This window comes from Furipterus horrens, unplaced genomic scaffold, assembly GCF_987537825.1.
Source record: "Furipterus horrens unplaced genomic scaffold, mFurHor1.1.pri manual_scaffold_4, whole genome shotgun sequence".
Classification (NCBI taxonomy): domain Eukaryota; kingdom Metazoa; phylum Chordata; class Mammalia; order Chiroptera; family Furipteridae; genus Furipterus; species Furipterus horrens.
The window spans coordinates 7828465-7896962 of NW_028327174.1; the positions used below are offsets into that span (position 1 = coordinate 7828465).

General features: G+C 54.8%; 2 protein-coding genes across 3 annotated transcripts; both read left to right on the plus strand.

Moving 5' to 3' along the window:
* Window positions 1-5954: 5954 nt before the first annotated feature.
* CARD10 (caspase recruitment domain family member 10) lies at window positions 5955-37121 on the plus strand. Of its 2 annotated transcripts, XM_090272478.1 has the most exons (21): window positions 12189-12350; window positions 12517-12768; window positions 13655-13792; window positions 15240-15565; window positions 19169-19372; window positions 20176-20331; window positions 20916-21041; window positions 22330-22521; window positions 23760-23894; window positions 24197-24312; window positions 25110-25138; window positions 25534-25657; window positions 30967-31126; window positions 31557-31668; window positions 32114-32357; window positions 32542-32611; window positions 33648-33750; window positions 34912-35070; window positions 35165-35280; window positions 35790-35902; window positions 36114-37121. In XM_090272478.1, the coding sequence occupies exons 1-21, from the start codon at window positions 12212-12214 to the stop codon at window positions 36346-36348; spliced, it is 3249 nt and encodes a 1082-aa protein (XP_090128604.1). In that variant the 5' UTR covers window positions 12189-12211; the 3' UTR covers window positions 36349-37121. The 2 variants fall into 2 exon arrangements, with proteins under 2 accessions (XP_090128603.1, XP_090128604.1); XM_090272477.1 differs by lacking the exons at window positions 12189-12350; window positions 36114-37121 and adding an exon at window positions 5955-6152 and having other exon boundaries at window positions 35790-36107.
* Window positions 37122-39723: 2602 nt separating this feature from the next.
* Window positions 39724-53519, plus strand: MFNG (MFNG O-fucosylpeptide 3-beta-N-acetylglucosaminyltransferase). Its single transcript, XM_090272479.1, has 8 exons — window positions 39724-40228; window positions 45084-45132; window positions 45471-45573; window positions 45968-46121; window positions 48937-49022; window positions 49280-49445; window positions 51107-51192; window positions 52567-53519. Exons 1-8 carry the CDS (start codon window positions 39974-39976, stop codon window positions 52631-52633), a joined length of 966 nt encoding a protein of 321 aa, XP_090128605.1. The 5' UTR covers window positions 39724-39973; the 3' UTR covers window positions 52634-53519.
* The last annotated feature ends 14979 nt before the right edge of the window (window positions 53520-68498 follow it).

A 68498-nucleotide genomic window follows, 5' to 3' on the forward strand; every position in this document is an offset into this window, starting at 1 on the left:
GTGTGGCTCAGTTTGCAGGGCCTCATCCCGCAAAGTGAAAGATTGTCGGTTTCGTCCCTGGTCAGAGCACATGCCTGGTTGTGGGTTTTGATCCCCGGTCAGGACATGTAGGAGAGGCAGCCGATCGATGTTTCTCTCTCACAGCAATGTTTCTCTCCCTCTCTTTCTCCCTCCCTTCCCCTCTCTCTGAGAATAAATACATAAACTCTTTAAAAAATATATTTAATTTTTTGGGTGATATTTGAGGTTCATAGCAAAATTGGGTGGAAAATACAGAGTTTCCATATATCCTCTGCCTCCACGCACACACCCAGAGCTTCTCCCACTGTCTGCACCCCATTGTTTCCATCACTGAAACTACATGACACATCATCACCCAAAGTCCATAGTTTACCCGGAGGGATCACTCTTGTTGTTATATATTCTATGGGTTTTGATAAATGTGTGATGACATGTAGCCATCATGATGGTACCATACAAAATAGTTTTCACTGCCCTAAAAATCTTCTGTGCTCCATCCATTCATCCCTCCCTCCTTCCCGCCCTTGACAACCATTGATCCTTTTACTGTCCCCATGGTTCTGCCTTTTTCAGGATGTCGTATAGTTGGAATCATACAGTAGTAGCCTTTCCGTAGTGGCTTCTTTCACTCTGTAGTATACATCTGAGCTTCTTCCACGTCTTTTCGTGGCTTAATAACTCATTTCTTTTCAGCGCCGAATAATATTTTGTTATCCGAATGTCCCACAGTTTATTTATCTGCTCACCTATTGACGGGCATCTCGGTTGCTTCCATGTTTTGGCAATTATGACTAAAGCTGCCGTAAACGTCTCCGTGCAGGTTTTGGTGTGGGCGTAACTTTTCAACACATTTGGGTAAATACCAAGGTGTGTGATTGCTGGATCATATGGTAAGCTTATGTTTAATATTGTAATAAACTGCCAAATTGTCCTCCAAAGTGGCTGTACTATTTTGCTTTTCTATCTGCACTGAATGAGCATTTCTGTTGCTCCACATCCTCACCAGCCGTTGGCATCCTCAGTGTTTTGGATTTTGGCCATTCTAATAGGTATGAGTAATACCTCATTGTTGCTTCAATTAAAAATTTTCTAATGACATACGATGTTGAGCATCTTTTTATATGTTTATTTGCCATCTGTACATCTTATTCGGAGGTGTCTGTTCAGATCTCTGCTCGTTTGTTTAGGCAGGTTGTTCGTTTTCTTACTGTTGAGTTCTGTATATTTTAGATGGCAGCCCTGTATCACATACGTCTTTTGGAATATCTTCTCCCCGTCTGTGGCTTGTCTTCTCATTCTCTTGGCTGTGAATTTTGGCAGAGCACAAGTGTTTAATTTTAATGAAGTTCAGCTTAGCAATTCCTTCTTTTAAGGTTTGAGCTTTTTTTTCTTTTTCTTTTTTTATTTGTTGATTTGAGACAGAGAGAGAAAGGGAGAGAGAAAAAGAGAAGCATCTATGTGTTGTTCCGCTTATTTACGCTGATTTTTGTATGTGCCCTGACCCAGGGTCAAGCCACCAGAGCTACCTGGCCAGGGCCAGCTTATCAGTTCTTCCCATCATGGATTGTGCCTTTGGTATTGTTCTAAAGACTCATCACCAAACGTAAGGTCATGTCGATTTTCTCCTACACAAGCTTCTAGGAGTTTAATGAGTTCAGTTTTAAAATGTTGTTTCATATTTGTGGCCAGTGGATAGAGTAGAGATGATTCGGTGCCTGGACTCCCCACCTCTAGCAACTGCTAATTTCAAATACATTTGTTGGGAGATGTGTGTAAAAATCTCCTACTATATAGGTTTCTCTGTTCCTCCTGTTAGTTCCATTAAGTTTTCCTTATATATCGAAGCTCTGCTACTGGGTGCATACAAATTTGGGATTATGATATCTTCTTGTTTGAAACGTCCCTTTTATTTCTATAATGCTTCTTGTCTTAATGCTGTCTCCTCAGTCACACTGGGGCAGCGACAGCAGAGTTCTTTGGTTATTGTTTGTGGGATATAGCTCTCTATATCCTTTTGTTTTCTTTTTTAATATCTCTTTACTTGCTTATTTATTTATTTACTTGAGAGAGGGGAAGGGAGGGAGAACAACATCCATCAGCAATTGTATGCACCCTGGGGATCAAAGAGGCAACCCAGGCAGGTGCCCTAACCGGGAATTGAACCAGCAACCTTTTGCTTTTCAAGAAGATCCCTAACCAACGGAGTCACACCCGTCAGGGGTCTATCCTTTTGTTTTCAACTTTTCTGTCTTCTTGTATTAAGTCATGTCTCCTGTAAGCAGCATATAGTTGGGCTTGTTATTTTTATCTAGTCTGATGACATTATCTTTTACTTGGAATATTTGGAGTAATTAAAAAACTAAATGTTTCCATTTAATCAGCATGACTTGACTCTTTGAAATAAAAAATGAACTAGCTGTTTTACGCTTTCCCTCACTCCCCCACCGCCCCAGCAACTTCCCAGTTACTATTGTTTATATTATTTTTGCTTTGTTGAGCGTTATAACATTTAAATTCTGGGTTTTTTTTCACCATAATTTCTTCACTCGTTTAGTTTTCTTTATCCAAAATGTGTTTCTTGGGATGGTCCCCCCACTCATTGGCTCGGGGGCTTTGGTGCCGCTCCCTTCTGAAGGGGCCCCTCCCGTCAGCCTTGCTGTTCCTCCTGCGCGCGGGTGGAGCGCAGTGGAGCGGCCGCCGGGTCACAGGCTGCCCTCTGAGCCGGGCTGAGGACGCCGGTGACGTTGCAGCATCCCGGGCACTTCACGCCCATGGAGTAGGAACTGGGGCTCAGCCCCAGCCGCGTCTTTTTGCGTTTCCTCTTCTCTTCTGGAGAGAGGCGGAGGAGGTCCTTCGCCAGCGGCACGTTGTTATGGGGACTTCGCCGGTTTAGTTTTAATTCTCGGTGGAAGTGGGTTCGAGGCCCGCCTCAGTCCTTTCCCGCAGCTTCTCCATTTCTGAGTTCATTCCTTTAGAGTCGTCTCTTAGTCATTATCAAGTCGTTTTTCAAGAAGGGCTCACATACGCTTTCTATTACTTCTAACTTAACAATATGAGCTCATTTCAATGAAGATATAAACATATGAAATAAAGCAAAACCAGATCAGACAATAGCAAGATGCTCCTGTGGGCTCCCCACTGGGCACGGTGTTTGCTTTCACTCCACCTCCTTTGATCTGTTTTGGAAACAGTGGCTCTTAGTGAGATTTTATTTAAAACAGTGATTTCCACTTCACCTCCAAGAGAAAGGCTAAACTTAAACTGACGATCTGAGGTGTAAGTGAGGGTGTGGAACTCACACCCACCGGTACAGGCAGGACAGACCTGCTGAGGCTGAACGGGTGCCGACACTGTGACCAAGCGGCCTTTCTCTTCGGTATAAATCCGACAAGAAGGTGAGTATGTGTTTATCAGAGGACATGCACCTGACCGTTCATAGCCCCCAGACAAGAACTACCCAAATGCCCCTTAAACAGTGTAGCCCTGGCTGGTGTGGCTCCGTTGGTTGGGGCGTCGTCACGCACACCAAAAGGCTGCGGGTTCGATTCCCGGTCAGGGTGTGTGTGAGAAGAAACTGATCGATGTTTCTCTCTTGCATCAATGTTTCTATCTTGCATTAACGTTTCTCTCTCTCTCCCTCTCTCTTTCCCTTTCTCTAACATCAATAAGCATGTCCTCGGGTGAGGATAAAAAAAACATTGTGGTCACACAATGGAATTACTATTCATTAACGAGAATGGACAATCTACAACTACATGTGCCCACATGGAAGAATCTCACTGACACATGGTGAATGAAAGGTGGGGGACAGAAGAGCACACACTGTATGATTCTCTTCTTTGTGGAGAACAGAAGCCGGTGAAGCCCATCCATGGCCATGGAGGACGGAAGGGCGGCTGCCTCTGGAGGAGGTCTTGACTGGGTGCTGGAGACGCTCAGCGTCCTCCTACTTGAGATCTGTGCATCTTACTGTGTTTTATACCTAAGTAAAAAGTTTCAAAAAGCTTGAAGAAAAGGTCTGAGGCATAGGGTCACCTCCACCCAGGACCTGGAGACCGGATCTACCATGCACCGGCAGAGCAGACTCCCTCGCTGACAGCTTGCTCAGCCCCAGTCACCTGCTATACATTTTTCTTCTTTTTTTAAAAAAAAAACCCTTATTCAAGGACATGCCTATTGATTTTAGAGAGAGGGTAAGGGAGGTAATGAGAGAGAGAGGGAGAGAAATATTGATGTGGGAGAGAAACATTGATTGGTTTGCCTCTCACCGCCTCCCCCCCACCCCCTGCAGGAGAGCTGGCCCGCAACCCAGGCCTGTGCCCTGACCAGGAATCGAACCGGTGATCTTTCAGTTCACAGGCTGGCACTCAACCCACTGAGCCACAGCAGCCAGGGCTAAATTTTCTAAGAATATCTGGAACAGTATTTTCCATTCCACACAGGCTCTTCAGAACTTGGCCAGTCTTCCATCAGAAGGTACAGCATATGACTGGTTGTCCCCTCCCCCTCCAACCTGGGTGAGCTTGTGACTGCTTTGACCAACAGAGTGTGGCAGAGGTGACACAGGCTGACTTCCAAGGCCAGGTCATAAAGGGCGATGGCCTCTTCTGGCTCTCTTGTGACATGCATCTTCAAAACCAGCACATAGGAAGCTGGCTGTCCTGACACCACCGTGCTGTAGAGACCATGCAGTGAGACCCCAGAAGGACAGAGACAGCTGCCCGATGGGCCCCAGCTGTCCAGCCACTAGCCGCCCTTTGAGCCCTGCCAGCTGATGCCATGTCAGCTATCCAACTGCAGAATCCTGAGCCAAATCAGTGGTGGTGCTTCTATGCTATGTTCTGCGTGACTTGGTATGCACCAGTAGGTCACTATTCCCCAGGGCTTCCTCTGTGCCCTCTCTACTTCAGTCATGCCAGCTGCACCCAGGTCCACTCCGTTCCCTAAGGCAGGGATGGACTTCCCTGTCTGGGGTGCAGAATCTGTCTGACCCAACCAGGCCCAGTTTCTGCCCCGCCTCCTCCAGGAAGTCTTCCTGTTTGCAGTGTTGGCCAGTGTTTAAAGGCAAATCAGTTGTGGGGGAACAGTGATAATGAAGGCTGTGCATGAGCGGGGGCAGGAGGTATACGGGCAATCTCTGTACTTCTGCTCAATTTTCCTTTGAACCTGAAACTGCTCTAAAATAAAAAGTCTATTAAGAAAATAAAGCAAGCTGACTCCAAAACCAGACTAAGTCTGGGTTCAAATCCCAGATCTCCCACTTCCAGCTAGATCTTCTTGGGTAAATTACTTAACTCAGAGCCTCAGTTTTCTCATCCATAAAACGGGGTCATAATAGCGTCTACTTCCCAGGTCTGTTGTGAGGATTGAAAGGATTAATCTATGGAAAGTACTCAGAAAGATCCCTGCACTCAGCAAGCACTCTGCCATGTTGACAGTTATTATTCTTGCCCCAGACCCTGGTGTCCTGTCACCTCTGGACACTGGGAGCTCACTCAGTGTGTGAGATGCACTGGAAATCTAACATGTATTATTTATTCGTACATTTGTTCTACATATCTCTGGAGTGCCAGCTGTGTGCCAGGCATGGGGCTAGGCTCTAGGGGTGCAGCAATGGAGGAGGTGGGCACCATCTTTGCCCTTGGTGGCTTATCTTCTTTTGGGGATGAAAGCAGACAAATACATCAGAGAGTTGACAGATTTTCATGAGAGCTTCAAAGAGCGAAAATAGGAGGTGGAGACAGAAAAAGAGTTGGCGGTCAGGGAGACCTCTCTGGGAGGCGTACATATCTAAGCAGAGCCTGCAAGGTGAGGGAGGAGCCAGTCTCAAATAAAGGGGTGGGGAAAGCATTCCAGACAGAGGGGGCGGGACTTGTGCTAAGGTTCCCATGGGGCCCAGGTGTGCTGGCACCTAGGCAGGATGAGGGGGAGATGGGCATGGCCGGAAGTGGGGCAGAATCCGCTGGAGTCATGCGTCTTCCCAGCAGGTAGAGCCCCCAGGGATGCAACAGCAGCCAGCGCTGTACTGGACACCCACCATGTGCAGGGCACTTGATGTGTGTGACCTCATGTCATCCTCACGACAGCCCTTCTGATAGATACTAGTATCCTCCCCACTCCCCACTTTACAGGTAAGGAGACTGGGGCGGGGGGCGGGGGGGAGAGAGAATGATTTAAATGCAGGCAGTCTGGCTCCAGAGCCTGTGCCAGGCTGCAGGTTCATTTTATTCAGCCCTTTCCCACTGTATGTGGGGAAAACGAAGCCCAGAAAGGAGGTGCCGGCTCCCCAAAACTCGGTAACAAACGAGAGATTGGAACCCGGTTTCCTTGTCTGCACGGGCGCCCGGGGGTCCTGGTTGGGACAGGGCGGCTCTGCCCGCGGCCTTGCTTCCTTGCTTGCATCTGGGATAGTAATAGGGCTGCCCTCCGGGGTTGCGTGAGATGGAATTAGTTCAGCACCCAGCACGGGGTTGGAGTTCCTTCAGTGAAGCCGGTGGGATGATTATTCACCTGCCTTGCAGGCAGGGCAGGACCCGCCCACTCACCTCATCTCCTCCACTGGGGCTGGAGGGGAGGGGGGAGCGCGGGGAATCTGAGTCATGGGGACTATGGTGAGCAGGGCCGAGAGCTGGGAATGGTGCAAGTTCCAGCAGGCGAGAGGAATGAGGGGCCCTTTGGGAGCACGACGTGAGGTTTCCCAGTCCGGGGCCTTTGCACGGGCTGTTCCTGCTGCCCAGGCCCCTCTCCTTCTCTGGCTTCTCCCTCAGCTCCAGTTTTGAATATCTCTGGGCAGAATTGAGGTTCCCCTCTTCTTACCACTTTAAGAAACTTTTATTAAGAAGATTTAAGGAGCTAGTTCTAGAAAAACACTTGTACTTCCTATGTCTTGTATATGACGAGCTCTCAGAACTGTTCGCTACTGTTGTCACCACTGGCTCTGTGCCAAGCACTCAAAGTCATTCACTTACCCACACACAACCGCTATTGTCTCCGCTTCTCAGTCCCACCCAAGGTCACGATCTCACTGCAGGGGCAGGGCTTGGATTTGAACCATGGTCTGCACGATCCCACAGTTGGTCCCAGCAGGCAGCAGAGGAAGGCACACAAGCCCTCAAGCTCATGGGGCCCCAGTGACTCAGAGCAGGCAGGTCCCCCAGTCTGCCCTTTCCTACTGACTCAGGCCGGATGATCCCTCAGGGCCTTTTTCTGGAATTCTGGGCTCCAGGCAGCGTCCCCAGGTGGCCATCTCAGCTGGGGTGTCCTCCCTGGAGGGCTGATGGGCAGCTTGAGTTCCCACGGAGGCCCTCAGTCATGTCCTTGGTCTTTTTTGGAGCACCACCTTCTGTCAGGAGGAGCGACGGTGGCTTGCCGGGAAGGGCCTCTCCCTCTGATGATGGAGGGGTGCAGAGGGGGAAACTGAGGCACAGAGTGGACCAGCAACATGGGCAGGTGGCACAGCCAGAGTGAGGGGGGCTGGCAGAGAAGCACACCTTCAATCCTGGGCCTTTGCATGGGCTGTTCCTGCTGCCGAAACCCCTCTATCTTCTCCCAGCAATCTGCAGCCCCCAGCCTAGCCTGAACCTCCCAGCCAGAGATCCCCACTTCCCAGCTCAGCTCCCAGCCCCACAGGAACCCCAAAGACAGGCAGGAATAAGTCTCTCTGCAATTGATCCCCACAGGGGTGAGAGTGAGTCACCATTTCTATTCCTCCCCCTCCTCCCCCATACAGAGGCTACTGGAGGTAGCCTTGGGGGAAAGGGAAGGTGGGAACGGGGCCACTGCCCTCCCTTCCTCGGGCCCCTGCAGAGTCCCCAGCATCATGGGATTCTGGAGGACAGCTCTTGCAGGCCATTTCTTCCTCTGCTTCACGGTGTCTTGCTGTCTCCACCTTGGAGAGCCGGAGGCTCACTTAGGCCCCTGTAGCCTTGGGCCTGAGTTTCTCTAATTTCTGCAAAATGGTAGTATTTTCCCCACAATTTCATTGAGATATAGGGACATATAACATTGTATTAGTTTCAGTTGTACAACATGATAATTTGATTTCTGTATATATGGCAAAACGAGAGGCAATAAGTTTAGTTAACATCGTTCACCTCATATAGTTACAAATTGCTTTTTTCTTGTGATGAGAACTTGTAGGATTTACTCTCTTAGTCACTTTCAAATATACAACACAGCTTTATTAACCACGGTCACCATGCTGTACACTGCATCTCCCAAACTTATTAATCTTGGAACTGGAAATTTGTGCCTTTTGACCCCCTTCCCCCATTTCCGCACCCCTGGCAACCACCAGTCTGTTCTCTGTTTCTGAGTTCTTTTTTTTTTAAGATTCCACAAATAAGTGAGAGCATACAGTGTTTGTCTTTCTCTGTGTGCTTATTTCACTCAGCAGCGTGCCCTGTGCTGTCACAAATGGCGGGGTTTCCTGCTTTTACATGGCTGATATCAAATGGTGGTCTTAAAGACCCCTCCCCCCGAGCCTAGACTTCCATGATTGATTATGACAGATTCACCAGCCCACCCCCTTCCATCCCCATCCCCTTGGAGTAGGTCCCAGGGAGGGGACCCATGGCACAGAGGCGCCCTGGGGGGATGCTGAGCAGTGTGTGTGTGTGTGTGTGTGTTGGGGGTGAGACATCAAAGGTTGAATTCAATTGAGTGTGTTCATTTAGACTCTAGCCTGTGTTCAGGCTGCGTGAGAAATGTTTAGGAATTTGCCTAGGATCACAAAACACACGTTGACGGGGATTTGAACCCTGGGTGGTCTGGCTTTCGTGCTGTGCAGCCCATCAATTGAATTCTCCCCAGTCCTGGATCTGTTCCTCAGTCTCCTGTTGAACACCTACTATGTGCCAGGTACTCTGCTGGGCACTGCCATGTCTCGGTTGGTGGGAGCCAGGCCGCGCTTTCAGTGAAGAGATGGCCAGAGAAGGTGCACTCTGTCTGCAGGCTGGAGTCGGGGAGCCCAGGCTGACCATGCACCCATGTGTACAGTGTAGCAGGAGAGATAAGCGAAGGCTCTGATTCCTGGGATGTGATCAGAGGCTGCCAAAGAGAGAAGGGACCGGGGCCAGGGGCATCTTTGAAGGAGTGAATGAAGAAGTAGATCTCTGCCTCTGTGGGCTCTGCGGCTGCGTGGGGGGGGGGGGGGGACAATAATAACACAGTGTGATGACTGATAAAAGGGAAAACCAAAGCCTTGACGATGACCTTCTGCTCTGTCTCCCACTCCTTTCTCCAACTTCCGCTTCTGTCCTACTCCATTCCTCATCCTCAGTGTTCTTGGAACATCCCAAACCACTCTTGCTGGCCAAGGACGTTTCTGTTCTAGGAGTGGAAGCAGCAATGGACGGTTCAAGAAAGCGAAATGTGTGCTGGGAGAAAATAGCCCAGAGGGGCTCGAGTGGGTTCACGGGAACCGTGCAGGAGTGCTCTCCCTGTGTGCCTGCTCCTGTCCCAAGGGAGGTGATCTTTGATGTGAGACCTGAAGATCTAGAAAGAGCCCGCCATGCCAGGAATGGAAGGACAAGCGTTTCAGGCAGAGGGAGCAGGCCGGACGAACTGACCGGTTCCAGAAGAGAATGAGGCCCGTGAGCGAGTAGGGCGGTGGGAGAAGAGGAGTGGGGCAGCTGGCATTTACATTTTATTCCAGTTCGGTAGGAGACCTTTGGAGGGTTTTAAGCAGCAGAGAAAACTGTTCTATTTTTAAAGTGATCCCTCAGGCTGAGGAGTGGACTGAAACCAGAGCCCTGTGGGTAGGTGGTATGTGGCTTGGACAAGGTATGTAGACTGACCTGGGGACATACTTTGCTAGGGAGCAGGAAGAAAACCGAAGTCCCTGTGGCCAGTTCCCAGATGAAGGAACTGCAGCTCAGAGGCAGTCCCTGCACAGGGGGACGACTATACCCATTTTACAGATGTAGAAATTGAGAGGGAAGGCATCTGTCGGAAGAGACATAACGAAGGTCAAATGTAGGTCCCTAAGGCACTTTCTCTGCTTCTAGACTGTCTGTCTCTCTAGGTGTGGCTGGGATTACTCAGCATCTGGCTTTTGCAGAAGGAAATCAAGGCTCCAAAGAACAGCGCTCCTGGCAGTGAGCCTGGGATAGGACCCAGGGCCTCTGGTATGAGGTCTAGACCCCTTGTCTCCTTGCCACAGTCCCTGCCTTCTTGGTGTGGCTGGAGAAGAACCCAAGAGGACAATAATGGAGGTGATGCTTCATTGCACATTTTCACGCTCCGTGCTGTGGATGCTAAAGGTCCAGATGCAGACAGGAAGGCTCTGCTTTGTGGGAAAGCGGGTGCGTCCCCACTTGCCTCTCACATGGCTTGATGTCCCCTGTGGGGGAGTGAGTATATGTGACTATGTGTGTGTGTGTGTGTGTGTGTAACTGTGCATGTGAACAAACATGTGAGCATGGAACCCACGGGAATTGCAGCTTCTTCAGGACTGGGCCCCCAAGGGCACCCAGCTAACTCCTGCTAGGGCTCTGAGTCCCCTCACTTCCCTGTGCCTTCTCTCTGGGCCCTGCTTAGGCTTCTTGATGAGAAAATAATTAACCACAGTCTTTTTCAAGGCTTGCACCCTGTTCTCCTGGCCAAGTTAAAATTATTCACAATGAGCAGGGCTGCGGGTGGGAGGAGTACAAGAGGATGAGAGCACCCAGGGCTACAGAGAGGAAAGGGTGTGTTGGGAGGGAGCCTGGTGTGTGCTTGAGTACGGAGTTGGGGAGCGGGGTAAGAGGGGCTGGGGCTTGGCTTTGGCCTTGTCCCACTGCGGCCTCTGTGTGAATCAGGGCCATTTCTTTGCCCTTTTGGGCCACTGCTTCCTCCTCTGTGAGTTGAGGAATTTGCCCTGGACTTCAGAATTTCCCAAGCTGGATGTAAGCAGGTGTTCTCCCAAACAAAAACAAATGAAAAATAATTACCCACAAACCTCTGTGGGAACCAAGTTTGGGAAACGACACCAGGATGGATAAAGTCAAACCAATGCTTGATTGCAGGGCTTTCCACAGCTTTTATTCATTGAAAACTTACTTTGGATACATAATTAATATACTTGTACACGGCCTTTAATTCTGACGGTATGGAAGGAGTTTGGGGAGCTCACTTTCCTGTACCAGCTCTGTCCGCTCTGACCCTTGCTCTCAGCAGACACCACTGGCAGTTTCCAGCGACCAGGGAGATGGTATCACACACATACCCGCAGATACGGGTATAGACTTTGTCATGGTAAAGTGACCATGAGTTTCCCAAGGGAGGAGGGAGGAGTATGGGTACAGTATTTCCCAAACTTACTTGACTTTGCCCACACACCCACTCCCAAGTATTTCTGGGTCCAGCGTCTGGTGGAACATTCTTTGGGAGATGTGGGATTCCTGGTGCTTTTGTTCTCTAATGAGGTTTTGTGTAGGCAGGAGTTAGCAGTTCTGAGAGTTCAGACTCCCTTTCCCGAGAAGGTGGTGGTGACCTCTGTCCTTTGCTGCCCAACCAAGGGCTGCACTAGAGCTTGAGGGAAGGTGCCAGAGCTGGCAGTCTATTTGGGGACACTGAGGTCCGAGAGGACAAGCACTTGCCCAGGTGAGGAGCAGGTCAGAGGGCCGGCTAGGATCGGGATGCAGTGCTTCCAGGAGGTGCCCCCACGCGTGGGCCCCAGTGGGCCCACAGCTGCAGGGGTGCTTTGGGCACCTTTGGGCTCTGGGGTGGAGGGGTGCGGGGAGACTTACGGGAGTTCTCAGAAGCCTGGGAGCCCTTGCCCTACACTTCAGGGTCATTTCCTGGGAAATGGAGAAGTAGGTAGGATTGTGACCGTGTGTGGCATATATAGGGTGGGTGTGTGACGTGTAGGTTGTGTAGGGCCACTGTGCTGTGGGGGCTCTGCGTGGGGCGCTGTGCGCTGGTGTGACCTGTGCGTTGTCGCCTCCTTGCTGCGGTCCCCGCCAGGATCGAGCCTGAGCCTCTGGCTGCGTGCGGGAGGGTGTGAACGTGAGTGTCCCGCCCCGCCCCACGCGGAGGCCGGGCAGGTGTGGGCGGGCCGCGCCGACCCCGCTGAGCCCGGCCGGGAGAGCCGGCGGGAAACAGGAAGCTGGGGGAGGCGCGGACGGACGGCGGGGAGGCAGGGCGTGCGGGCGGACGTGCGGGGGGCTAGGCGGCCGGACTCTCGGCCCGGGCCCGGGCCCGGGCGGCGATGTGGGGAGGCCCGGGCAGCCCGGGCAGCGGCGGGGACGGGGGCGGAGCCGGGGGCGCTGGGGACGCCGCTCCCTTGCGCCGGCGGAGCCGCCGCCCGAGCGCAGAGCCCGGAGCCCGAGGCGGCTGCGGCGTGCGGGGTGAGTCGGGGCCGCTGGGACAGCGCACCGCCGGGCCGAGGGGGCGCTGGAGAGGGGCGCAGGCGACACCAGGCGGGCGATCGGGCGGGCTACGCCCCGAAGTGGGATCGGCCGGCGCCCCCCGCCCCGGGGCACCCCGCTGATCTTCGGCGCCTCTGACCCGCAGACCCCGAGGACGCGGTCATGCCGGGAACGGCCGAGGCGGGGGAGGCCGAGGAGGAGGCTGGGGCCGGTTCGGGGTCCGAGGCGGAGGAGGACGCGCTGTGGGAACGGATCGAGGGCGTCCGGCACCGGCTGACTCGCGCCCTCAACCCGGCCAAACTCACGCCGTATCTGCGCCAGTGCCGGGTCATCGACGAGCAGGACGAGGAGGAGGTGCTGAGCACCTACCGCTTCCCGTGCCGCATCAACCGCACCGGTGAGCCGCGGGGGTCGGGGTGGGGTCGGGGTCGGGGTCGGGGCTGGGCCTGAGTGGGCGGTGCCCGCAGCGCGCGCAGGGACCCCTGGAGCTCCAGGCGCACAGCTGTGGGCCCGTGGGCCTGGTCTCTCCATGCATAGAGCGGGGTGGGTGGTGTGCCCACCATCCTGCCACCTCCCAAACCACGGTTCCGACCCAGCAGGTCCCCGGCGCCCCAACCGGCGTCTGGGTTTTGTCTGCCTTGCAATTTCCTCCCGCTTCCTGTGCCGACGTTAGAGCAGGGGTTGGTTGTGGTCGCCAGGGCAGGCTAAGTGGGGGACCTCAGGGTCACAGCTGGTGGACATGGCATCTTCGGTGCCCTCTGACCTCCTCAGTTCTCTCTGTCGCCTCCCTCTGTAAGCCACACACTCCTTGGAGAGTCATTTCCCCCCCAAGTGCTCAGGACCCGTCTCAGCTTAAGGAGGGTGTCCTCTCCCACAGGATGACTTTGAATCAGGGCTGGCAAAGGGATGAGGGTCTAATGGACTTGCAGGACTTGGCCAATGGGAGAAATATTTTACTTTGCTTTTGGGGAAAGAGGGGACTTCTGTGTGTCATTGAAAAGACAGGCAGCATTTGCTGGCCCTGCGTGTGTCCGTGTGTGTGTGTGGTGTTGGGGCACTGCTGAAGCACAGGTGCTATTGGGGGGAGGCGGTGGGGGGGTCCTGGCTCTCCTGACTGTGGGAGACAGGCTCTCCCCATGATGTGCTGAGACAGGCCCCTGCATGTATCGGTGGCTTAAAAATGTGGGGAACGTGGGCCCTGGAACACTGGGGGCGGGGGAGCTGGCTAGGCACTGCGAGGAGCTGTCACCTTGAACCCTGGGTACCCTTCCACCACTTCCCAGGGCGCCTGATGGACATCTTGCGCTGCCGTGGCAAGAGGGGCTATGAGGCCTTCCTGGAGGCCTTGGAGTTCTACTACCCCGAGCACTTCACGCTGCTCACCGGCCAGGAACCCGCCCAGCGCTGCTCCATGATCCTTGGTGAGTGGGTCCGCAGTGCGTGCCATGCCTTGGACATCCGTGCTGAGGTTGCTTCCCTGCCCTGTCCCTGTCCCTGTATGAGAGGCACTCCCATTATTCCTGTTGAACAAATGAGGAGACTGAGGCACAGAGAGACGCGACGAGGTTTGCGCAAGGCCCCGCAGCAGGCTGAGCATGGAACTGAGATTCTAACCCAGTTAGTCTGAGTTCAGAGCCCACACACTTAACAGTCCCCTAAAATTGTTTACAGGCATGTATGTGTCAGGGATACATGGGTTTACAGTTTCTTATGTAAAAAAATTCAAACACTCCCGGTGACTTGAGAATAAAAAGGAATGACCATCCTTTAGCTCTGCTGTGCTGGTGACACTTTAGCGAGTCTCCCTTGTCTTTGCATTTACACACACACACACACACACACACATGCTGCTCCGTGTTTTGCTTTTTCTCAGAACAATTGATTTTTGTTCCCACATCTGTTACCTTGTTTTAAATGACGGCATAGTGCTCATTAGTGATGTTGTGTCACAAGGCATTTAACTGACGACCTGTGGATGGACACCGAGGCCCTTCCCAGTTTCACAACGTTACACACGGTGCTGGGAATACCCTTCTGCTCGCATCTTTGTGCAGATGTGTGTCTCAGGAGGAGAGGTTCTGAGAAGTAAATTTTCTTAAAGAGCATGTATATCTTAAATGTTAACTCAACGTACAGCCCGTCAGGAGTGTATTAGCGTCCTTTTTGCTGTACCCTCAGGCATTCTGGGGATTTAAAAACATTTTTGCCAGTTAGATATGTCAAAAATAATGTTATTGTTTTAAGTTTGTACTTCGACTGAGAGAGGCAGTTCATAGCTTACGAACTAGGAATCCTTGGGCAAATAACTTGACCTTTCTGTGACTCAGTTTTTCTGTCTTTAGTGTAGGTACAATAATAGTGCCTGTCTTAAGTGTTGTCATGAAGATTAAAAAAATTAACGTATGTACCGAGTTCAAAGAATAAAGTAAAATGTTAGTGGCGATGATGATAATGATGATGATGATGACTGCTGGTGAGATGGAGCATGTTTATTAGCCATTTTTTGTTTTGGGACTTGCCTACTGATAGTTTTACCTATATTTTTATTTGGTTGCTTGCTTTTCCTTATTGCTTTATAAGAGCTCTTACCATATTGTGGCTCTGAATCCTCTGTTACATTTTACTTCTGCTTTGTTGCTTGTTTTTAACGTCATTTGTTGTATCTTTCATCATTCAGAAATGTTAACATTTTTATAATGTTTTGTCTCTTTTCTTTTATAGCCTCTGACTTTGTGCCTTATATAGGAAGGCCTTTCTTAGCCCCACATTATAAAATGTATATTACAGAATTTTCTTTGAGTGTGTTTCGGTTTGGGTGTGCTTCCCCTGTGGATGTGACGTGCCTCACCTGGCTTTTCTCTCCGGCAGATGAGGAGGGGCCCGAGGGCCTGACTCAGTTCCTGATGACCGAGGTGCGGCGGCTGCGGGAGGCTCGCAAGAGCCAGCTGCAGCGGGAGCAGCAGCTGCAGGCCCGGGGCCGGCTCCTAGAGGAGGAGCGGGCCAGGCTGGAGCAGAGGCTGCGGGAGCAGCAGCAGGCTCAGGAGCGCTGCCAGCGGCTGCGGGAGGACTGGGAGGTGGGCAGCCTGGAGCTGCTGCGGCTCAAGGATGAGAACTACATGATCGCCATGCGTCTGGCGCAGCTCAGCGAGGAGAAGAACTCTGCCATCCTCCGCAGCCGTGACCTGCAGCTGGCGGTAGGCCCTGGGAGGTGGGCAGGGGAGAGTGGGGACGGGGCAACCTTTGCAAAAAAAACAAAACAAAACGACGGTGCTGTGGTAGCCTGCTCCTGTCCCAGAGCCATCATCTGCCAGCTGTTGGACCGTGGGCAAGCCCTTTCACCACGCCGTGCCTCAGTTTTTTCATCTGTAATATTGGGGTGTCGATGGCGCTCATTTCACTGAGTTATGACCGTGGTTGTCAACGGGGCCAGATTTTGCCCCCAGAGACAATGGCCATGTCTGGAAAGATTTTTGATTGTTACAGCTAGGAGTGAGCTATTGAGTAGAGGCCAGGATGCTACTAAATATCTACAGTGAACAGGACAGCCCCCCACAAGCAAGAATTATTTAACCCAAAATGCTAGTACATGCTGAGGTGGAGAGACCTTGGCTTACAGGGATTCGTCAGTTTGAGACATCTACGGTGCCCGGCACAGAGTTAGTGCTCGAAACCTGTATCGTCATTAGCCATCAAGGTTGCTATTGTTATTGAACGCTGCTGTGGGCTGCGCAGGTTTCCACGCATCATGTCATACTGTCCCACGAAGGCACCGTGCACGAGGTTCTTATTTTGAAACCCAGAAACGGGGCTTCGATTGTAAAGGGACTTTCTCATTATGAAGCTGGGAAATGAAACCTGGATTTGAACCAGTTTGCCTGCCACCAGGTGGAGAAACCAAGCCTCACTTCTTGGTTTCCTATTGGCACTGAGCATGGGGACGAAGCTGGTATTTTCCTGCCCCAGGGCATTGGTTCAAGGATTTAACAGTGCCAGCCGCACACAAGAGGCTCTGACTGTGGGATTGGGAGTCCCCTGGCTCCATGAGCCTTGGTGGGGGCTGTGGCCTTGCAGGCCATGGCAGGTGCCCGTGGGAGGCTGTCAGTGTGGGGGCACTGGTGTGCAGGAGCCTGCGGCTGGGTGTGCCAGTGTGTTGATATTTGGGGAAATGAGTCCTGCTTGGGAGGCCACAGGTTAAAGGGCCCAGGCTGCCAGGCCTGCTCAGGGGTGTAGGAGGCAGATACTTGGGTGTGAGCTGACGAGACTGTTTTTTAAAGGTCTGATTGGTGTTTGGCGTGAGGTGGGGCTGTCTGGGGCCCAAAGACTGGCTGAAGATTGAGCAAAGGGCGGCCTGGGCAAGGCTTCCCTCTCTGCCTCAGTTTTCTCGTCATCTTGGAGGCGGGAGGTCACGAATCAGGATGATATAATGGAACAGCACCTCCTATGCGCCAGGCACCGTCTTCACTGCTTGCCATGTACCAGCTCCTCGGATTTTCAACAACTCTATTGGGACAAGGCTGGGGACACTATTATTGTCCCCATTTATGGATGAGGAAACTGAGGCACAGAAGGGTTGGTTAGAGCACTTTCCCAGGGTCCCAAGACTGAGAATTTCTGACTTTGTTCTTGGCACTGCTGGGGTAGGGTGGGGTGGTGGGCAGGCGGGGAGAGCTGGGGTCCCCCGTCTTCATCCATGTTCTGTTTTTCTGAAACAGACATATGACACCGACTGTGAGGTTTTTCTTGGAAGAAAGGGTTCTGCTGCTCAGAGAGGACAGCGTGATGGCCACTGGCCCAGTGTATTGGGAGGGGCTGTGGCCGGAATGGCTAGTCTCACCTTTGGATTGGGTGTAATTATGAATTGGGTCCCCTTAAGTGGTGAGTGTGGGCATGTGACTGGGGGAGTGTCCTGTGTGTTTGTCCAGCTGCCTGGGGTCTCCCGGGGTGGGGTAGGGGAATGAAGAAGAGGCATTAGAGGTGCCTGTAGATTAGCTGTAGGTGCACATAGTATGACCACCTAGGAGAAAGGTAGTCTGCCACTAGGCAGAGAATGGCTGCTTTTTCCCAGTTTAGGGGGTAGATAGTAAGGGGTCAAATTCAACTAATAGATTCATTTTTCTTTAAATGTAGCTACTGTAAAGTTGCCTAGATTTTTGGAGCTTTTTTTTTTTTTTTTTTTGCCCCAGAAATTAACAGAGGCATTGCAGGTGGAAATGAACAGAACAGCTGAGGGTATCTGTCTTGGCAGCTTGGGTCCCCTTTCCCCATGGACAGGTGTGTTGTGGCTGTGATTTAATACTGTGTTTTATAAGGTGCAAATTTAACGAGCTGTTATTTCTAAGCAACATAAACTTAAGGAACCAACACTATAATTTTGTGCTAAGTGAGTTTGTACACCAGGATTAAATGCATCCGTATTTCCTGGCATTCAGCGGAGACTCCCAGGTGGCCTGTCCCCTGAGCTCATCGGAGGAGCTTGCTGGCCAAGGGTCGGGCAGAGGGCCGTGGTGTGTGGCTGCGGTTTGCTGAAGAGGGTGTGACCATGCCTGCCCTTGTAACTAGCCGTCTTTCTCTGGCAGTTCACAAAGCATGTTTTGTGAGGGGAAAGGAATGTGAGAATCATGAATTTCTTTCTGAGTCCTTTGTGGAGGAGGAACTCCTGACCCAGCCTCCAGACCCGTGTGTGTGTGTGTGTGTGTGTGTGTGTGTGTGTGTGTGTGTGTGTGTGGTAATGCTCGGCTCTGAGTGGTACGAGGCTACAAGTCATTTTCCAAGAGAGGCCAGGGCATGCCTAGGGCACCAGACATTGGCACGCTTAAGTGTAGCACAGAAGTCTTTGTGCCTTTTTCCAACCATGACTTTATTCTGTGGCCTGCCACCTGCTGCTGCTTTTGTCACTGTCTAGCCAGTGCAGACCCCACATGAATTTAGAAAATCATTCTGGCTGACTATACTCATAATCCAGCGAACTGATCATGCATATCTGCTCTCAGCCACCCGTCACCGCCCTGGCCAGCTTCTGGCTGCACATGCCGAATGGGTGGCAGGCTGGGATTTTATTCAAAGCTGTGAAGACAGCCACTGTCACATCCCTGGCAGCCACTGACAATTTATAGGTCTCTGCCCACCTTCTGTCCTGTTTGATTTTTGCAATGACTCTGGGAGGCAGGTGGTGGAACAGGGGGATTGAACGGGCCCATTTTACCTGTGAGGAAACTGAGGCCCAGAGGAGGTAAGTTATTTGCTCAGGATGGCAGAGGGTAAAAGTGGTACAACTGAAACCTGGACCCCGGGCTTAGAGTTCTTGTTGGGAATGAACTAGAGTGGGGGCCTGGGAACTCTCTGGCTCTCGGCCTGGGTGAGATCTCAAAACCATCCTCTACCTCTTCTTCCCTGGGAGAGGAGGAAACCGAGGCCCAGAGAGGGGCGAAGGCCACACAGAGTTAGAGGTGGAGCTGGGCCCAGATTCTGTTCCCCCGATTCTTCCTCCTCCTCTGTCATGGTGGTACTGGGGCCACTGCCTGCCTGCACTCCATATCAAAGCTGTGGGACGGATGAACAGACCAGGGTGTGGTGATGCAGAGTCCCCTGGGAGGGTGGCTTGGCCCCCTTCCTTTCTTATCGTATTTGCCCGGCCTGTACTTTCTTCATAAACAAGTTCAGGGGAACTCCTGCTCAGGCCCCTCTGGGGATCTGGGAGGCACCCGGGAGAGAGGAGCAGGCCTTCTGCCCACGGGCCTCGCTCGGGTCCTTCCCTGGGCTGCGCCCTGCCCTGGGCTGACCCCTGTGTCGGTACCCAGGTGGATCAGCTGAAGCTCAAGGTGAGTCAGCTGGAGGAAGAGTGCACACAGCTACGCCGGGCCAGGGGTCCACCCCCTGGCATTGAGGAGAAGGAGAAGGAGAAGGAGAAAGAGCTGGACGGTGTGGACCTGGTGTCAGAGCTGCGGGCTGAGAACCAGCGGTTGACAGCGTCCCTGCAGGAGCTGCAGGAGGGCCGGCAGCAGGTATGAGGGGTGGCCCCTGGGGTGGGGGCGGTGAAGAGTCTACACCTGGGATCTGAGATCTGGGTGGAACCCTGGCTGGCATCTTGTCTTAAGCCCCTAGTGCTCTTTTCTCTCTGGCCTTTAGTCTGAAGTCTGGGTGGCCCTAGGGGCGTCTCTGAACACCTTGAAACTGCATTTGATTTTGTGTGTGAGCTTTTGTCTGTGATCCTGCAGAAGTTGAGACCCCTAAGGTCTGAGTGGCCCCAGGCTTGCTGGGTGTCCTATGGCAGGTCAGTGGCAGTGTGGGCTGGGCTCCTGGCCATTGCTCCACACCGGAAGTGGGGGATGGGAGCCAGGGTTCTGGTGTATTTCATAGGGTTGGGGGTGCCTGGCTGGAAGGTGGGTTTGGGGGCTGGATCTTGGGCCCATAGTTTATCTGCCTGTGCCAGGCTCAGCCCCTGTCAGAGGTGCAGGAACAGGCCTTGGAAATAACCACCCACCTGCTGCTCTGGGCAGTGGGTAGGGACTAGAGCAAGCGAAAGCGTGCCTAGCTCTTGTTCAGGAACAAGATCCTGGCTGAACTTGTCCATGCATGCTCTCATCCACTTACCTCATTTGCACCCCAGATGCTCCCTGGAGGGTGGGCAGGGTTGGTGGAGCCAGGCTCACTCACATACGGGAAACCGAGGTCCAGAGAGGTCAAGGCCCGTGGCCAAAGTGGCAGAGCTGGTGGGGTGGGGCGGAGGGCTGTGTGTCTCCTTCCCCTGACACTCAAGGTGGGCACTAGGCCAGATGCTGAGGCAGCCCTGACCTCTGACCTGCAGGAGGCAAGCCGGCAGGGGGCCCCAGGCTCAGAGCGCATCCTCTTGGACATCCTGGAGCATGATTGGCGGGAGGCGCAGGACAGCAGACAGGAGCTGTGCCAGAAGCTACACGCCGTGCAGGGGGAGCTGCAGTGGGCCGAGGAGCTTCGGGACAAGGTGACATCCACCGTGCACCACCCCCACCTTCCTTCTTAAAGCAGCCTGAGGAGGCTCCTGGAGAGGAAACAGTGGGGGGCGTCACCAGTTCACTTGGGCTGCCCTTCCCTGCCGGTGTGCCCGGCACTGTGCTGGGAGCTCTGCATTCATTCATCCTCAAGTATTTATTGAGATACATTGGTGAACAAAACAAATGTCTCTGTCCCCGTGGAGAGTCAATTCTAGCAGGGGAGACAAACCGTGTGCCATACATGCAACCTAAGTCAGCCACTTCACGTAGCGGAGGGTGACGAGGGCTGTGGAAGAGGCATAGCGGGGCAAGGGAGCAGATTGCAGTTCAAACAGGGAGGCCAGGCGGGCTCGGAGGGAGTCATTATTGTTAGTCCCGTTTTACAGATTAGGCAGCTTCATGAGGCCCAGGGAGGTGAAGTCCGGCCCAGCTGGGGAGATGGGATGGGCACTTGTTTGGGGCCCTCTCTCCCTGGAACTGCTGGGCACCTACTGGTTAGTGTCCCCTGATTCCCGACGTGGGGGTCTGACCCGGGCATGTTCCACCCTTTGCTGCCCCACTGGCCCGTCTGCAGTACCTCCAGGAGATGGAGGACCTGCGGCTGAAGCACCGCACGCTGCAGAAGGACTGCGACCTGTACAAGCACCGCATGGCCACCGTCCTGGCCCAGCTGGAGGAGATTGAGAAGGAGCGGGACCAGGTGAGCCCAGCCTGCCGTGCGGCTGAAACAGAGTTATAGAAAGGAGACTTTCTCTGTGCACTGATGGTTCAGGAGGTGGCAAGTACGCCAGGGTGACACAGACGTGGGACCTTGAGCACTGGAGGTGTGGTAGCCTTGTCCCAGAGCACACTTGCCTCACCTGACCTCCTGGGATGGTTAGGAGAGCTGGTTCTGGCATTCTTTACTTCTGAACCCCTGTTCTCTCCACATCAAAAACAAGGTTTATGCCCTGGCTGGTGTGGCTCAGTGTGGCTCAGTGGACTGAGTGCCGGCCTGCAAACCAAAAGGTCGCTGGTTCGATTCCCAGTCAGGGCACAGGCCTGGGTTGCGGGCCAGGTCCCTGGTCGGGGGTATGTGAGAGGCAGCCGATCTATACATCTCTCCCACATCTGTGTTTCTCTCCCTCTCTTCCTCTTTCTCTAAAAAACAAACAAAACAAACCAAGACTTACACAGGGGAGGTGCTTGCAAATATTTGCTGATAAAGAAATTCTCAAAAGCTCTGGCTCCCAGGCTCTGGACAACATAGTCCTCACCATCTGAGGCCACAGGGTGGGCTAAAGACCAGGGCCACCTCCTTTAGGCCCCCAGGCCTCCTGCATGAGACTCCCACGCACTGGGGAGGGCAGGAGGTTTTGTCGGTGGATCTAGTGTGAATCCCACCAGAGGAGCGGAAGTCTGCACATTAGAATGGGCCTCAGAATCCCCTGACGGGCTTGGTGAGAAGGCAGCTTGGAGGCTTCACCCTGGACATTCTGATTTTGGGGTCTGGGTGGGCTCAGGGATCTGTGCTTTGTCCCGTTGCTCCTGGCTGCTAGGCTTCTGGCCCCAGCTGTCTCTGAGGCAGTGTGTGGCAGGTCCCATAGGCCGAGCTCTCAGGGACCTTAGAAAAGTGCTTTGGATGCAGTAGGCTGGGTTTGAACCCAGTCTCCTCCACTAGGCGGGGATGCAGTCAGTTAAGATGGCCCCACACAGTAGGCCTCAGAGTTTTAAGTTGTTCTTGGGAAGTGGTAAGAGCCTGGGCTCTGCAACTAGGCTGCTTGGGTTCGAATCCCAGCCCTCCCCTTGCTGCCTTGGTTTCTTCGCTATGAGATGATAATAAGGAGAATTTCTAACTTGGAAGGTGAGTGTGATAATTACATGAGCTGATATGAAACCCAGGGCCAGGCACACAGGAAGTGCTGTTCCTGCTGTCACCCCATCTGTGTAGTCAGAGGCCAAGACACTGTCAGTGGGGTGCCTTCACCCTCCCTGCCCGCTCTCCCCAGGCCATCCAAAGCCGCGACCGCATCCAGCTGCAGTATTCGCAGAGCCTGATTGAGAAGGACCAGTACCGCAAGCAGGTGCGAGGCCTGGAGGCTGAGCGGGATGAGCTGCTGACCATGCTCACCAGCCTGGAGGGCACCAAGGCCCTGCTGGAGGCGCAGCTGCAGCGGGCCCAGGGCGGCCCCTGCCTCAAGGTGACAGGGGCAGAAGTACAGGGTCCTGGTGGGCATGCTGGAGTCCTGGCGGGAGGTTTCAGCCGGGGCTGGGAACACATGGGACCTGGTGGGAGATCTCAGCTGAGGGTGGGAATATGGGGGAACTGGGTGGGAACCCTCAGCTAGAAGTGGGATCACGTGGCACCCACTGGGAACACTCCCCTGGGCCAGAGAAGACACAGGTTCTGGGAGGGAATATGTGGGTCCTGGCTGGAGCCTCACCCTGGGTCAAGAACACGCTGGCTTGGGAGGCAGCTCTTGGCCAGGATGGAGAATTTGCCGGTCTGTTGGGGGTGTGTGTGTGGGGGGCCCAGCTACGGTGGGTGCGTCAGGGAACAGGACAGAGGCGCGTGGGTCTCTGAGTTTCTGGGGTTGCTCCTGGGACACCAAGACTAGTTCGAAGCCTGTGTTTTCATACACTTGGAGAAGCCCTGCTCCCCCAGGGCCTGCGAGCATCTTGTAATGCAAAATATGGGCCTAAAAGCTAGAGAGCAGCTAGTGCAATTCCCTCATTGCACAGGACCCAAAGGGGGTCAGGGACTTGCCCCAGGCCACGCAGCCAGCCAATACTGGAGCTGTGTCTCCAGACCCTTTGTAAACTAGATGCTAGTTCTTGGACTTCTTAGGAACTTGGCTATTTCCTATCTTGATTTTGCTTGGAGATAATCAGCTGGCCAGGTGTTTAGTATGTGGAAGAATAGAACAAAGGAAGTATGAATCTGTGACTTCTTACTTTTTAAAAACCCTCAGTGGTTTTTCTGTTTTCCTTTTTTTTCTAAGGGAAAGACAAAGCCCTTACTATCCTCCCTCTAGTCTGGTTCTCTGGGTCTAAGCCTTTGAATTCCTGGAATGTGTCATAGTCCTGTCTCAGGGCCTTTGCACATACTGTTCCATCTGCCTAGACCATCCTCCCAAATTTTTTCTACACAGCACCTACTTATCCTTGAGTTCTCAGTTCGAAGCACACTTTCTCCGGAAAATAACTCCAATGCCCCAGGCTGGGTGGCTCTTTGAGCGCCTTCCCTGATTTCATGGGAGTATAGGGCTGTCCCCTTCATCTTGTCTGCTTGCTTATGGTTTGTGTCCTCTAGGCTGAGCACTCCATGAGGCCCGGGAGCCTCTCCTCCCCGCTGTGCACACAGCAGGTGTTCGGCAGGTGGCTGTGGCTGGCCTTGGCCCAGCACTGCTGATCTCATCCCTGCCCCTGCCTCTCCCAGGCCTGCACCTCCTCCCATTCCCTGTGCTCCAACCTCAGCAGCACCTGGAGCCTGAGCGAGTTTCCTTCCCCACTGGGAGGCCCAGAAACAGCTGGGGAGGCCGCTGTCATGGCGGCACCTGAGCCTCACACCTCGGTAAGACCCTGCCCACCTGAATGCGGGGGGATGCTGTTAGCATTCACAGAATTACTAACAGGTAGCGCGCTCCCCAGTGTGCTGACAGTTCCGTGTCCCGTAGGAGGAAATGAAGCCCACGAAGGCCAAGTGCCTCATTTCAGCTCACCCAGGGGACCTGGGGACCACTCACACTGTAATCTTACAGAGCCCACTCCTCTGTTTTGGGTCCCAGTTCTCACCGGTGGAATGGGCACAGCTTAGGTGCATTGAGTGGTGGGAAGGTGCAGTGGGCTGACGTCGGCCCTGTCATGCCATTACAGGGGGAGGCCACAGACAGCGAGAAGGAGATCAACCGGCTATCCATCCTGCCCTTCCCACCCAGTGCCGGCTCCATCCTCCGCCGGCAGCGAGAGGAGGACCCTGCACTTGCTAAGAGGTTAGCAGGCCGGGGAGAGGATGGCAGAGGCCCGGCCACCTCCCAGAACCCCGAATGCCAGAGTCCCTTCCCTTTACTGCCTTTAAATGGCAAGAGTGCTGGAAGCCCAGGCCCTGAGAGTCTTAGGTATGACTGAGGTCAGGGGTTAAGACAAGGCCAAAGGGCAGAATGGGCTCATCTCCAGCCAAGCACCCTGGCAGGAGAGTCCCTGGAAGCTGAGCCTCAAAGTTCCTGAACCCAGGGGAAGCCTGGATGGTTTAGGGCTAGGGCATGCAGAGGGGGCAGGGCCTCAGGGTTTGGGCATCTGCAGCCAGTGGGGCCGGAAAAACCAAGCCCTCTCCCCTGGTGCGGGACCGGGGGCAGCGATGACCGGCCTCCCTCCTGGTGTGCATGCCAGTTGCAGGCTTGATTGGATGAGTAAATCTGCCCTGAATGGAGGGTGTGATGAGGGGTCCTGGGCTAGTGTGGTAGGCAGGCTTGGGGGCCATGAATGACAATGTGGAAAGTGAGGGTGAGAGGTCAGGGCAGGGTTCCCAGAGGGGATGGCATTAAAGAACAGGCCAGGGCATTCCAGGTGGAAGGCCATGGGGCTGAGGTCAGGAGGTTCACTTCTTTCCCTGTGAGTTTAGGGGAGCTGTGTCACGTAAGTACCTCGTGCCTGGGAATCCCATCTTGGGTCTAGCCTGCATTTGCTTGGGGGCTGCAGGAACTTTTGGCGGCATAGGGGCAGGAGGAGGGAGTGGGGCAGATGCCCATGAACCTCAGCTCCTGCCCCTCCTCACCCTCTCTCTGCCCAGGTCCTTCAGCAGCATGTCAGACATCACAGGTGAGGACCCCCGGGGACCCCTGGGGAAGGCTCACATGGGGGGTGGCTTTTCAGCTCACCTGAGGCCTATGCTGCCTGCTCTGCCCCTGGCCTTGGTCCCCCTTCCTGAGGTGCTGCTGTGCCCTGACCAGGCGGGGAGGCCTCTGAGGGAGCTGCTTTAGCCTGAATTCAGCGCTAGTACTAGCTGCCCATCAGTTCTGGTCCACTCTCCGCCCTCTTCAGGAAACTGAAGGGTCATCCTGGCAGGCCTCGGCCCAGCTCTGAGCCCAGCGGGTCCAGTGTGTTCTTGGGGCCTCGAACGTCCCAAGGCCCCCAGGCTTTGGGGCCCTGGGTCATCCTTGGGCCCTCCCTCGTTTCTCAGTCCGGTACCCCTGAACCTCACTCCTTCTCCTCAGGGAGTGTAACGCTAAAGCCCTGGTCCCCTGGCCTCTCCTCGTCCTCATCCTCCGACAGCGTGTGGCCTTTGGGAAAGCCGGACGGTCTGTCGGCCAGAGGCTGCGGCCCGGATCTCCTCAACAGGTACAGAAGCTGCCCGGGGTGGGGGGCGCTGGGTGAGCAGGGGCGAGGTGGGAGGCAGCAGCAGCCAAGCCTATGCTTTATGCGACTGCCAGAACAGTAAGGTTTTTAGACACAGGCCAACCTTGGGTTCAAACCCTGTCACCACCGTTTATCATCTGTGTGACTGGTCACTTCACCTCTCTGAGCCTCAGTTTCCTCATCAGCTAAAGGGGACAGTGATCTCTCTCTTCTGCACATGGGTGTTTTGAGGTCTAGGACTCATGTCAGCAAAGCACCTGGCTTTGCCAGGTGCATAGTAGGTGCTCAGTAAATGGCAGTTGTTACTTGCACGGACACTCGCACTCTGCCTGGTCTTGCAGCTCTGAGCTCCCGCCAGACTGCACCGCCCAGCAAAGCTTTGTGCTGTGAGTGGGGTGGGGCCCCCTTGGGAGCCCCGGCAGCTGGGCCGGACACAACTGGTGATGGGAGCCATGAAACACATTGGCGCCGAGTGAGCTGCAGGCAGTGAGCTCTGCGGCTCTGCGTGTTGGCCAAGGAGTGGCCTCCTGACCGAACTTTCTGGTGGACCCCAGGGAGGCAGAGAGAGAGAGAAAAGGCTGGGCTGGGAATGTGACCTTTGAACTCAGCCACGGAGAGAGAGCAGGTAGGGACAGCAGCTGGGCGACTGGAAGAGGGCCTGGAGTTTGGCCTTGACTGGAGCACGCAGTGGGGAGGTGGGAAGGCCGAGCACCGCAGGCTTTGTGGGTCCAGCAGGGAAAGTGTGGACTTTGGCAGGTGCGCTCTGGGAAAGCTGCGAGGGTTTAGCCATTACTACCTGCAGGCCAGTTGCTGGCTGCCTTAAGCATTCTCTCTGTCCTGGGAGGCAGGCATTAGTGTGATTGTTCCTGTTGTAGAGACGAAGACTCTCAGGCTCAGAGAGGTTAAGCAGCTGGCCTGAGGTCACACGGCTGGGATGTGCGCTGGCCAAAGTCCACAGTGACCTGATCAGACTTGGGTTTTGGAAAGGGTGTAGGAAGCACTGATGTCAGAGCTGGAAAGTGGGGATGCTAGAGACAGAGAATGGATCATCAGGAAGTCAGGGCAGAGCAGCACCCGGGCCTCCCGCCTCCTGGAAGCAGCTTGGCCAGGCCCTTGTCCAGGGCCCTGCCCCCACCTTCACCCCCGGCAACGGGCCCAGTGTGACATTGTTTCTCCCTGCGCAGGACATGCTTCTGGGGGAAGGGGTGGAGGCACCTCCCTTCCTGCCTGACTTGGCCCTTCCTCCCTCCAGCTCAGGCCTGCAAAAGGGGTCTTGGCTGTTGTCCAGGGGCTCCGGGATGTGGCAGAGGGAGCAGGAGCCATGTGATCATGAGGCCACCTCTGCTGCCCATGCTGGTTCCCGGGAGGAGGGAGATGGGGGTGGAGGACACACACACAGATTTGGGTGAGGCAGGGGTGGAGGACGGAGAGAGAAAGAAGTTGATGGACAGGCAGAGAGGGAGGTGAGGTGCCAGTGCGTATGTCCTGGGGCCATGGCACAGCACAGTGAAGAAGACAGACTTTGTCAGCTGAAGTCCCGGCTCTGTCGCTTGCTACTGTGGAATCTTGGGCATGCCACTTAATTTCCCAGTGCCTCAGTTTCCTGCTCTGTAAAATGGGGTCACAGCTGTGCCTGCCCTTCCGGGCTATTGTGGGGGCACTCCTGTTGGAGTACGTAGAACTGTGCCTGGCTCAGAATGAGTGGTAAAGTGAGCTCTTAGCTAATATTGTTGTTGCCCTGGTTGCTTAATTCCGAGTAGCCTGCAAGGCTAGCATTTTTAGTCTTGTTATTCAGATAAGGAGAAGGAGGCTCAGAGTGTCAGGAATCTGTCCCAAGGCTGCTTAGTGGTGGAATTGGGGACGCCACGGTGCCTTCCTTCCATCTAAGTCACTTTAAAAAACAAAAACATTTTAGAGAGAGAGGAAGGGAGAGAGAGAGGGAGAGAGAGAAAAAGAGAAACATCCATCGGTTGCCTCCTGTACGTGCCACCTGGCCAGGGCCCAGCTAAGTCACCTAATCTCACACTCGTGTTCAGTACTCACTACACGCTGGGTATTTTCAGCCCTTGTCTCCCCAGCTGGGCTCATGGTGCCTGGGGGCAGGGCAGAGGTGACAGGCAGTGGGGGGTGCTGGAGCAGCCTGCAGGATGGACGGAGGGATGGACAGGGTGGGGGACAGTGAGGTGCTGAGTAGGAAGGGGCGGGTGGGGACAGCTCCAGGTGCTGTGGCCCCGGCCAGGCCCTGCCCCTGCCCGCCCTTGTTTACGTAGACTCAGGATCTCTGGTAGCTTCCATCTTTGCACAGGGTTTGACTAGCTCATTGCCAGACTCTACCGACCACCAGCTGTGCAAGCCTTGTTAAATTATAACTCCCCCGTGCCTCAGTTTCCCTGTACTCTAATATGAGGGAATAACAGATGTCTCCCGTAGGGTTGCTGGGAGGATTAAATAAGGTAGTAAGTGCGACTCGTTCAAGTCTCTGCTTCACAGGTCTCTGACCTAGAACAAAGCAGTCATGGACACTGCCTAGAGATCTTCCCAGAGTGCCCTGGGGTGGGGCAGGTGGCACTCATTGAGGCCACTTGGGCCATCACTGCTCAGAGCTGGCAGAGTGAAGGACTGGCTCTATTGCCCTCTGTTTCCCTGTGGCCTGACCTCCTGACCCAGTATTGGGGGAGGGACCTTGGAGCCCTCACCGGGTGGACAGGATACCTCATCCTTTGCACCGCCTGCAGAGAGGGTTGGGGGTCACAGCAGGAGTGTGTTACTGGAGACCCTGGAGTCCCAGGAGGCTTCTGTCCCCTGCTTCCTGTCTTTCTGCTGTGGCCTGGGACTGAGAGGGACTTAATCTGGACCCTGCCCTCGGTGGGACCCCAGGTGCTGAGAATTGGTAACCAGGGGCTGTGGAGGCTCAGAGAAGTTACCTGGTCCTTCAGGGAGGTGGCAAAGGGGGATCCTGAAGGAGGGGACCCCTGAGCTGTGTCTTCAGGAAGCAGCAGGAGTTGGCAATAAGCCTGATCATGGGGTTGGAGGGTGGAGTCACTATGACGGGAGAAAGGGATGTGCTGGAGCAGGGCTGGAGGGCCTGGGTGCAGGCTGCGGGTGGGTCCAGGTCTGGGGGAGCCGTGACGGTGAACCGACTGTGGGTGCAAAGAGGTGGGGAAGCTGCGCACCCTCCAGTGATGTGTCTCGAGTCACACCAGAGAACAGCGACTGTCTAATTCTCACTGGGCACTTAATTCTTACCGGACACTGTTCTAAGAACGTCCCACGTTTTAACTCACTGCATTGTACAATGAAATAGGTAGACGCAGTGGGGGCCGCTGAGGGCTGGAGGGTAAGTAAGCAGACCATCTGTCCCCGGAGTTCCTGCGGGTACCCCCGTGCCACCCTTCTGAAACTCTGCTGTCCGCATCGCAGTGAGAGAAACCCCATACGCAGGCCTGAGACACAAGGGGCACGAGGCAATAGTTGGGTTTACTTGAAGGGAGACAGGCTTATATATTCTATTGCATGCCATTGAAAACCAGAAATCACTTCCCACTTAAGAATGGGCCTGCAGTTGGAGGCCCCCTCTACCTGCACCATCTATTTTTAAAAAAGATTTTATTTAATTATTTTTAGAGAGAAGGGAAGGGAGGGAGAAAGAGAGGGAGAGAAACATCAATGTGTGGTTGCCTCTCGCATACCCGCAACTGGGGACCTGACCTGCAGTCCAGCCATGTGCCCTGACTGGGAATTGAACTGGCGACCCGTTGGTTCACAGGCCAGCACTTGATCCACCAAGCCCCACCAGCCAGGACTACCTGCGCTATCTTTACATTGGTCTGCCCTTACACACAAAGTGGGAGTCAGGCGCCACCGCTGTCCTTGCTTTACGGGGATGGCGACTGAGAATCAAGCAGCCAGCTCCCTCATCCAGTTAACACTGGGGTTTGAAACTGGATGGTGTTGCTCCAGCCATCAGGCCAATGGGCAGCGTAGCCAGGCCCGGCCTTGGGTCTCCCAGGTCTGCACAGGCCTTTCCACGCCACCTCCATGCAGCCAGGACAGTCCCGGGGCTGAATGAACCTGTGAAGGCAGTTCTGATGTCGCCAGCACCCATGTCCAGCCCCCACCCCCCTGGGCCTGGCTCTCTGTTTTGACTGAGGGGGCCAGGAGCCAAGATGGGCTCCTCAGGGCCAGAGTTCCCCCCTCTGCTTGGGTGCTGATTGGGTTAAGGTCCTTGCAGTGTTGCTCACCCCGGGATGGCAGCAGGGGGCAGTGTGGCTATGTGCTGCTGCTGGAGGGTGGATGGATGTCTGGGCTCTGCCTGGGCCACCTCTTTAGCTGGGGCACACCCGCTGACTCTGGTCTCTCCCTTTTCTTGTACTGGGGCCAGAGGGGGTCTCTGAGTCTGGCCATAAGGCCTCACCAATTCTCATGCAGGGACAGGGAGAGCTCTGTGGCAATGGGGACCTTGGTGACTCTTTGTCTTAACCATCAGTGTCTCCCACTGTCCACGAGAGGAAGGCCAGGTGCTGTGCTCTGTGTAGGCTGGCTACAGCTTGCCTTTTCTGATGTATAATTAGTTAATTAGAGCACGGAGCTTTGCGTGGTATCTGGCACGTGGGAAGCACCCAGTAAGTGTGAGCTGCTATTATTATTATTGTTATGAAATTCTTCTGCAGTCTGCTACTTTGTCCCCCACACCTTGGCTCCTGCTCGCCCTCCAGCCTGGAACACCAGCTCCTCTGTTACCGAAGTGCTTCTATTCTTGACCGTGGTGTAACCCAGCGGCTGCTTCCTCTGGGAAGCCGCTCCCCGTTGTGTTCCCACTGCCGGCCGTGACCATCTCTGATCTGTGTTATGTTCTAATGGTGAACTTTGTTCCCAGACTGTGAGCATAGCAAGCTTTTATTAGTCATCTACTATATGCCAGACACTGGGTTTGGTGCCAGGGATCCAGAGCTGAACATGGCAGCCGGCTGGTTCTGAAGGTGCTCTCTCTGATGGAGGAAACAGGAGACAACATGCAAGGTGCAGACGGGGCGCTTCTGCAGGAAGCCCCACCTCGCCGTTTGCAGGGGCCTGAGGGGAGAGGTTGCTTTTGACCTGAGCCCTGAAGGATGAGCAGAATTTGCCAGGCACAGAAGAGGGGGAAGTGCATTCCAGGCAGTAGCACAGCAGGTGCAGTGGACGGGGGTGGGAGTCATGGCCTACTTGGGGAATCGCTATCATTTTCCAAGAATGTTGAACTGAATCAAAATGCTGACTGAACTCTAATTCCCATCCCCCTTCTCTCTTCTCAGGTCTCTGGCCATCCATGTGTCTGCCCGGAGCCCGCCTGGGGGACCCGAACCCCAAGACAGGGGCTCAGATGGCGTGCCGTTTTTTGGGGAAAACTGGCCTGGGACCGTGGTGCGGAGGGTGCTCTCTGGGCCAGGGTCTGCCAGGGTGGAACCAAGAGAGGTGAGGGCCTCCCTCTACTCTGGGCTGGGGACAGAGTTAGTGCTTTAGCCAGGGCTGGCTGTCTTCTGATTGGTGAATGTCGGTCAGTGGGTGGAGTTACTGGGGATTGACCAGAGAGGAGGCAGGCTCACTGTTTAACTGCTGGTTGCCCCGCCCAGTGAGCATTAAGTGAAACCTGATTGGGCAGGGCCTGGGAGGTGGGGCAGAATGACAGCACCTTGACAGATCCCTGCTTTTCAATATGGGAAGGACCAGGGTGAACCTGCTGGTGGAGAGCCCTGCTGAAGGGAGCGGGGTCTGGCTGCCCTCTGAAGGTGGAGGCATCTGACTTGTGAGACATGGTCAGCCCCACTCAGGCGTCCTCCAGAGCCAGGGCTGCGCTGCCTTTGGAAGCTGACTTTTCTCCTTCCCTGCCTGGGCTATCTCCCAGCCTAGGGCAGAGGCTGCTGGTCTGGAGGGGACAGGTCTGGAAGGGGAGGCCCAGCAGAGAACCCTGCCTTGGAACCAGGTGTCCACACTCCCCTTCCTGATGGACTCTAAGGGTAAGTCTGGCCTGCGGGGAGGGCCTGGGAACTCACGGGTCCTAAAAAGTCAAGAGCTCAGGCAAAGGGCCCGAGAGAGGGTTCATCCAGTCCACGGAGGTGAGAGGCCTGAGAGGGAGACGCTCCATCTCCTGATGCTTGGCAGGACCCTTCCTTCCTGTGTCTCCACCTCATGCTGGGTGGCTGTCCCTGTGCCCTTCCTCTGTCTGCAGTAAGCAGCTGACAGCGAAAGGAGCACTGGACAGGAGTCCAGACACTTGGGTGCGAGTCCTTGTTCTTCCCCTAGTGGGCTTGGTGGCCTTGGGCAAGTCCTGCTCTCCGGTCTCCAACTCTCACTTTAGAAAGAGGAAGGTGGGATTCTGGAGGCTTGGGCTGTGGGAGGCCACATCTGATCCCTGACTTCGCCCTCCTCTTGTCCTCCCTGCTGCCCCCTGCCCACGCCCAGCTTGCCAGTCCTTCCACGAGGCCCTAGACGCCTGGGTGAAGGGGCTGGGTGCTGAGCCCTTCTATATTCGAGCCAACTTCACTTCTCCCGAACGGGCAGACCCCCATGCCCTGTGTGTGAAAGCCCAGGAGATCCTGCGGCTGGTGGACCCAGCGTATAAGCGACGGCAGGAGTGGTTCTGCACACGGGTCGACCGCCTCACACTGCGGGACCTGGACCGGGGCACAGTACCCAATTATCAGAGGTGACCCAGAGCCAGGAGTCTGGGGACGGGATCCCATTGGGAGCTGGGACCGGGTTGGGGGCCTCTTCCTTCCTCTGCAATCCCTCACCATCCTCTGGGACAGGGTGGAGGACTAGAGAAGAGGAGGTGAGGGGCTCCTTGTCTCCCTACAAACATATGACATGACTCCCCCCCACCCCCCCAGAGCCCAGCAGCTTCTGGAAGTTCAGGAGAAGTGCTTGCATGCTGGCCGGCACCGAGGGCCCCGCAGCAATGTAAGCAGGGCTGCACCAGCTGGGAGAGGGTCTGGGGAGAAGCGCTGTCAGGGGTGGGGTCCAAAAGGGAGAGGCCGGGCTTTATTCTCTGGACACCCTGAGGGAGGAGTGGAGGGAGGCCCCCACCTTGTCCCCTCACCTGGACTTGGTTGATCATCTCTGTGCCAGCAAATAGAATGGAAGGACTCATGTCCAGGGTAGTTGAGAGATTAAATGAGATAGAGTGTGCCCGGTGCTCAGGAGCAAGCCTGGAGCATGGTAAGCACTTGACAGAATGACAGTTATATCCCCTTTTCTGATCTCTGGATAAGGGCTGGGCTGGGTGATCCTCCTGGGCAGAATGAGGCTCAGAGATGGTAAGTAACTCAAGAGGCTACGGCACTAGAGGGGGCTTGAGAGCCAGGCTGTCTGGATTTGAAGCCCAGTTCTGCCACTTAAGCAGCGTGCATCCTTGAACAACTACCTGACCCTCTCTGGAGGCTCTGTGTCCTCATCTGTAAAATGGGGAGTTCACTGCCTGCTTGGCCCCTTGGCATTGAAGGCTTCAGTGGTTCATGCATATCTGGGGCCTAGTTAGTGTTCGTCACATTATAGGCATTCAGGACCTGTCAGCTATTGGTATAATTGATGCTGTTACTGGTTTCATTAATTTTCCTCCCCAAGGCCACATTGCTAATACATTGGAAGAGATCCCAAACCTTGTCTCTTCTGAAACATTAGGCTCCTCTCTTCTCTGGGCCTCAGTTTGCCCATCTGTAAAATGGGGGCGGGCAGACCTAAGGCTCCTCCAGCTCTAACTGGTAGACAAGCTCACTTCCCTGGGCTGTCAGGGATAGTTGTCCTCTCCTGCCTGGGGAGCTACGTTGGGCTGGGGGCGGAGCAGGAGAAGACCCAGTAGGAAGGAGCTCTTCCATGGTGCCTGAGCAGTGGTGACATGGGGTCCCCTCTGCCTGAGGTTCCATTTACTTCCCCCTCTGCCCGAGGGTGGGATAGAGCAGAGCTCACGGCTGCCCCTCTTTCCCTCTGCCCTCTCCAGCTGAAGAAGCGAGCCCTGGATCAGCTGCGCCTGGTGAAGCCCAAGCATGCGGGGAACTCTGCAGGGGAGCCTCCAGAGCAGGTGCTGCTGGAACCCTGCTCCGGTGAGTGCACAGGTGGGGAGGTGCAGCCTGGGCTGCCCATGGAGGTCAGGAGCGCGCCTCTGGTGTCCTTTGGCCTGGAAGGGCCTGTTAGTGGGGTACCAGGGGGGCGGGGCCCATGCCAGGGGCCTGAGAAACCAGGTTCCCCTTGGTGGGAGATGGGCCTCCAGGGTTAAGGGCGCTGGCGGGTGGGGGAGGCGCGTGTGTCCAGGTGTGTTCACAAGTCTGTGTGAGTGTAGGGTGCGCATGAGCTCAGGCCTGTCTTGTCTGGCAGAGCACGTGCTGTGCCATGACCCCAGAATGGGTTCCTGGAGGCAGTAGGGTGAGGCTTGGGGCCAGGTCAGGGAGAAGGGGCTGGGGGAGCCCAGATAGGGAGTCGCAGTTCTGAGGGGCGGGGAGGAGAGGGTGGAGAGGGGAGATGGTTGGAAGGGAGATTGTGTGAACTGGGGCCTTCAAGGATGAAGAGCAGTTTGTTCCGGAAGAGGGCACAGCTTGTGCAAAGGCACAGTGGCCTGGCTGTGCGTGGTGTAGTTGGAGGACTTCAGCGCCAGCTCTGTCATGCTTCATTTGGAGGGCACAGGGTCCCCACCCCTTTGGAGCTTACTGCCTGTTGGGGATGGGGGGAGGCAGGAGCCCGCGGGCCACATAATTCCACTTATGGGCATAATCGTCAAGTGTGACACTTGTGATGTAGAGCTGGGTGCCAGGTGGGGCTGCGGCCTCCCCAGGGCGGAGAAGGCCCTGTGATTGGAGGCAGCAGTAGAGTGTGATGGGGCATGAGGCTCGCTGCTCCCAGGCTCTAGCAGAGCTGGGACAGCCACATGGAAGATGTGGCCTTTTTCCTGAGAGTCATGGGAAGTCACTGGCACATTGAAAGCAGAGTTGTTAACAAGATCTGACTTTAGTTTTAAAACCTCTCCGTAGCTGCAGAGTGGTCAGTGGCCTGTAGGGGGCAAGAGTGAGGCAGAGATCAGGGAGGAGCCTACTGGAACGGTTTCAGAGTGGGTAGTTTGTGTGTGTGTGTGTGTGTGTGTGTGTACAGGGGGAACAGCAGCAGGGCTTAAGGGAAAAAAAAAAAGATGGTGGGACTTGAGGTGATGGGGTTTCAAGTATTGAGGGGGCTGCCTGTAACCTCATCTCTTCTGCACCCCTCGCCTGGCACAGAGCCAGAGTGGAGCCTCCGACCCTACAGCCTGGTGCGGCCGCTGCTGGTGCCCTCCCTACGGCCCGTGGTGCTCTTGCCCGAGTGCCTGGCATCTCGGCTCATCCGAAACCTGCTAGACCTGCCCAATTCCCGGCTGGACTTCCAAGTGTGCCCAGCAGGTGTGCCTTTGTGCCTGGAAAGGGGAAGGCAGGGTGGCAGCCTAGGGCGGCCAGGCCCACTGGCCCTTTGATCTGGCTTCTCCCTGCTCTGCAGAAAGTCTCTCTGGGGAGGAACAGTGCGCACCCTCAGCACCCGGAGCCCCCAAAGCCCGGCCTGCCACCCCTGGGCTGGGTAGCAGGATCCGTACCATCCAGGAGTCTGTCGGGAAGGTAGGTGCTGGGGTGGGGGCTGCCCTTCTGGGCCCAAGAACCAGTCTGAGTGCAGGTCTGTGGGCCTTTCCTTACCTGGGATGGGTGGGCTAGCGTGGTTGACTTCATGGGGGTCACCCTTGAGGTGTTTGGCTGATTCATTTCATCTATTTGTCTCCTTGTCTTCAAACTCTCCACTACCCTGAGAGCTGGCAGGGACTATGGGGGTGGGGTGGGGGCAGGGGTGGGGGTGGGGTTAGTTCCATCCTACAGATGGGGAGGCTGAGGTGGGGAGGGGAAAAGTGACTTATTTCCCCAGGTCTCCTGCCTTCCCTTCTGGTTCTTCCCTCACTGCCACGGTCTCTCTGGATGGGGGAGAAAGACCCTGTAGGGGGCTGTGCTTGCTCTGGGGCCCAGTGCAGGGTCAGGGAAGGGGGGCAGAGTAGGGATAGGGGTTGCATTGGGGGTGGGGGGCAGGAAGGTTAGTGTCTCTGGGCTGGGAGTAAACTGTGACCTTGACCTCTGAGAAGAAGCACTGCCTGTTGGAGCTTGGCACTCGGGGAGTGCGGGAACTGGTCCAGAATGAGATCTACCCCATCGTCATCCACGTGGAGGTAACAGAGAAGAATGTTCGGGAAGTCAGGTGAGACAGGGCCCCAGAACCTCCTCCTCCTTCCCGGGGCTGTCTGTGTCTGTCTGTCTCTCTGTTTGTCTCTTCTCCATCTTTCTTTGCCGTCTGTCTCTTTCTGTCTTCCTCCATGCTTGTTCTAACTCCATTTTCATCTGCCTCTCTGTCTCTCTGTCTGTCTGTCTGTCCCCCACTCTGCCCACTGCCCACTCTCTTCTCTTGGCAGGAGCCTGCTGGGCCGGCCCGGCTGGCGGGACTCAGAGCTGCTGCGGCAGTGCCGCAACCTGGAGCAGGTGCTCTGGGGGCTGCCCTGCTCCTGGGTGCAGGTGCCCGCGCACGAGTGGGGCCACTCCGAGGAGCTGGCCAAGGTGGTGCGTGGCCGGATCCTGCAGGAGCAGGCCCGCCTCGTGTGGGTGGAGTGTGGCAGCAGCCGAGCCTGCAGTAGCAGCAGCGAGGCCTGAGGGGCCCCTTCTGAGGCCTGCGGCTTCCTCACGCACTTGGGAAGCCGCCTTCAGGGACTCTGGTGTCTTTGTGGTGGAGCTGGGTCCTCCCTGCCCAGAGGCTTCTCAGGCCCTCGGGCTCAGCCCTGGACTCTCACTGGGTGATCCTGTTGGAGCCCTCGGGTGGAACTGCCTGACCCATACTTGCTGCTCTGGGCCTTCCTGTGTGCTCCCGGGTCATGGTGTCCCCCCTTGTGGGTCTGTGTGCGTCCATCACCGCTTAGCCGGAGCGTCCGATTCTCACTCCCATGTACAGTTTTATACACCCAAGTTCTCACGGGGCAGGCTCGTGTCTGTCCGTACCCCTGGGCACAGCAGGTCTCCCTGGCTCCACTTGTTCTGCTCACAGGAGCCCTGAGCCTGCCTCTTGTGACGCCCACCCATCCAGCTCATGTTTCTTGTGTATACATCCACACGTGTGGGTGTCGCCGCTGCCCTGGGCCACTGTCACCTGGGCCTCTTGGTCTTCTAGTCAACCACATGTCCGTGGTTCTCTCTCCTGTGTAAATGTCATGTCCCCCACCCCCATGATACTTGGGCACTGCGTTCCCAGTGAGCACACCCAGGACCATGTTCTCACAGCGCCCACTCCCTGCCCTGCCCCCTCTCAGAGGGACAGGTGGGGAGGGGCCTGGCTGCTCCATCACCAGAATGTACGGCTCGTGGATGTTTAACGGGCCTTTTTCACTCAGAAGCTGCACATTATGGAACATTAAATCGTTTTTGTCATAGAAGTTGGTGGCCTTTTGCTTGCTTGCATCCCTGGTCTGGGGTCCCCCTTCCGTCTCCCAGCTTGTACCCACCCCCAGCTCAGGCTGATACCACCTTTCAGGTCCCCGCTTGCCCTTGGGGAGGGTCAGATTTCGCTCCTGATTCATCCCGGAGCCGCCCACCATCTGTGCTGGCATCACCTTACCTGCCCCTGAATGACCGAGGAGGGCCCCACAGATAGGCCACCCCCACAGTTAGCCCTGCTTGTGTCTGATCATCAAAGGAGTGGCCCCTGGAGTGGGGGCATTGAGGCCAGCAGGATTTGGTCTGGGGTTTAGGGGGCCTGGCTGCTGAGTCCAGGAGATCAGGAGGAAACCCTCAGTGTGCAGTTGGGTTCCTGAGAGCTCCTCCAGGGAGAGGATGGGCACTTTCTATAGGAGAAATCCAGGCAGGCCTGCTGGAGAAGGTGCCACTTGAGTTTGGGGTTTGAGATTCCTTTCTTCAAGAAACGTTGATTGAACCTATGTGCCCATGTGCTATCCTAGGTCCTTCTACAACTGTTCTTGGTAATAATGAACTTGGGCAGTCCCCTGAGAGGTTTTGGGGGAGTGGGGTACTAGGTGGAGGAAACCTCAAGGGAAAAGACTCAGAGGCAGAAAATGGGTTGACTTTGGCCCCTGGAAAGTAGTAGGAAAGGAGGCTGGGAAGTTCAGGGGTGGGGGCTGCCTAATTCTTGGCTCAGACAGCATCTCCATGAAGCCTGCTGGATTCTTTCAGCCCTTGGGACTTCTCCTTGGCCATGCCATACTCTGCTTTGGGCAGGATGGTGGGTCTCTGGGGATGGCTGTGGGCTCCTTGGATGAGGTGACCAGGTCATTCTCATTTGGGTAAATGAACCTCTCCCCTCCTTGCTGTGTGCCCAGTCCTCGGTCTAAGGACCCACATATCTGGATGAAGATGTGGGAACCCAGGGGCTCAGCTGCCTTTCTCTGGTCCCATGTTAGGGGACCTTTCCATAGGGTGGAGGAGCCCACAAATCTTAATTTTTTACCAAGTTGTATTTTTGGCCCTATTTTATAAGTGGTGAAAGAAAAGTTCAGAGACCTGAAGTAACTTGCCCAGAGGCACATAGTCAGGATTTGAACCCTGGCCTGTGTGGCACAAAGCCTGGGGTCATCTCTTGGTGATGCTCTTTGGAGAAGATGGTCTATGAAGGGAGGGTGCTTCAAAAGAGTTGGTTTTCCTTTATACTCTCTCCATAGCCCTAAGGTAGGGTTGGGGTGCAGCAAGCCCAGTTCAACTCACACCCAATTCAACTGTGTTTGTTTAACAAGTATTTATTGAGCTCCTACTATGTGCCAGGCACTGTTCTGTGTGCCAGAATTCAGTGAATAAAAAAAGATGAAATCTCTGCCCTGATATTCTTGTGAGGAAGATAGACTGTAGAGAAGTAAAATGTGCAGGATGCTGGCAGATGAAAAGTGCTATGGAGAGAACATAGTTGAAAAGGGGGCCTGGGAAGGACAGGCTGGGGGGCCCGGGAACTAGCTGGAGAGAAGGGATTGCAATTTAAATAAAGTGGTCTGGGAAAGCCTCCGGATGAAGGTGCATTTATGTCAAGATCTGAGGAGGTGATGTAGTGAGATGTGTGGCTCTCAAGAGAGCAGGCCTGTTCCCCAGGCAGGAACAGTACAGCATGTGCAAAGGTCCTGAGGTGGGTGAGTGCCCAGACTGGCCAGAAGCCCAGTGGGTCTGGAGTGAAGGGAGCAAGGGGAAGATAGCAGGAGGTGGGGTTGGAAGTAACAAGGGGCCAGTTCACAAAGGGCCTGTAGGGTGGTGTGTGGTCTTCAGCTTTTGAGCAAAAAGGCAGATGGGAGCCGGTGCAGGGGTCTAGCAGGGGAAGGTGAAATGTGAGTGACCTTGTACAAAACTAGATGGGGATGCTGGAGTGAGAAGGCCCTCTGTCTGTCCACTGGCCTGGCGGGGAGAGGCAGCTGTAGCGACTGCTGAGTGAGATGGGGTATGGCAGAACACAGCAGGTCCGGCAGCCTCAGGGAGCCTCCTGTGGGCTGGAGACCTGGGTTCCACTTGGCTCTGTCCATGAGCTACTGAGCCATTTTAGATCATTCTGTGCCTTATGTGTTCACCTATAACCTGGGAATAGCAATCTTAATGCTGTTGTGAAGACCAAAGGAGCTGAGCAAACTTCTGTGGGAGCCCTGGAAGTTGGGAGAGGGGCATCAGAGAAGGCTTCCTGGAGGAGGAAACCCTTGGGCTGAGCCTTAAAGTCCAAACAGAATTAAGCCTGGTGGAGGGAACATGAATGGGGATGGCAGGGCTTGGGGAGAGCATCTGGGAGGGGGAACAGTGTGAGCAAAGGCTAAGAGGCTGGGTACCAGGACACCATAAAGTAATGGGTGTTGGATGAGCTCAGGTGTTGGAGTGGGAGGCTGGAGGGTCCCTCCCTTCTCTCTGGCCACGGAGGGTTTGTTCTTGCCCCCACCCCCACTGCAGCGTCTGGCAGGGATGGGGCTGTCCCTCAGCTGCCTCTGTTTCAGCCCCCTCTGGGCTCCCATGGGCCGGCCCCGCCTCCTGGGCTGTGCTGGACGGAGGGCGGGGCCAGGAGCCCCGGAGCCGCCTGGGCTTCAGCGGGAGGGCAGCCAGAGCAGGTGGAGTGCTGGTGGAAGGGCGGCGGAGGTGGAGAGGCTGCCGTGGTTTGGCCTCTGGGGCCAGAGCACCAATTCCCACCTCTCCCCTCCTTGCCTGCCCCTGATGCCTGCCAGACTTTTGCCTTCACCGGGGCCCCTGCCTGACCAGCCTCCCTTCCCCATCCAGCTGGGATTTGGGGGCTGAGCTGTAGAGGGTCCCAGAGCCAATGCAGTGCCGGCTCCTCAGGGGCCTGGCAGGAGCCTTCTTCACACTTCTGTGCATGGGGCTCTTCTCCCTTCGGTACCATTTGAGCCTGTCCCCGAAGAGCGTGCAGGAGACCCCCAGGCTGAGCCCACCAAGCCCTCAGCCCCTTGAGTTGCAGCTGCGGGACGTCTTCATCGCGGTCAAGACGACCGGTGCCTTCCACCGCTCTCGCCTGGAGCTGCTGCTTGACACGTGGGTCTCCAGGACCAGGGAACAGGTGACAAGCTGGTCACTGTGGGCCCCAGGAGTGGCCTCTGGCCTGAGGGACTCATGGAGGCCTTTCTACTGGGTTGGGGTCCCTGGCAGTCTCGAGGGAGAAGTTGTCTACCCACCCCCCCCCATCCTCCCAGGATCCAGGGACTTCTGTGGCCCTGCTTGTGCCCAATTTTAGCCCTGAAGCCCATTGTCCCCAGGCCCACTGCTCTGTCTCTTTAGGCGCCAGGCTGGGCTCATGCCCCAGGCTTCTGGGTCCCTCCTGGGGATCCCTCTATTCCCCGGATGTTCCGGTGCAGGCTTCACTCCTGCCCCGCCTGGCCCAGGCCTGGCATTGGGGGCAATGGCGGGTGTTGGGTATCTGGGGCAGAGGCCTCTAAGGAGTCCTGGCTGACGTGCCCCCAGTTCAGGCCCTGGGTGCTGTGAGAACAGGGGCTGAGCCCCTGACAGGGGACCGTTGAGGTGGGGCCTGCTGGGGAGAGGACTGGAGTAGGGGACATCCTTCTAGAATCCCTAATAGCCCCTGCCCCCATGACTCTGGTGCCCAGGGTGTGCCAAGGGGAGCGCCACCGCAACCCCTGTGCTCATTTCCTGTAGGGGAGCTTCCGAGGGAGGGAGGAAGGGTGTGTGCTGTGACTTGGTGGCCGAGGCAGTGGTGGGTAGGGGGTTGGGGTAGGGCCTGCCCAGCATGTGGGATTGTGTGTGTGTGTGTGTGCGTGTGTGTGTGTGTGTGTGCATGCACGCATGCGCCCTCATGTGCATGCAGCCACATGCATGGAGCCAAGTGTCAGAGCTAGACTGCTGATGAGAGGCCTGTGGGTGACAGGAGCTCGTGGCTTCTGTCCCTCCCCAGAGGCAGCTCTGACAAGCTGGGTCCCTTCCGTCTCTTCCCCTCCCCGCTCCCAGTGCCTCCTCAAGCAGAGTCAGTGACTTGGGGGTGTTGGGAACCATCGCTGGGGGAGGTAGAGGGGCAGATTCACACACACACACAGACGCATGCATGCGCATGCACAGACACTCGCTGTCCCCACACTTTGGCGGTAGCTCAGGAAAGGAAGTGACTGCGCCTTCAGAGTGGGTTAGGGACTCCTGGAGACCAAGGATTGTTGGGGGGGGGGTGATGCCTGGAAGAAGCCAGGGCCCCCTGGGGCGCGGGCACCCACCTCCCCGTAGTGATTTCCTGGCCCTGATGTCCTAGCACCCTGGGCTAATCCTTTCCCCACTGGGGCCCCAGCACCCCTGGCTCTTCCCTGGGGCACCCCCCCCCCCCACAACAGCTTCTCCTCTTGGGGCGATTCTGGTTCTACTTGCGGAAGTCGCTGAGCCTGGCCTTCCCCACAGAACTTCCTGTTTATGGCGCTGTGTGTGTTGTACCCGGGAGCGCGGCCTCACGTGGTCTGAGGTCCTTTCCTGTCTTGTCTTGATCACTGTGGTGTTGCCCTTGCCCTGGACGAGGAAACAGAGGCCAGAGAGGAGGAAGTGCTTGCCTCCTCTGCTGAGACCCAGGGCCCCGGAGCTGCTTGGGAAGAGCCTGGGTGGCTGGGCCGGCAGGACCAGGCGAGCGGAGGGGAGGCCAGCAGCCAACCCCTCTGCGTCCTGAATTCAATCCCAGATGCCAAGCAGGCAGCCAGGGGAGAGCCTGCCAGCTGCTCAGCACCAGAGAGGCTGTGGGTCACAGGCATCGCTTATTGAGCCCTCACGACCCTGGGTGGCAGCTGTTACAGGGATGGCGGCACATGCTAGTCTCCCCAGAACGTGCTGCCCTGGCATGCAGATGATTTCAAATGGAAAACAATGAGAGCCCAACAAACTCAGGAAGAGGTTTAGGTCTCAGTCTTTCCTGCCTATAGGGTTTCGGGTACAAAAAGCTGCTTCAGGAAGGGGACCTTCGCCCTGTCACCTTAGCGTAGTTGAATGAAGTGTGACTGACGGGGAGGACTGGAGCAAAATCTGTTCGCTAGATCCCCCTTTTCTGTCCCATTATTTCTGGGTGGCCCTGCAAGAATTGGTTGACCAACTGTTTGCCCCTCCTCATCTCCCTGGGAATTGCCTGCCTCCCGCCTTTAGTCCAGACACTGCTTTGGGAATTTTCACGCTCTCATGAAGTCCCTGTGTGCAGGTATTCAGGTTTGATTTTCTCCTGTTAATCTGCTGTATGTCATCTGAATGATCTGACCAGGCAGGAGAGTAAAAGGGGTGAGGGGAGGCGTCCCTGGCCGACACTGTTGCTATTCCCATTTCACAGGCAAGAAAACTGAGCACAGGTAAGCCAGCAGAGGCAGGAGGGGAATTCCCTCAGTTGAACGCCCGCCCTTACCCCCCAGAGCCAGGGGCAGAGTCTGGAGTCCTGTTTTTGACGGCAGAGTTGAACCAAGGAAAGACGCTCAAACAGAGAAAGAGGAGGGGACACAGGGGGACCCACATCTGGGCTCCCTTCATCTCCACCCTTGGGCTCATGGGTCTCTGTGACCTTGGCCCTCAGTTTCTCCATCTGCACAGGATGGGAGGGTCTTGGAGCCTCTCTCAGCTCTGCCCTCAGGAGGGGTCCTGAGCTGGTTAACTCCAGGGCTGGGCGCCCACCCCAGCTGGTTAAGGGCGGCCTGGTGGCAGGTGGCCCTTTGTGGCAGCAGACTGGAGCTCGTGCGCCGGCCTTTGTCCCAGGCAGAGGGGGTGGGCTGGAGGAGGCATGTTCTGTGATCCAAGAGGAGCCTTTCTCTTCCCCACAGTCCTTTCCAAAGCTGGGGCGGGGCTGGGGTGGGAGGCATGGGGGAGCAGGGCCGGCCCCACCTCCCCTTCTCTGGAGCAGATGGCCCTCCAGCCAACCCCCTCCCTTCCCCCAGGAGGACGCCTGTCCCTTTGTTTTCCTGCAAGGTTTTAACCATTGTCGGGGCCCCTCCTTAAACAAATCCAATGGAACCCTTGCTCAGAGGAAACTGCCCAGTGCTCTGTGCCAACCTTAGGATCCCCATGCTCCCTGCCCAGCCCCTAGGCCCTGCCGTGGGACCCCTCCTTTCTCCCTCCCCCAACCCATTCATTCCAGCTGACCAGTCCATCAACAAACATTCCCGGGCCCATTTGGCTCATGCTCCAGACTCTAGAATATTCCTCCATCTGGTGGCTGTTTGGTGGTACAAGTTCATCAGGGAGAAGGGGAAGAAAGGCCTGACTTATTTTACTGGCTCCCTTGGGGGTCGTGTTGGAGACAGACATGGAGTTGGGGACAGGACAGAGCCCAGGGAACAGGTGGCTGCTGCAAAGCAGGTAGAGGTGACCAGGGAGGGTGGGCTGGACCGCAGCATGGCCGTGGCCGCAGCTGCTGGCGGGGGGGGGTTGCATCCTGGGTCATTTAAAGGTTGGCTGGACAGAATTTGCTGACAGATTGGATGGGGGGGCAGTGAGAGAAAGAGGAGACCCCAAGGTGTTGAGTCCCAGTAAGATGAGGAGACTGAGAGAAAGTATAGGTCTGGGGGAGCTTGGACCTCATTCTTGAGGCCCGAGGCTGAGGAGCCCACCCCAGAGGTGTGTCGTGGCCATGGTGGGATTGGAGAGCGGGGGTGGGGGGTAGGGGCCAGGCCTGTGGGTCTGAACCCAGCTCGGCACTTGCCAGCTGCACAGCCGTGCTCCGTCCCTCAGCCTCAATTCTGCCCTCTGTGATGGGGACAGACACAACACCTGTCTCCACGCTTAGTGTGACTCTCAGGGACCGGGAGGGTGAAAACAGTGCGTGCCTGCCCAGGCTGGGAGAGCCGGGCTGGGTCTCAAGGTAAGGCGTCTGCTCTGTGTCGGGGAGGTGTCTGCGCTGCGTTGGGGCTCCTGCCGTGGAAGTTGTGGCTGCCTCCCAAAGCGGTGCCGTGCGTGTCCTGGCGTGGGGGCCTCCTCACAGAGCCTGTGCCCTGCTGGGGTTTAGGGCTGTGTCTGTGTGATTGTGAAGGAGCCAGATGGAACTCTGTGTGTGTGTGGTGTGGGGGGGGTGTGACGGGGGGACAAGAAGAAAAAAGAGGGTGTGATTCTGCCCAGGCCGCGTGACTGATCGGGCCCCTAGGAGTGCTGGTCCCTAAGGCGGCCGGGGGTAAGCGAGCCGGCTGGGCGGGTGTACACAGTGAGGCTGTGTGTCAACAAAAGCTGGGCTGTGAAGGGCGCCGAAGCCTGCCACGCTGAAGCTGCTCTTTGGGATATTGATTTTAAGCTGTTTATTAAGAAACAAGACTCAGAGGGAGCCTTTGACCCTCCCCCCTCTCCCGCCAGAGAAGCCTGCTCTCAGGAGCCTTGGCTTAATCACCTTAAGAATCTTCACCCCAGCAGGAGGACCTGAAGTCTCTTAGCTAGATACCCCCGTGTGTCAGGGTCGCTGAGCTGCCCAAACAAGGGCTTTCCTGCCGTGTGCGTTCTGTTCTTTCTTAACTACACGTCAGTGACCCATTCACACTTCAGAAATCTAATACCTCCGCGCCCCGCCCCTTGCCCTCTCCTGCGTCCAAATGTGTCCTATCACCAGCGTGTTCTCCCTGTTACTCTGTCTTGGTTAATTTGATTAGTAGCCCAACTAGAAGAGCTTAGAAGGTGGGAGGAAACATATTAATATTTTTTGGCTCCACAGTGTGTGTGTGTGTGTGTGTGTGTGTGTATGTGTGTGTGTTGTATGAGGGGGTAGCTGAGAAAGTCATGTTATCTTAAGGGCGTGTGCATGACTGTGAGAGGAGTGGGTGTCCGTCACTGAAAGAGGACAGAGGTCTGCTGGGTGTGGATGTATCTGGATGGGTGGACTTCAGGGGGCTTGGCTGTGGTGGGCTGGGGCTTCCCTCTCATCACCGCATTACCCTGGGCTGAGCCCAGTTCTGACACCTCTTTCTTCTTTGCAGACATTTGTCTTCACTGACAGCCGGGATGAAGGCCTCCAGGAGAGACTGGGTAACTCTGCTTGGCCTGGGTGGTGTGGCTGTCCCCTGGCTTGGGAGTTCCCAGGAAACATGTGGGGATTCCCCTCTGCCCAGGAGAGCAAGGGGGCTTCTTCCCTGGAAATGGGGATGGGGTGGGGTGGGGCTGTGTCAGATGAGACCCAGGACACGGGTGTCCCAGCGCAGCCTACCGTCCATCAGCCCTGGGGTCCGGGGCAGGTCAGCCCTCCCCAACCTCAGTTTCCCCATGTGTAAAGCTCTGCATTGTCACAGCGTGCGTAGGAAGAGCTGGGCGGGGGTGGGGGGAGTGGTCTCTGGGCAGGGGCCTCTGACTGGTCCTCGCCTCTGCAGGGCCCCACCTTGTGGTCACCAACTGCTCTGCGGAGCACAGCCACCCCGCCCTGTCCTGCAAGATGGCTGCTGAGTTTGATGCCTTCTTGGTCAGTGGACTGAGGTGAGTGCCTCTGGGTCTCTGGGGGCAGGTGTCACCTTTGCCTCAGGCTACTTCCTGAATGGGGTGATGTGTCAAAAAAGGGAAAAAGGGAAGTTGGCTGGGTCCTGTGGATTTCATCATGTAGGGCCTCGTGTGGTTAGTCTTTGGTCAGATGGTCTAGGTTCAAATCATGCCATTCACTGGCTGTGTGACCTGGGGCAAGTGCCTGTACCTTTCTGAGCCTTAGTCCCCACACTGCCTTCAAAAGCTTACACGAGATGCTGCCTGGCACAGAACGGTTATCCTAATTGGGAGCCACCCCTCGACTGTTCATTCATTGATTACAGGGGCACAGTGGCCAGCAGCCCTGGGGGAAGCCCCCTCCGAGCTCATTGTCCCCCTTCCATCCCCACAGGTGGTTCTGCCACGTGGATGACGACAACTATGTAAATGCAAGGGCGCTGCTGAAGCTGCTAAAAGACCTCCCATTGACCCTTGATGTCTACATAGGTCGGCCCAGCCTGAACCGGCCCATCCACGCTTCTGAGCCGCAGCCTCACAATCGCACGGTGTGTCCTGCCTTGACATCTTGGGGCATCGGCCGCTGGCCAGGGGCCAGCCTGTGCCGCGTGGGTGTGGGGCTGGGGCTATGCTGGGGGCAGGGCTGTGGAGGAACCGGTGGGTTTTCTGGGTTTCAGATTTGGCCTCACGGCTGTGGGTTTGGGCTGGTGGCCTTGCCTCTGATCCTCAGGCTCCTCCTCTGTGGAATGGGGAGACTTAGATAATGCTGGTAAGGCAGAGAGACTGGCACATAGTAGGGCCTCAGTCCTTGAGGAGCAGTGGCCCGTCCTGGTCACACAGTGAGTGTGGGGCTGAGCTGAGGCGCCCCTAGCCACCGGGGGTGTCCTGCATTGTGCGGGTTGTTACAGCACTGAGCACTGCCGGGCCGGCTGTTAGCTGCCTTGGGCTCAAGCCCCCGAGCGCTCCCCTCCCCTGGGCATCCCCCTCCCTCCAGACTTCACTAACCAGCAACGGAAGACTTGACACCTGGCGCAGCAGGGTCCCCAGCCCCAGTTGCTGCTCCGGACCTGGATGGACACAGATTAGGGTTGCCAGGTTTAGAAAACAAGGAAACAAAACCCAGGATACCTGTTAAATTTGACTTTCAGATGAACAAAGAGTTTCTTAGTACGCGTATGTGGCATGGCTTTCCACCTGTCCCCAGGACGCCACCAGGCTGCTGGTGTTGGGAGGCCAGGCCCCAGGAAAAGGCAGGTCAGCAGGCTGCTTATCTAGAGGCAGGGCCTGCAGGGGGGCTGATCCCCTCCCTCGGTCACCATCTGCTTCATTAGGGAAACCAAGAGAGCAGGAAGCACGAAACCTTAATTATCAGCAGCTAATGAGCCTCTGAGTCCTAATTAAATCCTCCTGGGCCCCAGGGTGTGTGTCTGTGAGTGGATCTCAGGTGAGCTGAGGGGTGCCTGGGCTCCCAAACCACCTCACCCCCGACCCCAACCTCAGAGGTGGAGAGCTCTGCTCTGGAGCCAGGCTCCCAGGGTTCACATGCCAGCCCTGCCAGCCCTTGGCTTTGTGACCTTGATTGAAGTGACCTCCCTTCTCTGTGCCTCAGTTTTCTCATCTGTGAAATGGGTGATAATAGTCCCTTCTTCATAGGGTGGCTGTGAGCAAAAGAAGAGTTAAGTGGCTTTTCTCCAAGTGCTTGGAATGGGACCTGGTATGTAACAGACACTAGGAAGTGCTGGCGGTCAGGACCTGACTCAGCTCAGCCTTCATCTCGGGGCCCAGATCTGCCAGTGCAGGTTCAGCACACTGCAGGGCGCCCCAGGCCCAGGCCCCCACAACGCACATGAAGGCCCTCCCTCCTTGGCACACACCCCACCAGTGGGATGCCAGGACTCTGCCCCAAGGTGTCCCGGCTGGGTCAGACCCTGGGGTCCTCCAGGGTGACACAGCAAAAAGGGCAGGAGCTCTGGTTTGGGGCGAGTCCCAGCTCTGGGACCTCAGGCAAGTGGCCTCACTTCTGTGCGCCTGGGTGCCTTCATCTGCGGCACGGCCCTTAGCCAGGCCCCATCAGTGCTCCGGATTAGGTAGTTACGTTGCTGCTGCTGCTGTTACTCTAATTGTCTGGGAGCAGAAGCCATGCACTCATTAATTCACTAAACAAGCATTCGTTAGACGTCTCCTGTGTGTTAGGTCCTTAAGAACCATTTATTCTGCTTGCTGAGCCCTGCCCTCCCTCTAAGAGGGCAGCGTTTCCAGAAGTCAGCTCATAGCGATTTTCAGGAGGAGGACACCTCTGGGTCAGGGGAACCATCAGATTTCAGAACTTAGGGCCAATGTTGCACGCACAGGTGACAACTCAGGCCCAGAGAGGGGCGGTGACTTTCTCAAAGTGAAGGAAGTGGGGAACCCAGTATCGGGCTTCCCGGCTGCCTGCCCAGGGTTCCTGTCACTGCTGCATCGTGGGAGATGCAACCCAGGGCATGTGCATCAGGGAAGCAACAGCCGCGTGCTTGGGAGAAGTAACCGCTGAAAGGGTGCAACGTTACTCCAAAGCCTTTGAGAGATTCATGGGGGACTTCATGGGTCCTCACAGGGGCGCTGGAAGAGGCCTTGGTGAGGTTGGGCTGGCGCAGAGAGTGGTTTAAACCCCAAAGGGATGCTACTGGTTCCTGAGATGGAGATGTCAAGGGGTTTGCTGGCTTCAGGGGCTCACAGGCCTGTCTGTTCTCTTTACTCAGTGAGAGGTCTCATTCTCTCCTTTTGTGGAAAAGCTTTCTTGGCCCCAGCAATTACGACTGGCGACAGCCGGTGTATGTGTCCCCATGTAGGTGGCATCAGGGTTACAGCTTGAGCTCCTGCTGAAAGCATCCCTTCCTCACAGCTAGCATATGACACTCAGGGAGGGACTTTGGCTGGCCGGCCTGAGTTCTGTGCCTGTGCTGAGCCAATCGCCAGGTCAGGGGTGTGGGTATGACCCTGTGGTCCTTTCTGGGGCACCTGCCCGCCTCTGTGGCCTGGGGGAGCCGGTGCTGTTTGGAAGCCCTTCCTAAACCGCATGCGGAGGGGGGTAAGGTGTGCAGGGCAGACAGCACACGTTCCCTCTTTAACCAGAACCCAGCCAGATTGGGGTCTAACTGGTGTCCCCATCACTCTTAATTAGCTATGTGACTTTGGGTCTCGCTTTCCTGGTCTGTAAAATGGGCACAATAATGTTAGGCTATAGCAACACTCCAGGGGAGTATGACATCAAAAGCTCTGGGGCCATGCCAGCTGGGGGTGAGGGGTGGCCCGAATGTTGCCCCCACCCACCCCCACCCCAGGCTCACTCTGCACCTTGGCTCTCCCCTCCTCTCCCCCTAGAGGCTGGTACAGTTCTGGTTCGCCACTGGGGGCGCTGGCTTCTGCATCAACCGCAAACTGGCTTTAAAGATGGTGCCATGGGCCAGGTAAGCAGAGACCCCAGGTGGGTGGGGGAGGGTAGGGGCTGCTGAGAGCAGGTGGTCCTTGGTGTGTGGAGAGGAACTTTGCAGCAGGAAGGACTTGAGTGAGAGCTCAGGAGGTCACACAGTACGCAGGAGGGGGCACATGCTAGAGCCGAGCTCTGCTCTGCCATCTGGTCCCAGGGAGGGCCTTCTGGGCGGCAGGGTGCGCTCTGGGTGTTGAGGGTGCGGGCCAGGGGCCTTAGCATGGCTCTGTCTCTCAGCGGCCGCCGCTTCGTGGACACATCTGCACTCATCCGGCTGCCTGATGACTGCACTGTGGGCTACATAATTGAGTGCAAGCTGGGGGGCCACCTGCAGCCCAGCCCGCTCTTCCACTCCCACCTGGAGACCCTGCAACTGCTGGGGGCTGCCCAGCTCCTGGAGCAGGTGAGCCGGCCTCAGAGCAGGTGGCAGTGGGGGAGGTGTTTGTGCTTGGGCTATCCCCTATGGGTGGGGAAACTGAGGGAAAGGACCCCCTTAACGGCATACAGTAGCTCTCTACCTTCAAACCTCAAGGGTGTGATGCTAAAATTCTGTGGTCTGGTCCCCAAGTGCCAGCTGGAAGGAGCCGCACAGACGAGGTGAAGCTTGCCTTGCTTCCAACCCACTACATCCCATCCCCCTCTCCTTTCTCCAGGCTTCTGCCCTCCCCACATCCCTCCGACGGGGCTGGCCTGTCCTTTCCAACTTGGCCCATTAGCAGCCCCTTCCTTCATCAGAGCTTCTCTGTTCCCTGCTCACTGCTTTCCCTTCCAACCCAGATGTTACCGGGAAGGACCAGGTCTTTGGTGAGGGCCCTCCAGTGCAGTGTCCCCTCCCCTGACAGCTGATGACTCTGCTGAGGTCCCACTGGCACTGACCTGCAGATGCTCTGCTCCAGCTCCTGGGTTTCCAGCCCTGTAGGTGGTCCTGGCTGGGAGGCCTCTGGGATCTGCCACCCAATAGTGCGAGTCAGAACCCTTTTGGCCACAAGAGATAGCGAAGCACACAGACTGGATAAACAAAAAAAGGACAGTTACGGGCCTGCGCACGTGAGAAGCTGAGGGCTTGGCCTGACGAGTGGATTTGGATGGGTCTGGGTGCTGGGACTCTGTCCCCTCTTCCATCTGCCTTTCCCCAGGCTGGCCTCTGTCTCAGGCAGGCTCTGTCCTCTTGCGGGTGTGATGGCAGGCCCAGGTTTCTCTCAGCCAGAGGAGGAGAGTGCCTGCTTCTGCCAGATGCCCAGGCTGGTACTCCCTGGTCAGGTGGCCTGCTTGGATCACATGACCTGTCTCCTACCAGCACCTAGAGTTCATCTAGATTGGCAAGGCCTAGAACTGGGGTGTGGGGTTGGTCTCATTAGGACCTCAGGGCCCAGAACCAGGAAATGGGGGCAGGTTTTGGACATCCAAAACGAAGGCACCCTAGCACTCTAATGGGGTTTCCAGAGCACCCATTGTGCCAGACACCACACTGGGGGCTTTATCTTCTCTCACTCTCTGGTTCCTCACAACTTCACGTGAGGTTGGTACTAACATTATCTCCATCCTACAGATGAAGAAGCTGAGGCCCAGAGAGTGGAGCTAATCATGGCAGAGGGAGTTTTGAACCCTGGTTGGGTGGCCTCTGCGCTAATCCTTAACCATTGTCCTTGATAGTCTCTCTACTGGGGTCATTATTCCCAATTTCTCGTTGCTTATGGAGAACCCGAGGCTCTGGGGTGGGGGGAGAAGAATTTGCCAGGGCCCCGTGGTGAGTCTCGGGGAGCCTCCACGCAGGCACACAGCTTACGGAAAGGTGCCTTCCCTCTTCAGCCTCACCTTCCCAACCTGCAGATATGGGATTTGGGCTAAAGGTGCTCTAAAACTTAAAGTACTGGGGGGAGGGGTGTTGGGTGGGCTCCTCAGCAAAGCGCCCACTGCTAATGGGGTTTCGGGTGCAGAGGCAGGCTTCTGTGCCCTCAAAATGCCTAGTGCACCTTCCTGCTCCCCCCAAATCTGCCCCCTTGTGGGGTCTCCAGTGGAACACCACCCAACCCTTCCCTCTCTTCTTTGCTTCTCCCTGCCCAGGTCACCCTCAGCTACGGTGTCTTTGAGGGAAAGCTCAATGTCATTAAGCTACAGGGCCCCTTCTCCCCTGAGGAGGACCCTTCCAGGTGGGTCTGGGGCTGAAACTGTAGAGTGGGAGGAATGGAGGCTGAGCCTAGGAACCCAAAGGTGGGAGAGCGGGGAGGGAGGGTGGTGAGAGAGGCCCTGGGGCTGACAGCACAGGGCTGGGAGGGAAGGGCATGGATTTCAGTCCTTGCTCCACCACTGGCTGGCTGTGTGATCTTGGGCAAATGCCTTGCCCTCTCTGGGCCATAATCTCTCCATTTTGTACCACAAGGAGGCTGGGTGTTGTGGATCTGAATGGCTTTCCCATTCTGATCCTCTGGGAGTCTTCAGGAACCCCTGGAAGACTGAAATGTCTTTGCTAAGTAAAGGGGCTGCTCTCATGGAGGACCTCCAGGCACTGATGGGGAGTTTTAATTTGATCTTTTCTGTGCTCTCTGGTTCCCTGATACTCTTCAGTGGTTCTTTCTGGTCAGCAGAGGGTTGGAATGGGGGCTGAGATGTCACCTGGGCTCCCAGTTCTGCCCCTAAACTGGCCACAGGTTGGTTAGGGCTGTTCAGCTCAGCCCCTGATTGCTGTGCAGCAGCTCAGTGTGCAGCCGGTGATATACGGTGGCAGGAGGGGACGAGACCTGTTCACGGAAGTTAAGGAAGAAGGTGTGACTGGGAAGTGGGAGAAGACAAGAGGGTGTCATCAGATTCACTTGGGGAGGTGACGGGGGACTCTCCCTCCCCACTAGGCTTTGTGTCTGGACTTTGGATTTATCTGGAGTATGTACCCCCTGGGGAAAGCAGGCTTTCTGGCTCTGACATTCTGCAGAACTGTCTGTCTGGGGGCAGAAGGCCCACAACTCCTCTGGGGGCTGTGGGGCCAGGGAGCTGCCTTCTAATGGCGTGAGCTCCCCATCAGTGGAGGTGTGCCCACTATGGCTATACTGCCCAGAGGCTTAAGATGGATGTTAAATTCCCTAAGCCTGAAGATTTTAGTATCCATGGGTTTCTGCCCATGGTGCTGAAGCCAACTGGGGACTCAGCCATGTAGGGTTAGATGGCCCAGTCTCAGCTGTGGTCTCTTTATGGGTTCTCTGGCCTTTGAAGTCTCTCTAAACCAGTGGTTCCCAACCAGGGACCGTTTTGCCCCCTGAGGACATTTGGCAACGTCTGGAGACTTTTTTTAATGTTACGACTCAGGGAGATGCTACTGGAATCTAGTGGGTAGAGTCCAGGGCTGATGCTAAACATCCTACAACGGACAGGACAACCCCCACAGCGAAGAATTAACAGGCCCCGAGTGTTAATAGTGCTGAGGTGGAGAAACCTTACTCCAAACCATCTTTGTGACATGCGCTCCCCCAGGGGCCCATGGGGTGAGGGCAGGAGTGGGGCGACGGTCTTGTCCATGTCTGATCTCTCCATAGGTTCCGCTCCCTCCATTGTCTCCTCTACCCGGACACTCCTTGGTGCCCACAGCTGGTGGCCCGATGAATCCTGAACTGCTGGGTGACAGTTGAGCTGAGGCCTCTGGTTGTCCCTCGTCTCCCAAGGCAGCCCTGAGGGCCTGTGGCAAGTGCCTGGGGCTGGGTAGTCCCTGGAAGGGCCTCCAAGTGGTGGACAAGCCCAGGATTGGACGGTCACTGGTGGTGAAGGCATCCCAGACTCCTGGGAGCTGGGACCCTGGGCCCAGGTGAAGGCCAGAGAGGCCCCGGGGGCTGGGCTCCCATGGACCCTGGGTGGTTGAAATTAATAGGGTGGTGGGCATTGAGCTGGGCTAACCCTCCGAGTCCTAACCTTCAGGGAATTACATGAGCCCCTGGGTCGGGTATGGCCTCCACCCCCAGCTCTGGTCTCTCAGCCATTCCCCTGGGGTCACGCACTGGGCCACCCACTTCGGAATCCCTTGGCCGGACCCCCAACCACTGAGGGGACCTAGGTGGAGCAGTGGCAGAATGCAGGCTCTGTGGCAGATACTGCTACTGACCAGCTGCCAGCTCCCTACCCCCACGCCTTGCTAACAGAACCCAATTTTGTGCGGAGTAGCAGCCTGCCCATATCAGATCATGGGTCATTAATAGGTCCCAGCTAATCTGATGATTCTTTTGCTCATTTGCTCAGCTTCCCTTGCTGTTAGGAGTTACCATGTGCCCCAGGTCTGCCTCGAGTCAGAGCTGTCTGCTGGTGTGCACTAAGCAAAGCCAATAGAGAGGATTCTGGGGAAGGTTTTGCTGCCCCGTACTCTGTCTTCCAGCTGTGAATGTGGGGGTGATGTCTGGATCTGGGGCAGCCACCCTGCTGCCATGAGGAAAGACGATCATCCACATCTGTCTTGTGTAGCATCTGGTTCTGTAAGAAAATTAAACCCTTATTTGTTCAATTCTCTCTTGGTCCAGTTTTTTTTTTTTTTTTTTTTTTGTTACAGCCAAAATGTTCCTGACTAGGGCAGGGTCTTTGATCTGTCTGTCACAGCGATAATGGTGGCATTGATTTGGGTCCCAAGCTATACATCATTGCTCTGCCCTTGCTGGCTGTGGAACCTTGGGGAATCCACTTGGCCTCTCTAGCCTGTTTGCCCAGATGTTTGTGTTCTTGTAGATGACATGCCTTCTTCACGGGTTGTTACCGGGATGAGATGGGACCATGTTTGCAGGGAATAGCATGGAGCCTGGCACAGAGAAAGGAGTCTGGCTCAGTGAATGGTGACTGCCTTTAGTGTGTGAGAGTCACAGTGTGACAGGTATGTGTGCGGCATGTGCCCTTCTACACATGTCTGCGTAGGTTTATGTGTGGTGTGTGTATGCCCCTGTCAAACGTGTGTATATGTACACGTGTGTGACTATGTGTGTGCCTTGAGGTATGCGGGAGCTAGTCGTCCATTTCTCTGCCCTCAGGGCCTGGGTTGGGGGTGGCCAGAGAAATGGGGGAAGTAGAGCGGGGGCTCGGAGCTGAGCGGTTCAGCCTCTGGTGTTGGAAAAGGGGCGATTTGACAGCCGAGGTAGGAGCTGAGTACACGCACGTGCCTTTAAAGTTTCAGATCCCAAAGAGTTGGGTGAATGAATGAAGTGATCACGGGGGAATTTCAGGCTTGGTGGTGCATGGTTGGGGAGGGTTAGGGATGGGAGGTCTCTTCTCCCACTCCCATCATGCCCAGTGATGTGGGAAGTCAGGGTCCCAGTGGGGCTCTGGGCTGGTGGGGGGGAGAGGGAGGAGAGATCCTAAGGGATGGAGGGGCCCATTTGGGGCACACCCTCCAGCCTTGAAGGGCCTTGTTCCTACCGCAACTCTGCCTGGAGCCACTGAGCACCAGGGCCTCAGCCCCGGTTTTCCGGGGAGGCCGAGCCCCAGCGAGGGATGAGGGACAGCTGTGTGCCTGTGGTTGCACAGCAGGCCGGGTGCCGAGCCAGAGTGCTTGGGCTCCTCCAAAGCCTCCTTTCTTTCTGGGCTGACCTGATGCTCGGTTGGTGGGGTGGGAACCTAGCAGGAGTGGCCCCTGGCCCTCAGCCCGGTGGGGGTGGTATGGTGTGCTGCAGAGCCACGGGCCTCCCCGCCTCCCCACTCGGTACGTGGAACGCTGCTGGCCGCCCTGCTTTTAGAAGCACAAGCGGACTCGCGAGTTGTTCCCAATTCTGAGGGTCGAGGGGAGGGAACAGGCCATCTGCTGCCTCCATTGTCCCAGAATAGCTGCTGGAGGGAGGGGGAGCAGAGTCAGCAAGGATCAGAATTGGGATGGAGGAAGGAGTCTGGGCTTAACCCTTTGTGTGTCTGCATGGGAGACTCTGCAGCTGCCTGTACTCTGCACTAAGGTGGCCACAGGCAGGGGCTGGGCTGGACTACCCCGTCTTAGTCTTGCTGTGCGCCTTGATCAAATATTGTTCCCAGTTTACAGAGAGGGAGAAGTCCCCTTAGACCAGGTTACAGAGCTTCTGGAACAAAGGTTTGAGGCAACCTGGCCCTGCAGAGGTCAGCTCAGTGTGGGACGACTCTGGGTCAGGAACCCTCACCAGGCCTGGCTCCACCCTCCTTTCCACCTTCTGTCCTACACCCGCGGACAGGAGACTCTGATGTTCACTGGTCTTACCTGTAAACCAGGCACAATGACCTCTGGGCGGTGAGCTGTGTGGTCTCCAGAGACTTCCCAGAGAGCTCCTGACACAGGCAGCGGTCTCAATAAACTCCACCCGCCTCCCTCTCTGAGCTCAGGGTACTCGGCTGTAAAAGTGAGTGGCAGGGGTTCTGGACTGGCCGTCACCTCTGCTCTGCCACCCAGGTCCCAGCCACAGCAGCCTCCTCGATGGCCTCCCCACCACTCAGGTTCTGGCACGCTGGCCCCCAGGCTTCTCCGGGGGGGGGGGGGGTGCCCAGGCTCTCTCTGCCTGCACCAACTCTTCCCTCTCCCTGGGGTGCACCCCCATCTCTGCATGGCCGGAATGAGCTCCAATGTCCCCTCCTAGGGAGGCTCTCCCTGGTCTCCCATCACCACGTGGCCACCTGACAGCAGCCACGGTCAGTCCCCTCACTGGTGGAAGCTCTCTGCGTAGCACTAACCTTTGCAGACACATCTCTGGTTGGTGCCTCTGCTTCCTCATGCATTTATTGTCTGCACCCCCCTGACTGTGGGTTCCAGGATCCCGGGGATCGTGTTGGTTCTGTTCACTGCAGCTCATTGCCTGGCACATAGTAGATGCTCAACAAATACTTGCGGGATGAGTAAAAAAATGAGCGAACAGGTTTCTCAGATCGTTTCCAGCTCTGTCAGCGCTTTACGATTCTACAAAAGGCACTAAAGCCACTGGGAGCAAGGTGGCGGGGAGCTCTGCAATGGAGGGTTCCGGTTGGTGACACCCATCATTTTCAGCAGCCCCCCCAAAAAGGAAAATTTGACATTAGGTGCCCCTGATAGGGGGGACACAGAACCACCCTGGAAATCTGCTTGCCAAAATAATTGACTCCACACAACCCAACCTTCTGGATCTAAATACCAGGTTTGGGGAGATGGGGCGGGGGCAGTGGGGGCCAGGCAAGGTGACACCATGAGGGTTCAGTCCACCCAATCAACGGTGAAGACAAAGGACCTCATTTCTTCAACAAGTATTGAAATGGCATAAAAAAGGAAGCGGGGAAAGACTGTTAGAGATTAAAAGATATTTAAGAGTCACGACAACAAAATACAATGTATGGACCTTGTTTAGGTCCTGGTTTAAATAAATGGACCTGAAAAGACTTTTTTTTTGAGAAAAATGGGGAAATTTGAACATGGACTTGTATTTGATTGGTGTTCAGACGTGGTTAATTTTATCAGGTATGATAACAATATTGGATTTTTCTTGAATGCTCTAATATGTGAGAGATACCTTCTGACATACTTAGGGATAAAATGATAAAACATCTGGGATTTTCTTTAAAAAGGTGTTTGAGGGGAGAATGAAATAATAATGGCAAAAGGGGGGTGGTCGTTGAAGCTGGTGATGGGCACACAGGGGTTCGTTCTTCATTACTTTGCCGTGTGCTTGAACGTTTTCATGATAAAAAGTAAAATAAAGAGGGCCTGTGGATTTTCCCTTTTGCTGGCGATGGCTCTCCGCCTTCTCCTGCTCCTCCTCCATGCCCCACATTCAGGTCCAGAGAACATCTGTTCTCACCAGAAACAGCTGTCCCGACTCCAGTTCCTGTTCTCCCCAAATACCCAGAGAGAGGAGAGGCCGACCTTGACCCCCGCCTCATCCATATTTGGCTCGTTGCCTGGTTTCCCTGAGGCCCGCCCTAATTTCTTTCAGTTCTGAGCACCTGTCCCAGCTGCTTTGTAACCCAGCACGGTCACTGGACACATTCCTCCCCCCAGTGACCACTGCCCCCAGCCAGCCAGCCAATGAGAGTTTACCGCTCACCTCCTTTGGGTGTGTGCACGTGCCCTGCATTGGAGGATACACAGGGGCATCAGGTGCAAGCCCTACCCTCAATCCTCAATGCCGTACCAGTCGGGATGGCATGTCATGTAATTGGTAACATGCAACCATGGGGCACATGGAGGGAGGGCATGTGTGGGGCACGGGGGGTCGAGAAGACTTGATGTGAGAAGCGATGTTGGATCTGGGTCTGGATCCGTGAGGAGGTCAGAAGGAGCCGAACGCACCACACACTGCCTTGCAGAGAGGGCTACGGAGACCGGAAGGAAAGGTACACGTGCTACAGTTATAAATACAACGGTCTTCATGTGCGTGCTTATCTTGAAGGATAAAGGTGAGGGATGCGCCTGGCCCAGTGTCCACAGAAAACAGAGGGAGTACTCCCCCTCCTTCCCTCCCTACGTCTCCTGAACGATCCTATAATTTGTCCCCCCATCAGATGCATCTCTGTACCTCAGTGTCTGGCACAGTGCTGGGCCCATAGCAGGCATTCTCTCACTACTTACGTGAGAGAGTGAGCCTCAGGCCAGTACCAAGAATCACAGGTGCTTGGTAAAAATATATTCCAGGGCCCAGGCGATACATCTTCAGAACACAGCTCTCCAAAGGAGGGGCCAGGGAGTCTGTATTTTCACCTAGTCCCCAGGAGGCTCTAGTTGCTTGCTAGGTTAGAGTACGAGGTGAGGTTGAGGGGAGTTCAGCACCACGGACAGAGCCTCGATCTACTCTTCTCCCTAGGACTAGCCGGGGCAAGGGCATTCATTCTGTGTGTGTAGGTGGCAGGGGTTCACAGTCTAACCCTGATGGGGGCCAGATGACACCTGTGGCCTTGACCTCCACGTGCCACAGCCCTCATTTGAGCTTCCGGAGTGGGTTTCAGGGCAGGCATTGGCCCTGCTGTGGGAGACAGCCCCGACTCTGCACAGGAAGGGGCCATATAATAAACACCCCTCCATTTCTTCTGTAAGTTGTAAGTGACTCCCATAACTATGCAACAAGCAAAGCGTGAAGCCTGCGCCGGTGTGAACACATTAATCCCTCAAATATGCTTTGAGCATCTACTGTGTTCAAGGGCTGTGCCGGTAGCCACGGGGCACGTATGGAAGAGCAAGATACAGCTGCCCCCCCAAAGAACCCACAGCGTGTCAAACATCATTCGTTGATTGTTAGACAGGAGAGCGGCCTTGAAGATAATGAGACTCCAGTTGGCGAGGGTACGTACTGGAGAGCCAGCCGGGGGGCGGGGGGAAAGAACAGACATTTGGTGGCAGAAGCTTCCTGGGTTTGAGACGAGGCCCCGGCACTGCTAGCACATGGCCTTCGCTGTCCGAGCCTCAGTTTCCTAACTAACAAACGGGAGTGACTACATCTACCCTCAGCTCCTCTCCCGGGCATTTGTAAGGAAAGGACCCATCAGCGCAGTGCCCGGGACCCAGCTCGAGGACCGGTCACAGAGCCCACACCTGTGCGAGGCACAGGGCCGGGCATCTTGTGTGAGGATTTAAGGCAGGAAGGGCGGCCGTGGGATGAAGTTCTGGCTGATGGGTGCCCCTCATGCAGGCCTGGCTCATAACACCCCCTACCTCCACGCGACATGATCTCTCTGTCCTCGTCACTGGTTCAATGGAGGGGACTCTAGGTTAGAGGAGGGTGGGGCCTGGAGATGGGAGGAGCCCAGGTCCCAGAATCCGCCCTCCCCCCAGTCCTTTCCCTTGGTGACAGTCTGGGCACTGAGCAGCTGCAATGAACTGGTAGAAGGCCCAGTTCAAACCAGTGTTGAGTGGAGCCCGTGGGCTTGGGGGTGTTTGTCACAGGGCTTAGCCTACCCTGACTCACACAGGGAGACACAGCGCACCGGGGACAAATGAGCAGGAGGGCCAGCGGGTCATGGAGTGATGATAAACGTACATGGGAAGGGGGCAGGGGAGGACGCGTTGTGGGTTTGTTTTTAAATCCTTCTAAACTTAACCTTCAGCCACTCAGTGGTCCCGGTCTGAAATTCTCTCGCTGTGACCGTGGAACTTCCTCTCAAGCCTCTTGCATCCTCGCCCCGCCTTGCGTGATCCATGCATCCTTCACGCCACTCCTCCGCCTCCTGGGCTTTATTTCAGAACCTGCCGGGCCGGAAACCATGCTGTGTAGCCCTGGTGACCCTTCTCTTTCCCACCCATACCCTTGCCTTCCCTCCACACAGACCTACGTGCTTGTCCCCCCAGCCCCCTGGCTCCCTCCCCCAGCTCCCTTCAGCATTCAGGTGAAAGCATCTTTGCACCTTTAGTGATTTTATAGGGGCAGGATACAGACCCGGAGAGGGAAGACCCCCCCTTTACCAGCTGGTTTGCAAGAGACAGTTACGTACTCCAAAGCTGTTTTATTTGTATCTGACCCTTTTGAAATTAAATGGAAATAAATTCGAATACATAAGTAATATGATTACTGCTCCATTTATCCATCGCTGCATAACAAACGACTCCACCACCTACCTTGCTCATGAATCTGCAGTTTGGGTGGGGCTCACAGGAGGGAGCTTGGATCCTCGGCAGGCTTCTCCTGTGTGTGATGCCTTGCTGGCCTACTTCCCGATCTCTGTGAGGTTGCAGGGTGGCTGGGCTTCTCACGTGTTGGCTCAGGGCCCCCAGCCAAGAGAGCTGGGTAGACGCTGGACCACCTCTTAGGGCCCGGCCTGGGAACCAGACTGCATTGCTTCATCAGGAGCCAATAACCAAGGCTGGCCTGTATTCAAAGAGAGGGAGTTTAGATTCCCTGCAACCCCGCTTTAAAAATTACATTATACATTTATTTATTCATTTCTTAAAAGATTTTATTTATTTATTTTTAGAGAGAGGCGAAGGGAGAGAGAAAGAGAGGGAGAGAAACATCAATGTGTGGTTGCCTCTTACACGCCCCAAACTGGGGACCTGGCCCCGCCACCCAGGCCTGTGCCCTGACTGGGAATCGAACTGGCGATGCTTTGGTTTTCAGGCCAGCACTCAATCCACTGAGCCACACCAGCCAGGACTAATGATTACATTATACATTTTAAAAATCGTGTTAAAAACCTATTACATAAACCTTTCCATTTTAACCATTTTAAGTCTGCCATCCAGTGGCATTAATTATATTCCCGATGTTGTGCAAATAGCTTTGAAACTTTTTCATAATGTTTAAGCATAATGTTTTCAAGGTCCATCCATGTTATACCATGTATCAGAACTCCACGCCTTCCTATGGCTGCGTACCAGTCCGTGGTATGCGAATGTCACACCTGGTTTATACACTTACCCACCTGAACGGCTGGGTTGCTTCTGTCTTGCGGCCGTTGTGAGTAATGCTGCTGTGGGCACAAGCGTCCAAATACCTGTCTGCATCCCTGCTTTCAGTTCTTTCGGGAATTGACCCAGGAGTGGAATTGCTGGATCTGCTGGATCGTATGGTAATTGTATGTTTGATTATTTTTTTTTTGAGGGATTGCCGTACCATTTGCCACAGCAGCTGCACCATTGTGCACCCCCACCAGCAATGCACAAGCATCCCAACTTCTCCACCTCCTCGCTAACACTTGTTATTTTGTTTCTTTTTTAAATAATAGTCATCTTAATTGGTGTGATGTGGTATCTCATTGTGGTTTTGATTTGCATTTCTTTAGTGATTAGTGATATTGAGCATCTTTTCATATGCTTATCGGCATTTGTAGATCTTCTTTGGGGGAATGTCTGTTCAAGTCCTTTGCTCAGTTTTTAATTGGGTTGTTTTTTGCTGTTGATGAGTTGTTATTCTTCTATACAAGCATGTAGTATTTCAGAGAAGAGTTATATAGTTATTTATTAACCAGTCACCTATTGATGGATATCCAGGTTGTTTCCAAACATGTGGAATTTTTTCATACACATGTTATTATGTGCGCTGCGAGTATATTGGAGGATAAATTTGTAGCAGTAGGATTGGTGAATGAAACAGATCGTGTATTTATCGTTTAGGTCGATACTGTCCAATTGCCCTTGAGACTGGGTGGCCAGACTTATAGTCCCTGTTGCCATGTAAGAGAGCCGGGCACAGCTTTAAAACTAACACATGTGTTTTCAGCATTGTGTCAAAGATTTCTTCTTCCTTGGGGATGCTAATCTAATACGGATTAAAACATTGGTCTAACACTGTACTCTGTTAAGGGATTTGCATCTTAATTGCATTTGTTCATAAGACGGAATTAATATTGAATAACTTGCCATCAACAGAACTAATTTTGACCCTGTGCTATGAAAAAATCCATTCACGTTTTATGTTTCAAAAATCTGTTTAAAAATCGCTACTTGAATACCATTAAACTGATATAAAAAAATCAGGCTCAAGCTCGATTTGTATGTTAGTTAATCTTTCCAAATAGTTCAAAATTTATTTTTATCAAGTCTCTCCCGGAAGTATAACCTTGAAAATTCATGACTGGAAATTATTTTCTTTTATCAATAGCATCCAACGAGATAACAGGACAACTCACACATCAAATAGGAACTCAGCTTGTACTTACCAGACTACTGCGAACTTAGAAACAGACAGTGCCCCTCACGGAGCCCACGCCAAGCACTCACTTCTCCAACTTCTAATCAAGAAGGTAACTGGAAACTGTTATGAGCGAATTGGAATCCAATGAAAACAGATAAACAGATTATAACCACATCAGTGATGTTATATTAATATATATTCATAATTAATTTGTCACAGTTTTCAAGAAGGGAAATATTTTTAGGGGAGAACATTCCCATAAATGAAGAACTAACTTGTAAATAAACTCAAGACAGCAAATTCTATGAGTTCTGTCCAGAAAGTAATATCATATTTGTACTAATTGATTAATAAAGACAATATGCCGAATAAAACCTGATGTGCAAGATGAATAAATGAGAAATACTCTATGGTATGTTCAAACCATAATAAATGCACATTAACTTTGTAACATGTGTCATTTTAGGAGCTGGTTTACATAAATATTATTAGCTTGCATCGCTTCCCTTGTGTGATACTTACAAGTTTGTCTAGTCCTCTCACCCAGCATAGGAATCCCAGGCCACCTAAGAACGGCTTCTTCCTCTGATGAGAGTCGCACTCTCTCCCATGGCAGTGAAGCCTTGTCAGGAACCCAGACTGAGTGCTGTGGCTTTCCCCTCTGGGAGCTACTGAGGACGCACCAGTTTCATCCTCAGCCACCCTGGTCCTGAGAGGCATATCTACCCGGAGATATTTTTTAAAAGCTCTCCAGGTGAGTCCAACGTACAGCTAAGGTTGGAACCTATTGCTCTGTAAAGATCATCTATAATCTGCCTGGTCATCTTTTCATTTATTCATTCACCTCATTTACTGAACACCTTCTATGCTAGGTCCTGAGATACCTACATTTTACCTAATGTTTTTCCTTACCTTGATTTTTTTTTTACAAAGATTTTATTTATTTTTTAGAGAAAGGGGAAGGGAGGGAGAAAGAGGGAGAGATACATTGATTGGTTGCCTCTCACACACACACCCTCAACATGGCCTACAACCCAGGCATGTGCCCTGACTGGGAATTGAACAGGCGACCTTTTGGTTCCCACGCTGATGCTCAATTCACTGAGCCACATCAGGCAGGGCAAATACATTGTTTTAAAATCATGGATTTGATGGACCAGATATATTATATCATACACACATCAAAAATAAGTCTAATTTTTTAAATGAACAAGTTCATCAGTATTATCTAAATCCTACCTGTATATTACTAGTGATATTCACATCTCCTTTTAAGAAACTATGAATTCATTTCTTCATTCATTAACTCATTCCTTCCTTCATCCATCCCACATTTCCTGAGCTCTTCTGATAGGCCATGCTGGATGCTGAACATCCTCCTCTGCCCTCCTGCTAGGCCATGCCTGGGGTCCACTTGCCACTCGGGAGACTCTTCTGCTCCCTGCTGTGGATCGGGAGTGGAACCATCCCTAACTTCTCCAAGCCCTGATGAAGCTTCCTGCTCCTTCGCCGAGCCAGGCAGTTCTGGAGGCGTGGTTACCACCGGTTGGAGTGTCAGTGGGCGGTGCCGGCCAGCACCACTAGGGGGCGCTGCTGCACCACTGCTGGCGTCTCGCCCAGGCCGGGGCCAGGGCCCGCTGAGCTTGGCTGGAAGGTGAGGATGCCTGGGTGCTAATGGGGGCACCAGACCAGGCTTGGGAAAGGCCTCACGGGATAAGGGGGCATGAAAAGGAACTCTCCAAACTCAGATTCGGAGCAAACGCCCCCTCCTCCCTACCAGCACACAGAACATCTCTTTACCAGGGTCAACAAAACATGACAAGTTGGGGACAGCAGCCATCGATTAATCCTGAGATTTCGTGAAGGGCAAGGTCGCCCACATGCAGATGCTGAGCCCACCATGAGCCCACCATGCACATGCCTGTGACCTGATCCCAGACCTGCCCTGTACCTCAACCCTTTGCTGATTCTTTCCAGGGAGAGGAGAGGGGCAGAGAACAGGATCAAGGTCAACGGGGGCCTCTCCTGGGGACTGGGGCGCTCTTCAGCCAGGAAGAGCAGTCCGGGTGGATTGGACCTTCTGCAATTGTCCTGCTCCAGGCCCCCGGGCCTCTGCGTTCCCTGCTCTAAAACGACACTGCCGTCGTTTCCGCCCTGCCTGCCTCTCTGGAGAGCATGGGTGTGAAAGCGACGGCAAACAGGAGAGAGCAGGTTTACCCCAAAACAAGAGAAGCTAAGATGGAACCTGGCTGCCTTCCTCCCCGCCCTTCCCGCCTCGGAATCTGTGCAGATGGGCCTGGGCTTCACCACGCCCTGCTGGATGGATCCGGTAACGAGGTGCGGTGGTGGCTCTGGCCTTGCCCTCCAATGGCTTTTGTCTAATTGCTCTAATCTGTGCTTTCATGCACTTGCTGGAAAATGAGAGCAGCCGACCGCTTCACAGACAGAGGCATGAGCCTCAGGCAAGGGGAGGGGGAGGTTTGCAGCCCAGTGTCCACTGTATGCAGCCCCAGGATGGGGGCTGCAGAGACCACAGAAATAGGGCAGGGAGGTCCTTGTTCCTGGGTCCTCACAGGCCCCAGGGCTACAAGGGGAGTTAATGGAGGATTTATGGGGGAGTGAAAAGATCCCTGGGGTGGGGGGGCTGAGTACCAGGAAGGGGGTGGGGGATGAAGGGGAACCCTGGTGGGGTTTGGTTGGGGGATGACTTGCAGCTCCCGTGGAGGAGGGGAGTTAACAGCCTTTAGGGGGTGGAATGCCTAGCTAGGGGCAGGAATGGGGGCACACCGGCAGAGACCCCCACCCCCACCCCCGGGGAAACTGGTCTGTGTGTGGTGTTTCTCTCTGCCCATGTCTCCCTTGTTTCTGGGAGTGCCCAGCCTTGGCTTTGTCGATGACAGGACGGCTCTGGTCATCTCTCTGGATTCGTCACACTTTTGGGAGGACAGTTCAGTGTGTGTCTGTCTAGTGTGTCTCCGACTGTGTGTCTGTGCTTGGGTGCGTGCGTGTGTTACCACGGGCAGCTGCCAGCTCTGTTGCATCTGGCTCCTAGCCCTGCAGGGTTTCCTTGCTGAGCCTCTGGGAATCCCTCTCCTGCCATGGGACAGACGGGGCTGCTGCAGCTGGGGGAGGGAGTGGGGCTCGCCTAGAGAGCAGCTTCAGGCTCCTGCTGCTGGGATAGAGCAATTAGGGTTGGTGTGTGTGCACGCATGCAGGTGTAGGTGGGTGAGACTGAATTCACAGCCTTTAGTGGCTGCAGAATCCTCAACTACCCCAAAGAAGGTCCAAAATCTGCTTGTGATGTGGCTCGTCCTTGCCGTGATTCCCTTCCCACAGCTGACCTGGTTTACTCCAGACGCGGTGCTTCCTGTCCTAGGGGCTCTCTAGCTCTCAGGGTGGAACTTCAGCCAGAGTCAGAGGGGAGAGTCTGCGATGCAGGGAGCTTCCTGGGCCCGCCTTATGACACGGACAAGTGGAGATTCTTGACCTTGTGCTTGACAAATGAATGACTTATAATCACCACTTCTGTTTACTTGCATCAACCTCAGCGAGAAGAAAGGCTCTGGGTTGCTCCTTCTGGTGCCAGGAGGCCCGACGCAGGGTTAGTTACAGTGGAGCAGTGAGTGTGAAGTCGGCGAGTGAAATGCACCGGAGCTGGTGAGAAAATCCAGTTTCCTCTCATGTGTGGACATTAAAGAAATGGCCTTCCTACTGTGAGCTTGGCAATGGCTGCTGATCCTCCTTGCCCTTCCTGAGTAGCTGCCACTGCTCCAATCTCTTCCCAGGGGAGCTCCTGTAATCCTCCCTGGGTGCCCATTTTACAGACAGAGAACGTAAGGCACAGAGATGGTAAGGAACGTTCCCTGAGTTGATGTAGCTCATGGAGCAGCGATTTGCACGCAGGCTGTCTGGTGCCCTTGTCGACACTGTGGCAGGGGTTGTGGGACAGCCTGGTAGGGTGGTCCCGGTGTGGGCTTAACGGTGCCCCTCTTTCAGGAGAACCACAAACCTTAGTTCCGCTGGAGAGCTTCTTGCTAGCGACTCAATTTCATGCGGCAAAGGCAGATGAGGAAAAGTTTAAAGGAGACTTTTTCGCCACCTGGCTAGTACTTGTTTTGTTTGTGCGTTTGCTCTTTGTAACTATTTTCCTGTTCCCCCTTATCTCTCCACCAGGCTTGCTGTCCAGGCCAGCGCTCTGCTGGCTCAAGCCCTTGTGTCAACAGCTCCAGCTGCAGATCAGCAGGTCGGCAGGTCCGCAGTGCCATTGCCCTTGGGCCGGCTCACGGCGGCTGGGAGCTGGGACTTGAATGCCGGTCTGTTGGGCACCTGGATATCTGAGAGGGAGGCAGGGAGGCTGTGGGGGCATCTGTGAAATGGGATGCAGAGGGGAGGGTGCACAGTAGTACTACCTGACAAGGCGTGTGTGCCTCAGTCAGGGGTTGCTTCCCATGGCTGACAAGAGGCAGGAGATAACAGTGAATTAAAGTAGACAGAGGTTCCTCTCGCCCTCTCTCTCCTTCTCTCTCTCATAAAGAATGTCAGGAGTTAGGCATCCAGGGCTGGTGGCACTGGGGGTGGGGTGGGGTTCAACAGTGTCATTAAGGAGCCAGGCTCCTTCTCTGTTTTAGTTCCACCAACCTGAGCATATGGCTTTCATCTTCAAGGCCACCTCATGCTCCTGGGAACAGACCAGCTGAATGTTCCCCTCTATCCCACCTAGGAACTTAATGCTCACATGTCGTTGACCTCGCCTAGCTGCAAGGGAAGCTGGGAAATCAAATCTTTTGGCTGGGCACATTGCCATGCAAGTGCTTGTTACTAAGATAAGTGGGAGACAGGATATTTTAAGGGTACCCTATGATCTCTGCCAGAGTTCAGTAGAGTTCCATGCACCCCACGGTGAAGCTTGTCTTTTTCTTTTCCAGGTGCTGTGGCTGTTACAGACCAAACAGCCAGAGAGGGTGAGGGGAAGGAGCCCCAGCAGGGAGCATCAGGGCCTTGTAGTTTGGGTTTAATTTTCCCCTTAGTATCCTGTAGCAGTTCCAGCCTTGCAGAAGGGCATCTGCTGGACCACCATGGAGGGGCAGGGGGAGAAAGGGAAAGGCTGACGAGCAGCGGCTCTGTGCCTGCAGGCCTGCTCCCAGAGGAAGTGTAGTGACGTCATGATGGTACAGCTTGATGCTGAGCTGGGAGGTCTGAGCGGTCCAGCGGGCGGGGGCGGGGGCAGGACAGGGGTAGGCTGGAGTCTTCAGAATGAGTGTGTAATGAAATGCAGGTCCAGCTGCCTGCCCCTGTGAAAGCCAGTACTCGAGAGGCAGGTGCTGGTGTAAAGGAAAGTGGTTTATTTTCAGGTACCGGCCACCTGGAAGATGGGGGACTCATGTCACAAAGCCCATCTCCTGGGAAGATGGGGACTGTCGTCTCAAAGCCCATCTCCCTCTCTCAGTGCACGCAGAGGTTTTTATAAGGAGGGAGAGGAGAACAGAACAAAGAGATCAAGGGAGGGGGTTGCAAAGTTCTCTACGGGCAGGTGAGCCCAATCCATCCTCTAAGGCAAGTGATTGTCCGGTGTGCGTCATCCTGGCTTCACGTCATCTCAGCTTCACGTCTTCCTAGTTCCATGGTTGAAGGTCAGGACATCTCCTGTAGCTGGGAGTCTTTTTACCTTTTGAAGCTAGTTCCTATGATTCTTATACAAACATGCTGTTTATCTGCAAGCTACATATTAGAGTCAGTGCTTAGATAAACCATGTCCAAAGAATGGTGGGGTGGGTTACAATTCCCCACTGTTATAATTTTCCACTGTTACAAAGATGGCCAGCAGATGGTGGTCCTTCTGGGAAGACATCCTGACACTCCCCGGCAGGTCCAGCCCCAGTGACCTAGTCCAGGCCTTCACATCTGTGGGGCCCTGAGAGGGCTCCCTCATGTCCCTTCCCACTCACTAACTCTCCCCACAAAGGCAACCATTCTCTTGACCTCTGTCACTACACACAGGTTTTGCCTGTTCTTGCAATTCTTGTAAACAGAGCAATACAGCGTGTTCTCTCGCTGTGGGCTCCTTGCACTTAGCCCAGTGCCTGTGAGAGTCATCCAGGCTGTGGCCTGTATATCAGCAGTTGATTGTTTTAAATTGCTGAGTAGCCCTGGCTGGTGTGGCTCGGTGGGCTGAGCGCTGGCCTGTGAACCAAAGGGTTGCCGATTCGATTCCCGGTCAGGGCACATGCCTGGGTTGCTGGCCGGGTCCTCAGTTGGGGGCGTGCGAGAGGCAACCACACAGTGATGTTTCTCTCCCTCTCTTTCTCCCTCCTTTCCCTTCTCTCTAAAAATAAATAAATAAAATCTTTTTAAAAAATTGCTGAGTAATTTTCCATTGTGAGGACAGACCACCATTTTTCATTCACTCACCTGTTGATGACATTGGATTGTTTCCTGCCAGAGCTATGGTGAGGAAAGCGTAGTGAGCCTTCACGGCCAAGTCCCTGTGCAGACAGGTGTTTTTGCTTCTCTGGGCAAATGCCCAGGAGTGGAATGGCTGGGTCATAGAAAAGGCCTCTGTTTGACTTTGTAAGAAACTGCCAAACTCTTCTTCAAACAGGCGAGCCACTGCCCCTCCCATTCGCTGTGTTGGAGAACGGATTCTCATCTTCCCAGTATCGGGTATTATCCATCTGTCAAGTTTGGCTGTTCCCATGGGTGTCAGCGGTAGCATATAGTGGATTCAATCTGAAAGCTGCTAGGGTTGAATGTCTTTTGCTGTGCGCATAGGCCATTTTGACATTCTCTTTTGTAAAGTGCTAGTTCAAATCTTGTGCCTCATTAAAAAACTGTGGTTTGTTTTTTTCTTATTGATTTCTAGAAGTTCTTTATATATGCTAGGATACTAGTCCTTCGTCAGATATGTGTATTGAAGTATCTTTTCTGCATCTGTGGATTGGCTTTTCTTTCTCTTAATG

Bases quoted from the DNA above. Each gene is read 5' to 3' on its own strand.
- CARD10 (XM_090272478.1), top strand. From the start codon at position 12,212: ATGTGGGGAGGCCCGGGCAGCCCGGGCAGCGGCGGGGACGGGGGCGGA. The intron at 23,895-24,196 runs GTAAGACCCTGC...ATGCCATTACAG, and splicing joins CACCTGAGCCTCACACCTCG to GGGGAGGCCACAGACAGCGA. The intron at 32,612-33,647 runs GTAAGCAGGGCT...TGCCCTCTCCAG, and splicing joins ACCGAGGGCCCCGCAGCAAT to CTGAAGAAGCGAGCCCTGGA.
- MFNG (XM_090272479.1), top strand. From the start codon at position 39,974: ATGCAGTGCCGGCTCCTCAGGGGCCTGGCAGGAGCCTTCTTCACACTT. The intron at 45,133-45,470 runs GTAACTCTGCTT...TCGCCTCTGCAG, and splicing joins AGGCCTCCAGGAGAGACTGG to GGCCCCACCTTGTGGTCACC. The intron at 51,193-52,566 runs GTGGGTCTGGGG...ATCTCTCCATAG, and splicing joins CCTGAGGAGGACCCTTCCAG to GTTCCGCTCCCTCCATTGTC.